Source organism: Cryptomeria japonica, chromosome 11, assembly GCF_030272615.1.
Source record: "Cryptomeria japonica chromosome 11, Sugi_1.0, whole genome shotgun sequence".
NCBI classification, from domain to species: domain Eukaryota; kingdom Viridiplantae; phylum Streptophyta; class Pinopsida; order Cupressales; family Cupressaceae; genus Cryptomeria; species Cryptomeria japonica.
Genome location: NC_081415.1, coordinates 141669706 through 141741794, shown reverse-complemented (window position 1 = coordinate 141741794; position 72089 = coordinate 141669706). Strand labels below are relative to the sequence as shown.

Below are 72089 nucleotides of genomic sequence, written 5' to 3'. Positions count from 1 at the left end.
GAAGGTGCATACACAGCTAACTACCAATGAATATAAATCCTCAATATGCTCCACACATTCTCCAATGTAAATATTCCCTCTACCATTAGCTTTGATGAAAGGAGTTTGTCTAAGAGCACAATTTCTTTGCTAATATAGTGATACGAGACTTGTTTTCCCTTATCTCAGGCATATATGTGATATAGTGTAATCCTAAATGCAATAAGATATCTCTCTCTCCCATCCGCAATTGGTGATGCAATGAGAGGCACGAAGGATGACTCTCATGGTTCTGTAAAGTTGGAAGCACAACCTATAGAATAATGGGGTCAACATTGTTTTAACATAACCTTCTTCTTCATGACCCCTTTCGCCAATTATTTATGTTTCAATCCTCATTTGGAATCCATTATTGTAAACCCTAAATTAGTACCCTAATCAAATACCTGAATGTTCAATCCTATTCTATTCAACCTAATTCCTTTGTCAAACCTTAGGTCAACCTAGGTCATCTTAGTCAAAACCTAACCCTAAACACATATCCATCTACATATTGACTTAGCCAAATGTGCAACTTGCTTAGCCAACTACATAATTTTAGCTTCCAACTACACAATTTTTGCTAACAACTACACAATTGTAGCTCCCAATTATGTAGTTCTATCCCCAAACTATGTAACTCTTTGCCAACTGCACATAAAACACACCCAAATACAAAGCTCTTAACCAAGATCCCCTCTCAATGCATCAAAAATAAAGAAATTAAACGTAGAAAATCATGTTCAAATATGAAATTGACTAGTGAAATTTAGGGTACATATCGCTGGCCCTACAACATCTGGTCATTGGTAGCTTCGCACACGTTCCCTATGATGATTCTCCCTTGAAATTTGCACCATTCCTACCAACTTTTCCTTGCTCCTGAGTTCCAATTCTTTCAAAAGAGAGAGAGGAAATATGATCTTTTCACCCTCCCACCCCCTTTTATACCCCTCTAGCCTACCTATATGGACATGCATACACTCCCATTTGAATTGGTCACTGTCTTTTTCACCTTCTTGAGCTTGTAAATTTTTCATGTTACCTCCAATTTGGCTTTCATTCACGATTTCATAATCCTACCATTATTGTTGATAAATTAACCCTTTTTCTATATTTTTTGGTTAATTTCTTGAAGGGGAACCCTTATACATTGTCATAATCAAGGCATGTTTAATGTAATTTTTCTTGAATTTTCTTTAAAACAACATTCTAAATCACATTGTCTCAAAGAGGGAAAAAATGTAAATACTAAAAATTGGTAAATGCATGTGTTCTTCATTTTTAACCTAATAGTGCATATAGTCTTTATTATTCACATGATGATGTCCCACTTCCCCTTTCCCATTTTTCATCTTATTGATATCATTTTCTCCCAATTTTGAGTATAGGATATCATTTAGATCTAAAATTCATCCCGTCAATGTCAGTTCATTCCCATTTTGATCTTGCGATGTTGATTTATTCCTAAAGCTATGTTGATTAGATAAATTTGCTTCCCTTTTTATCCTTCGACTTTCCTTTTCCCATTTTCTATCTAGATGGTATCATTTTCTCCCAAATCCATTTTTATATCATTTTGACCTCTTCTCTTTCCCCATGGCATCACATCGGTCCCATTTTGTTCTTTGACCCACTTTGACTTGGTTTACTTGCTTTTACTCGGTTTGCTCTAATTTTCCCATTTTGAATTAATTCTTCTTATTTTCAATTTGTACCTTCCTAGTTATTCCCAATTTCACCTAATTTGACCTATTTTGACTTAATTTGACCAAATTAAAGTCTATGGATGTCAATTTGACTAATTTTCCCTTTTAAGTTTAATTAATTGTTTAATTAATTAAATCCTTTTTTATTAATTATTTTCTAATCATTTAATCTTTCATCATCAATTATCTCTTAAACATATTAATTAAATAATTTATGTTATTTAATTAATTTCAAATCCACACTTTAATTAAATGATTTTAATCATTTAATTAAATGTTCAATGTCTATCTCCCATAATTGAATAGTCTATTGAAATTATTTGGTTAGATAATTGTGTCATCATAATTAAATGAATATCTTTACTTATTTAATTATTAGTCCTAATTTCTCATCTCCTAGTTTTTAAAATGAAAACAAATATTTTATTCTTTTTATGTGATTTTCCTAAATCCTCTTAGATTTTTAAAATCAAATCTTTTTTGAAATATCTCATTTATTTTTATTTTATATTCGAAAACAAGGTATGCATCTTCAAAAATTTACTTTTTTCCATTTCGTCTTCTTTATCTTCATCATCTTCATTCTTCACTGAATGGCAGCTATGTTGTGAGCTCAATGAGGTCCATCCATGCAACCAAACATATTTTCATCCATCACATCTGTCGAGTCTTGAGTTTTATATAAATTGGGACCTCTTTCATCAATCAAACAATATAATTTTATGCATCTCCAATTTGTTGAAATATCTTAGCAACAATCTCATTTTCCTATTTCATTGTATCAAAAATAATCTAGTAATTAGCAATTAGTATTTTTGTCTTGCATAATCATGTTCCTAGTAAATCTCGAATATCACATCCTTGCTTTCATTTCATATTTGCACCTAAACAATGAGAGTGACATATCAAAATGAGAGATGAAAGGAAGAAGAGTGAAGTTTTACTGAAGAATCATGGAAGCATGGGTTTGCATTTAATTAATGTTTTATTTATGTAGTTTATTTGGTTAAGTAGGAATGATTAACATATTTGATTAATTTCATGATTAGCTAAGTTTTATATATTTCATTCTTTGGTTTGATTTATGAATTCCTAAATTTTCCCACTCTACACATTCTTCTAAGTCGGTATTCTCCTTTCTAATTTTAAGCTAACTATTCAATTTGTATTCAAATAATTTAATCAATCAACGCTTTTCCTCTCTAGAATTAATTAAATAATTTGTTATTTAATTAATTGTGATCTATTTACCTTAATTAAATGATTTCTATTATTTAATTAAGTTCAATTTCTATTTTCGCATAATTAAATAATTTCTTTAAATTATTTAATTATTTAGCTATGTCTTTCAAAATAAATGAATTTCATAAATTTATTTAATTAAATTTTCCCCCCTTTCAAATAATTCAAATTTCCGCAAATGCTAATTTAAATAAATTTCTCATTAATTTGAATTTCATTTCAAATTTTTGAAAATCAAAATGCAAAGAAAGTTATAATTCATGCTAATTTCCTACAACATATGCCAAAAATCTAACTACCACTGATGTTTAGTGAGCTTCCAATCAATCTTTTCTGACTAACCAATTAACTCTTAATCACCTTATTTTGATTGATCAATCAATCCAATCATCTGATCAATCAAATTACTCTATTGTTCAATCAATTCTATAACTATCCAATCAAATTTTTTGACAGAATAATCAATCATGTCTAACTCCTAATAAGACTAGTTATCTCTCTAATCAAGCTAGTTGATCTATCAATTGGATTTAGCAAGCATGAATGATTCTCTCTCACCAACTTGCCACATTTAATATTTACCATTATTAAATAAAATTTCAATCAATCTCATATTTCCAAACAATCCTTCCAAAATCTATAAATTCAATATGAGTTTCCCTTTTTCAACAACCTTTATCTTTAAATTTTTGTGCTAACATTTTGTAGGTTTTCACATTGGACTCTGAGAGCCAACATGACACAAGGAATATAAGAACAATGGAAGAGATTTGCATTGACTCAACAAGGGGTTTGTAATGAATATTGTTATTTCTTTGCTGATTATGAATACTTTCATTGATATTGCAATAAGAATATTGTTAATTGAATTAGGTTTGGTGGTTTCTTGATTATCTAATTAACGATTCCAAATTTCCATGTACACTAACCACTCCAACCCTTATCTCCTACCTTCTCTTTGTCTACTCTTCTTTTCAAGATAATCTCATTAGCATTTGTTCTTTTTTTTTTTTAATTATTCCACATACTACCCCTTTGTTATGTGGGAAAAGGGAGTTCTTTTTTGCCAATGTCAATTATCATTACCTTGGTATTTTTTCCTTCCTCTTCATAAATGGAAAATTCCTTAATACAAGTACAATATTGGTTGTTGGATCCATCTCCACTTTTCAAGGAAGGAAACTAAAAATAGTTTATGAAGCATGAGATCCTATGCACCTTTTATAGGTACTCATAAAATATTTTAAATTTCCTTTCTAGCCTTGGGTCCCACCACTAGTCAAGGTGTGAAATAAATGATTTTGTTTTTTTCCCTTTTAGCTTTGGGTCCACCGTTTCCTCTTTTTACCCAAGAAGAAGCATTAGAATTATTTTAATGGGAAATATTATTTAAAATATCACATACTATATTTATTTTTATTGTTATAATTTAATATATTTTTTAAAAAATATTACATGTTACTAGCTCTTTTCTAATTAATTAATTTTTAGTAATATTTTTAATGGCCTTTTAATTTTTATGATAAATAATAAAAAACTAAAACACTTTTAATTTATAACTTACCAAAAATGTGGCTTAAAAAATGATACTATGTGCTTGTGTGTGAAGATTCTCACCCAAATTTTCCTTAGAGGCCTAGATTCCTCTTCCCCGTGATCATCTATCTTAAGTGAGAATGTGTAGATATCCTATCACACTCCAATATAAGGAATACAATTATCCAATTTCAAATAAAAGGAAGAGGATGGCTAACCAAAATATCAAAATTTCTATATAAATCTCAATCACATAACTTATGTGCAATTGTAGACGTATAAATTTGACAACCTAATTAAATAAATATTCAATGTTTATTTAATCCACTAAAACAATTATTCTATTAATTAAATCATATTTAACTAATTTCACCCCCTTTCCTATATTAAATTAAATATATTATTAAATTTATTTGATTTAATTTAGTTAACCACATTCTAGCCTTTAATTAAAGAAATCACATTTATTTAATTAAATCACATTCTTCTCATTTAATTAAATTTATATTTAATTAAAAAGTCCCATTGTATTAAAATAAATCAATATTTATTTAAATATCCTTCTAATGCAAGTTGTAACCCATCTTTTTGAATTAAATCATTTTTTTTCAATTAAATTAAAAAATTGTCCCACTTGCATGCCCAAACCTCTTCTAGAATATTCTAATCCATTCCAAGTAAGCCTAATCCCCTTCTAAATATTTGCACAAATCCTTAAGAAAAGGGTCACTTCTTAGAAACCCTTAAATAACCATTAAAGGCTTTATGTCTTCAAATGATTAATCTCTAAAGTCTTCCAAACCATTAAATGCTCTTACATAATCATTTATGGTTAACTCAAACTCAACCCTAGGTTAGAGACTTTATGTCTACCTTAACAATTCTTTAACTCATGGGTCTCTTCAAGCATTCATTGCTTTGACCATGGTTATCGATTAACACTTTCACAAGATTTTATCCTTTGGAAAAAATGATTATCCAATAAATCAACCCTGACCTTACCCCCTAGGGTAACCACCATGTATTCTCAGGCATTTAATGCCTCATCTCTCTCCTCTCAAGTCATCTCATGTTAAAAATTGTCACAATTTCATTGGTGAAAATTGTAAACATTGATTGAGTATCATTTAATCTAAACTCTTGTTAAGACTATTTAATCTTAACCATCCAATTCTCGTTTCTTCTATAAATAGGCCTCATTTCCTTTATTATTCATATCCAAGTTTTTATGCATCCAGATTATACTCTATATTATCAATCATTGCCTCTCTTTGTTAGTCATCATCTTAATCATTTAAGAAGCATATTAGTATAGTATTTTATCATGTTTACCATATATCATGTTAGCATATCATGTTTACATACTTTTGATTCCTAGTTTGCATGCACAAACTGGTCAACATTGTTTTGTAGCCTTATATGTAATATGTGAAATTTTAAGACCAATTCAACCTTTCATTTTTTTATTAAAGGGTGAAGCGGGTTTTGAAGGGACCCAAAAACCTATTTATAAGAAGTTGCCATCAAAAATCCATTAGCAAATCATTAAGAACTGACAACTGATTTACACAAAAATAGAGAAAGAAACAACAAAACAAGAAACATCAACTATTTCAAATTCTTTAAAGCTTCAACTTCCTCCACTTCAAGCTCAAAAAGGTTCATGGATAGCTTCTTCATGTCTCTCACATCTTGCACAACTTGATCCGCCATCTTCTTACTACTCGCCCTAATCTTAGTGAAATGGCCTCTTTCGTCATCTTAAGTAACTTGATTACCTTTCTAAACATCATCAATTTTGATAAAAAAATATTTAGCATTCCGAGCCCTCTAAAATTTCTTTGTCCTAACTCTAACACTCTATGCACTATACTTGATAACCTTGTAGCTAAAGTTAACCAAGGTTATTAAATTATCATTAATCCTTTTGTAGTTTGAGTACAACCTAATAATCCTCTCCTCAGAATTCTCCTTCATACTATGTCCTTAACAAATTTTTGTTTGGATGCCACCATATTGTTTCCTCCCTTTTCTAGATAGTTCTAATTCCAATGTTTCAAGTTTTCTAGATTGTTCTTGAACCTATGCATAGCAACATTGATCTCATTATTGTCATGAACAAAATAATTTTGCATTCTATAATTATCAATGACTATATTCCCATTCACAACAAGATCTATGGGATGCTCTATCTATGTTTAACATGGGGGATTTATGATATATGTCTCAAGGAAAAGGGGGTCTCCCATATCTACCAATGTCAAGGTGAGACTCCTCATAAGTCCTCTTAAAATTGTAATCACCCCCCTTAAGAGAATAATTCGAATCAAGAGCTCTGTTATTCTCATCGTTCTTTTTCCTCTTCTTATTTCTTGTCCTCTCTTTGCCCTAAGACAAATAATCCTGTGACAATAAAATAGGGGAGGCATCTTTGCCTTTAGGGAATCTTTAATGACCTTTTTTTCCCTTATCCTCTTCCCAATCCCCATCAGAATTGTTAGACTCAATTATTATTCCACCCACTACCCCCATAGAAAGTGGAATTATTTCCCTCCAAATGAGAAAAGTCCCCAGCTTTCATAGTTATACCTTTCCCTTAATATTTTTTAATTAAGAGAATAACATCATGATTACACATTTAATAAAATAGTCAACATGTACCAAGATAATTTTTTTTTGAATATTTATGTAGATAAAAGAATCATAAATAAGAATAATAACTAATATATATGCACACTAATCACTAATGGTACCATCCTATGTAAGATAGTGACATCATATGCATCCAATCCCTAAAACAAATGTATGACACATATAAACAAACCTTAAATCTTCTACTATCATTATACATAAGAAGGTTATAAATAGAAGGTAGTAGGTACACAAATTTTCTTCCTACATTATTAAGAGCTTTCAGACCCTTTATTATCACATTAGATAAGTATTCAAAAAGAAAAAATGATAACTAAATAACTATTTAATGGTTGATCTACACACAAAGTATTTATTGAATTAACAACATGATTTACTTTATACCCACATGATTTGTAGAATCACATTAAATACTATTAGGAACTGGGAAGGACAAGTGAGAGTGGGGTGGATGAATAATTTGTCAATAAATTATAAACCAAAACAAATTGTTCCAACTTAAAACTCAGTGTCAGTAAAACATAGTAATAGTTATAGCAATACTGATACAACATAATGCATGAAATAGAAAGCAACACACATCAACAACACATGACACAAAGATTTTGACATGAAAACCCTGTAAGGGGAAAAACAACAGTGGGAAACCTTACCCACAATCAGATGATACTACTGCAGATAGTAAGTGAATACAATAATGGGGTTTGCACATGCAGAAAGGCCAACCTCCTATAGCTCACTACTCATTCACAAAATTGGAGTCACACTGACTACAATTGGATGGTTAAATCCAATAACAATGTACTGCTTTAGTATAGCATCTACAATGATGGATTGAGTACCACTTTAAGCTCTGACCATGAGTGCCAAACACCTTCATAACCTTTCCTTCAACCTTCAAATAATATCTACATGATTCGCACAAGGATATTCTTATTTTCACTCTTCACAATGATCTTCAATATTCACACACACTCATACATCATCCAAATAAGATCTTACAATTATTTATATAAAACCTGAGACCTCATGATTAGGTCAGCTCCCTTAAGATGTTACATTTACAAAATAAGTCTTGATCAAATATAATATGTTAGGATCAATACATTTACACATTATCCAATCAATAAACCATTTCCAAAACATACCGTGCTGATCTGGAAAATGATATCTTGTATTGGTCCATAACCTAGACCTGTCTATCAGTAAAGGCAAATATGTGAACTCGATTAGACCAATAAGAAAAATACCAAATGTAAACATCCAATCTATGTCTTCAACATAACCAAATGTAAACATCCAATCCATGTCTTCGACATAACCAAATGATCTCAAGATGATAACAAGTCATCATCAACTTCCCGAGCTACCGGTGAAACATGTAAGCTGTCGGTGAAACATATATTGGTGACTGTGCATAAGCCAATATCCATACCAGGACCATAATGTACCAGTTCAACAACAAACCAATATAACCAGGATGTCAAATCAGCAATCTAGACCTCCAGAAAGATAAGTGTTGACATCAATGACAAAACCAATGCAACAAATGATGAAGTCATCCATAATACCAATAATCTCCCCCTTTGGCATTGATGGCAACATTAGATGGAAAAACATCTAAGTGCCAAAAACATAATGCCAAATACCAACAATCTCCCAAAATCGATCAATTTAAAGTTTTATACCAAAAATAGAAACAATATAACCAAAACCAAAATATATCTCTCCAAGTATAATGTTTTTCCATAGACATCTCTCCTCCTTTGACATCAAATGCCAAAGAAGTCAATAATCAAAATCAGAACATAACATACAACTAACTACTCCCCCTAAGCAGTAGCTCTCCTTCATCAAAACCGGAAAAAGATTTTTCTATTAGTCCCTATCGGTTTGATGCTAATCTTCATCATTCAAGTCTTCATCAGTGGGGTGATTGCCCCAAGCTTCTCTTTGAGATATTCAAATGTTTCCTTAAGAAAAGGCTTTGTAAAAATATTTGTAATTTTCTCTTTAGCATTCACATAAACCAATCTCACTTCATTTGCTTCAACATTTTCTTTCAAAAAATTATACTTAATAGAAACATGCTTTGTTTTAGAGTGAAATACCAGATTATTTGATATATCTATTGCTGTTGAATTATCACAGTAAATAATTACCAGTTATTTGCATTTTACCTTGATATCCTTCGACATTTTCTTGATCCATAATACCTCGGTGCAATTCTAGTTGTTGCTGCAACATATTCTACTTCTGATGTAGATAATGATGTGCAGGTCTGCTTCTTGTTGATCTATGAAATTAATCTTCTACGAAGAAAGAATACGCCTCTAGTGGTACACTTTTTGTCATCCACATATCCTTCCCAATTTGCATCTATATATTCACAAAACTCAAAATTGTCATCCTTAGGATACCATAAACCAAGATTTGATGTGCCTTGTAGGTACCGAAAAATCCTTTTTACTGTAGTTTCATGATTTTCTTTAGGATTGCTTTAGAATCTTGAAACAATACACATTGCATTCATTATATCAGGTCTGGTTTGTGTCAAATACATGAACCCTCTAATCATAGATTTGTACCTTGTCAGATTTATAGGAGTTGAATCATCCTCTAATGTCAATTTATCAGTTGTAGTCATAGGAGTGCTTACCGGTTTGGAATTTTCCTTTCCAAATTTCATCAAGAGTTCCTTCCAGTATTTTGTTTGACACATGAATATACCTTTATCTTTTTAAGAAATCTGCAAACCTAGAAATTTTTTTATCTCTCCAATCATGGACATTTCAAATTCTTCCTACATCTTGTTAGCAAAGTCTTTACATAACCCTTCTTCTCCTCCAAAAATTATATCATCGACAAATACTTCAATAACCAAAATGTCATTATTGGTAATTTTGTAATACAAATTATGATCAACATTACCTATTGTGTATCCAAGCTTTAGAAGATATTTATCCAATCTAGCATACTAAGCTCTGGGAGCTTGCTTCAATCCATATAAAGTTTTCCTTAACCTACAAACTATATCCTTACCATCTATTAATGAAAATCCATCCAGTTATTCAATGTATACTTCTTCTTCAAGATATCCATTCAAAAATGCACATTTTACATCCATCTGATAAACTTTATAGTTTTTGTGAGCTGCAAATGCAAGAAATAGTCTTACTGCTTCAATTCTGGCTACCGATGCAAAGGTTTCATTATAATCAATTCCTTCTTTTTGAGAATAACCTTTACAAAGTAACCTTTCTTTGTTTATGATTACTTCACCATCTTTATTAAGTTTATTTCTAAATACCCATTTAGTTCCAAATATATTTTTTTTAGGTTAGGGAACTAATGTCCAAGTATTATTCTTTTCAATATGTTCTAATTCATCTTCCATTGCTTTTATCCAATGTTTATCTTGACATGCTTCAACAACTAATGCTGGTTCAACTTGAGAAATTAAACATACCTCTTCACTTTCCAATCTTCCTCTTGTCATAACACCTTGATTTTTATTTCTAATAATTTGATTTTCTGAATGATTCAATCTTACATACCTGGGTTTATTCTAATTTCCACTTACAGGTTGTTGTTATTCAATCATAGTTGAGTTTATTGATGATGCCAGTGTGACAGGTTCTTCATTCTGTTTTGGTGCAATCTGTGTCAGTTCATTTATAATCATTTCTACTGCCGGTTCAGAACCTGCAGATCTTGATTCTCTTCTAAAATGTTCATCTATCTTTACATTAGTACTTTCAATGATTTTTTGCTATCTTTTATTATAACATCTATATGCCTTACTTCTAGTTGAATAACCAAGAAATATTCCTTCATTACTTCTATGATCAAGTCTATCAATAGAATCATCTCTCCTAATATAGCATTTGCTTCCAAATATTCTAAAATATTTAAGATTAGGAATATGACCGAACCATAGTTCATAAGGGGTCTTACTGATTTAACCTTTGATGTGAACTCTCTTGAAAGTATAAAATGTTGTATTCACTACTCTCTAGTCCATATAAGGTAGATTTGCTTCCATCATCATGGTTCTTGCTACATCTAGTATATTTTTGTTCTTCCTTTCCACAACTCCATTCTGCTGGGGTATCCTGGGTGCTGATAGTTGTCTTTTGATTCCATTATCTTCACAGTATGCATTGAATTCCCTAGATGTAAATTCTCCTCCTTGATCAGATCTCAAACATTTTATTTTCTTGCCAGTTTCATTCTCTAACATTGCCTTGTATAGCTTGAATCTCCCAAAAGCTTCTGATTTCTCCCTAAGAAAAGTAACCCAACACATTCTAGAATAATCATCAATTATTAGCATAAAGTATCTATCACCTTGAAGACTCCTTGTTTTTGTTGGACCACATAAATCAGTGTGAATTAAATCAAGAATATTATTAGATTTCTCCAAAATGCTATTAAATGTTGTTCTAACTTGCTTTCCCATTTGGGATTCCTTATATAGTGGATTATGAGGTTTCACAATCTTAGGAAAAGGCCTTACTACCTTGGTTGAATTGATCTTTACAGTGCAATCAAAATTCACATGACCAAGTCTTTTATGTCATAATGAACTTTCATCAATCTGAGCAATCAAACATGTCTTATCATTGATATTCAAATGAAAGATATTACCTTTAGTCTGATTACTAGTTGCAATCTTCAATCCAATTATGTTCTTGATTTTGTATTTTCCATTCTTGAATTGTAGTTGAAATCCTTTTTCTACTAATTGACCAACACTCAAAATATTATGCTTTAAACCTTCAACATAATAAACATTGTCAGTATTGTGCTTACCATCCAAAGATATAGTGCCTCTTCCTTTGATTAAACAATCTTGGCCATCTCCATATCTTACTAGACCTCCATGACATTCCCAAAATGATAATAATTTTCTTTTATCACCAGTCATATGATGTGAGCAACCACTACCAATGATTCATTCATCCTTTTCTTCAATTTTCGCTGCTAATGCCTTCTCTACTAGTTTGACAATAGGTGTTGGTTGATCTTCTTTTATTGCAACAAATGCCCATCCACTATTTGCTGGATCTTCATCAGAGTCATCTGTAATACCTTCATTTGCATAGTAACATGATTTATCTCTATTTTTCTTAAATCTGTATCTCTGATATTTAGGGTTAGGTTTATATGTTATTTTTGCCTCCTCTTTTAGTCTTGAATGTGTATCAGGACGCTTAGATGCCATATGACCAACTTTATTGCAATTAAAACATTTGAAAGGTGCTTTACCTTCATACTTACTTCTTGCTAGACCTTTAGACATCTTCCTTGCAAATAGTGCTTCAAGTTCTTCATTTTCTCTTCTCATATCTTGAAGTTCTTTTTCATAAAGTGCTTTCTAGTCAAATTTGTCAGATGATGATGATGATGATTCTTTGAAGGCTATATCAGTCTTGACTATAGCAATAGGACCAAATTCTTCAAGTTCAAATGCTGAAAGTTTTCCAACCAAATTATCTCTAGATACTGATGTATTAGGCATTGATCTCAACTCATTAATAGTTGTCACTTTCATTTTGTAAGCTAGTGGAAAAGCACTTAAAACTTTGGAAATAATTTCATCTTCACTTAAAGATTCTCCACAATATTGTATTCCTAAACTAATTTCATTAACTCTTTCCATAAATGCAAAAAATCTTTCATCCTCTTCCATTTTTAAATTTTTATACCTGATCCAGTAACATTCCAATTTTGTGTCCAAGGGGTTGAGCTTAATTGGTTAAAACACTGGGTTCTCACTGTGGAGACCCAAGTTGAATTCCTAATAAGAACATCTAAAATGATTTCTAAGTTGTGACTCTTGGCCTTCCATGAAAATGGGGAAGGTCTAGGGTCAATCTAATCAAACGTAATAATAATAATGATTCAAAATACTACAGCTTCGGCCTATTACCTACCAAAAAAAACAAAAAACCATTCCAATTTTGTAATTTTGACAGTGGAATCTCCTTCATTCAATGTTTACAGTTTATCCCAAATAGATTTTGTGGTAGATATGTCTGATAATCCCATGATTTGCTAATCTGATAATGTGCATAGAAGTGCTTCTCTTGCTTTACAATCATTCTCCAAGTCTTTAGCCAAGATCGGTGGATTAGGGTTTTTTGTAACATCCCATATATCTCTTCCAATGTAGTTCAGATGTGTTTCCATTCTAATCTTCCATATACCATAGTTAGTTCCATCAAGTTTGGGACTATCCTTCCTGAAGATATTTGATGCCATACGAACTTCTCAAGTTGTTAGGCTTCTGCAAAAAGAAAACTAGGCTTTGATACCAATTGTTAGGAATCAGGAAGGAAAACTAAGAGTGGGGCATGAACCAGTTGTCAATAAATTATAACCCAAAATAAATAATTCTGACTTAAACTAAGTGCTGGTAAAATAGATTAACAACTATAGCAATACCGGTACAACTTAATGCATGAAACACAAAGAAAAACACATCCACAACACATGACACAAAGACTTTGACATGGAAACCCTGTAAGGGGAAAAACCAAGGTGTGAAACCTTACCCACAATTAGTTGATACTACTGCAGATGGTAAGTGAATACAATAATGGAGTCTCCACATGCAGAAAGGCCAACTGCCTAGAGCTCACTGCTCAATCACAAAATAGGATTCACACTGACTACAATTGGATTGTTAAATCCAATAACAATGTACTGCTTCAATATAGAATATACAATGCTAGATTCAATACCGGTTTAAACTCTGACCATGAGTGTCGAACACCTTCATAAGCTTTCATTCAATTTAGATAATAACTGCATGATTCGCACAAGGATCATCTTATTTTCACTCTTCACAATGATCTTCAATATTTGCACACACTCATACATACACTCATACATCTTCTAGATAAGATCTTACAATTATTTATATAAAACCTAAGACTGAATGACTAGGTCGGCTCCCTAAAGATATTACATTTATAAAATAAGTCTTGATGCAATACAATATGTTAGCCTCATTACATTTACACATTATCCAATCAATAAACCATTTCCAAAATGTGTCGTGCTGATCTGGAACATGATATCTTGTACCCATCGATAACCTAGACCTATCTACCGATAAAGGCAAATATGTGAACCCGATCAAACCAATAAGGAAAACACCAAATGTAAACATCCAATCCATATCTTCGACATAACCGAATGATCTCAAGATGATAACAAGTCATCATCAACTTCCTGAGCTACCTGTGAAACATATACCGATGACTGTGCATAAGCTAATATCCATACCAGGACCACAATGTGCCGGTTCAACAACAAACCAATATAACCAGGGTGCCAAATCAACAATGTAGACCTCTAAAAAGATAAGAGTTGACATCAATGACAAAACCAATGCAACACATGTCGAAGTCATCCTTAATACTAACAAATATCATAGTTATTGATACTCATATGATGGTCCATGTTACAATATCATTTTCATTAACATTAAGATTTTTGGTTGTGACTTGAGTTTAATAGTTTACAATGATGGTTGAATAGAAGTTCATTTATTGAATTGGCATTGATTGTTTGATAATATATATTCAAAGATATTGTGATTTTTATAGTTTAATAGTTTGATGTTTACAATTTGATAGTTTGATGTATATATGATAAGGAAATGACTAAAAATGACATAGATGCAATTACCATATATTAGCTACATCATTTACATCAAAGAGAACAAATACGAATTTACAATATAAGTAAAAATGATATATATGCACTTACTATACAACGACCACAATATTTACATCCTATGGAATAAAGAGGAAATTATAGTATAAATAAAAATGACATATATGCACTTACAATATAGTTGCTACAATATTTACATGCTATTATATAGTTATACATTTATAGTATAACTAAAATCCACACATATGTATTTTGAATATAGAGGCTATCACATTTACATCTTGTGTATTAGTAACATATTTATAGTACACCTAAAAATGACATATATGCACTTCTAGTACAATGAATACAATATTTACATCATATATAATAGATATAAATGTATACTAGAACTAAAAATGATCTGATTAGGATCCATGACAATTACAGACAAATGCTTAACAATATTACACAAGTTAATTCAAAGCTTTAATTTGAGCGAATTAACATAATAATGTTTAAATGAACAAAGCATAATAAAGGTAATGAATTGAAAGAAAGAGAGTAGAAAGATAGAAGACAAAACATAATTGTAACGGAGTTCGTCCGTGGGTCGGACTATGTCTCCGGGTCCTGCTCCAATAGGGGGACCGATCCGATTAGCTCCAAAATCAATTACAAGTGTTACAAGATATTCCCTTCAAGCACAATGGCAACATTATTCTCCAATGTGCAAGAATAATCAACAAGCCTTCAAGTTCATAATCTCCTTCTCATCACCTAGATGTCTACAAAGGCTTTTTACCTCCTTTTTATACACAAATTTAGCCAAAATTAGGCTAAAACAAATAACTACAAAAATAATCTTCTCCCCTAACAATAAACTATGAATAAATCCCTTTACCATTTTAGGGGTTCAATCAATCTTCATATTTTAGGGGTTTGTTTTTGCCAAGACCCCTATTTACATAAGGATTGGCTGATGAAGATTGTTTAAATAAAGTGATTTCCGCAATTAACTCCAAGGCCCTCAATGGTGCATCAGTCGTAGCCTATTTTGGGCCATGTGGGGTCACAGGCTCAACCCCCACGCGGGCCACACCCTAGTTTTATCTCCATCCGCATTGCATAAAACAAACTTTACCGCTTAAAATAGTAAATAAGACATGTGGCATAGTAGTGGAAGAGCCGACTTGTAAGGAGGAGGTTATGGGATCAAAACCCATGGATAGCAATTTTGACAAACAGTTTGAAATGCTCTAATTTCAACATGCCACGTGTCAACCACTGATTGGTTGAGCTAATTTTTGGAGCATTGAAGATACTTAAATTTTAAGTGAAAAATATCCCTTGGATCAGGCCTCCCCACTAGAGAGCTTTTGGACCTCTGAAAGCTTGATTACTTAGGATGCTTGTTACAGTAACCTCTAAGTAGATGAAAAACTATCTTGTTGACTACCTCTGTCTGTCCGTCAGTCTGTGGATGGAAGGTTGTATTCTTCTTCAGCTTGGTGTCCATGAGTCCCCACAAAGATGTCCAAAATTCCCCTAAGAATCGAGAATCTCGATCTGATACAATAGAAGTAGGTAACCCAAAATGAACCCATACAAATTGGAAGTACATATGAGTTGTTAGTTCAGTAGTGACCTATTTCTTACATGGCATTAAAATACACATTTTGCTAAATCGATCAACAACAACATACAAATAATCATGTCCCTTCCTAGACATAGGTAAACCTCCCACAAAGTCCTTAGACACACTTTCCCATGGACGGGATGGTACAGGTAATGGTGTATACAAACCCAATTTCCTATTACTTGGTTTACTGGTTGCACACATTACACATCCCTTAATATACTTTGTAACAATTTCCTGCATACGAGGCCAATAACAATACTTCTGCAATTGAACCAATGTTTTATTTACACCGAAATGCCCTGCAATCAAAGAGGTATGTGCTTCTCGAATCACCTATGCCTGTTCATATTTAGGAACACATAATTTACCTAAGTGGTACAACAATTTATCTTGCACACAGTAATCTTTTTCTTCTACATGTTTACCCCTGATTAAATCTGCATAGATATCCTTAAAGTTCTCATCATCAGCATATTGTTCCTGAAAACTTTCATGAACCATGGAACTATTTTTAAGGATTATCAAAGCACTCTTAACAGGAGGCCTAGAGAGCATATCTACTACTTTGTTATGGGAACCTTTCTTATACTTAATCACCAAATGAAACTGTTGAAGAAAACCCATCCACCTAAAATGCCTACTTTGTTGTAGTTTAGACTGTGAGTGCAAATACTGAAGTGGCTGATGATCAGTGTGGATTACAGTTTCTTTGCCCATTAAGTAGTGTTTCCATTTCTTAACACTCTGAACTAAAGCATAAAGTTCCTTATCATAAGTGGGATAGTTACTTACTGCGCCTGAAAAAGTTTCAGAGTGGTAGCAGACCGGTTTACCTCCTTGCATGAGTACAACTCCCATGGCAAACCCACTTGCATCTGTCTCGATCTCAAATGGTTGATGTAAATCTGGTAAAGCCAGAATTGGTGCAGTGCTCAACTTTTCCTTCAAAGTGTCAAAAGCCTTCTGTTGCAGACCTCCCCACTGAAAATTTGCCTTTGTACTGGTCAATGCATGCAATGATGAAGCAATAAAAGAGAAGTTTGCAATGAACTTCCTCCAGTACTGAACTGCACCTAAAAAACTCCTGACTTCTGTGACTGTACTTGGCTTAGGCCATTTAACAATACATTCGACCTTCATAGGGTCTACTTTCAATTGACCATTCCCTACGACATAGCCTAGGTACACTAAGGATGTCTTAGCGAACTCACATTTAGACATCTTTACATAAAGTTTTTCTTTCCTTAATACATCAAGGATTTTTTTAACATGAGTTACATGATCTTCCCAAGACTTGCTGAATACAAGAATATCATCTAGGTAGACTATGACAAAATCATCAATAAAAGGACGAAAGACATCATTCATGACTCTCATGAATGTAGCTAGTGCATTACAAAGCCCGAAGGGCATAACCAACCACTCGTAAAGTCCTTGTTTAGTCTTAAAAGCAGTTTTCCAAATATCATTTTCTGCAATTTGTATCTGATGATATCCACTACGCAAGTCTAACTTAGTGAAATAAATTGCATGTTTCAACTGATCAAGTAAATCATCAATTCTAGGAAGAGGGTACCTGTTCTTTACCGTTATCTTGTTCAAAGCTCTATAGTTGATGCACATTCTCCAAGTCCAATCTTTCTTTGGAACCAACACAATAGGAGAACAACAAGGAGATGTACTAGGATGAATAACTCCTTTCTCAACCAACTCTTGAACCTGCTTTTTGATCTCTTCATTTTGCAAGACTGATAACCGATACATGCCAATGTTTGGAAGTGGCACATCCTGCTGCAACTGGATCTCATGTTGTATCTCTCTCTTAGGAGGCAATCCTTTTGGTTCTTGAAATAGGTCATCATAAGCGGAAACAACTTTGACTATTTCAGCCTTATGTTTAGGATCACATCCCTTAAATGCCTCAGATGTTTCATCTTCTTTGGCTTTTACAAGAATTAACACAAAGTTCTTACTAGAATTGACCAGCATTAACTAGTGCAAGATTAGTCTTTATCTTATGTGCCCGTACGATATATTCAATCTTATCTTTAAAAAGATGATACTTGTTCTCCCCCCTATAGAATATAGCCTGTCGGTCATACAGATAAGGACTCCCAAGTACAAGACCACAAATATCTAAAGGGACTACATGAGCTTCTACCTCATCTACAAAGTTTGCAATGATAGCAAATCTTATCTTACATTGTTTAGTTACTTGCAATTGTGAATCATTGCAAACCCATCCCAGAGGGTATGGTTTTGGATGAGGTATTGTAGTCAAGTTAAGCTTTTTAACAATTTTTTCAGATATCAAGTTAACTTGAGAACCCGTATCAAATAATGTATCAACTTTAGTATGTTTAATAACAACCTGAATATGAAATAATTCATTCCTTTGCTTATCATTCTTAGGAGTAGAATCTTTACTTGTACTTGCACTTATATTAGAAGAACTTGTAGCTGATGAGAGAGATCTACCTTTTTCTTTACCTTGGATTCTAGTAGCAACGATCTTTGTCTCATCTCCAGAGTCAGATCCAAGATCCTGTTGAACTATAGCAGCAGTCTTTTGTTTGTCTTTGTTTCCACCATATCTCTTTGGCCTCTTTTTAGGGCGCAGCTTCCAACACCTAGAATCATCATGCCCTTCTTTCTTGCAATGTGAGCATGTGGGTTTTTCACCCTCTTTCTTCACTGTAGCTGTCTTTTTCCCCTTCCCTTTGTTTTGGAATTTGTTCTCAGACTTAGATGGCTTCTTATCAAACTTATCAATAAAAGAACCCTTACCTCTTGACTCTAGGTGTGTGGCTTGAACATAGACTTCATCTAAGTTACTAGGATTCAAGACCAAAATTGAATGTCTCAAATAAGAGTGAAGACCACCTATGTACTTAAGCAGCGTGTCCTGGGTATACAATGGAACATTTAATGCAATAGCCTTCTTTCTGAATTCATGGGTGTAATCCTGGACAGACTGACCTTTCCCTTGCCTAAAAAGTTGCTAGCTCATCATTAGCTATTGCATATGGCCTAGGGGATAGAATTGCTTCTTGAGAGCATTAACAAAGTCTGACCAAGTTAAATTGATTTTACCATGTTGTGAAGACCCATCCCAAATTCTACTCTCCCACAAAGTTAGGGCTGTACCTCATAACTGAAGAGTAGCTAATTGGATCCTATCAGCATCATCTAAGAGGTTTTGGACTCTACAATAGACTTCAACCTATTGAATCCAATCATCTAATTTTTCAGCATTTAATTCTCCACAATACTTTGGTAGATCAAATTTTACATCCAATTTAATCTTAGGCTTATGTGAACTCTTGAAAAGAGAAGAAGACTCAGAATGAGTAGAAGAGGGAGAAGACAGGGAAGAGGGAGAAGAAGGAGATGGAGGTGTTTTTGGAGGCTCACGGTCACCTCCTGGTCTTTTTCCTTTATCCTCACGAGCTGCACGTCTTCGCATCTTGTCCTCTCTCTCTTGTACTAAAACTTGTATAATGGTTTCCAAATTCTGAAGAGTCTTTTGAATACTTTTGTCTTCGGAACATTCTTCACCACCTTTTCCTTCCATCTGTGATGGTGGATTAGTTCTTCGTTTTCCAATCTCAGGATTATATTCTTCAAGCTTGCCTTTGCCTCGTTGAATCTTGGATCTTGTTAGCATTCAATTCTGCAATACTAGTCAAACAAAGCTCTGATACCAAACTTGATCTGATTAGGATCTATGACAATTATAGACAAATGCTTAACAATATTACACAAGTTAGTTCAAAGCTTTAATTTGAGCGAATTAACATAATGATGCTTAAATGAACAAAGCATAATAAAGGTAATGAATTGAAAGAAAGAGAGTAGAAAGATAGAAGACAAAACACAATTGATAACGGAGTTTGTATGCAGGTCGGACTACGTCTCCGGGTCCTGCTCCAATAGGGGGACCGATCTGATTAGCTCCAAAATCAATTACAAGTGTTACAAGATATTCCCTTCAAGCACAATGGCAACATTATTCTCCAATGTGTAGGAATAATCAACAAGCCTTCAAGTTCATAATCTCCTTCTCATCACCTGGATGTCTACAAAGACTTTTTACCTCCTTTTTATACACAAATTTAGCCAAAATTAGGCTAAAACAAATAACTACAAAAATAATCTTCTCCCCTAACAATAAACTATGAATAAATCCCTTTACCATTTTAGGGGTTTGTTTTTGCCAAGACCCCTATTTACATAAGGATTGGCTGATGAAGATTGTTTAAATAACATGATTTCCGCAATTAACTCCAAGGCCCTCAATGGTGCATCGGTCGTAGCCTATTTTGGGCCATGTGGGGTCACAGGCTCAAACCCCATGCGGGCCACACCCTAGTTTTGTCCCCATCCGCATTACATAAAAACAATTTACCGCTTAAAACAGTAAATAGGACATGTGGCATAGCGGTGGAAGTGCCGACTTGTAAGGAGGAGGTGACGGGATCAAAACCCATGGATGTCAATTTTGACAAACAGTTTGAAATGCTCTAATTTCAACATGCCACGTGTCAACCATTGATTGGTTGAGCTGATTTTTGGAGCATTGAAGATACTTAAATTTTAAGTGAAAAATATCCCTTGGATCTAAAAATGATATATATGCACCTATAATATAGTCGGTATAACAATTACTTTTATAGAATGCATAGGAATTTACAGTATATTTAAAAGTCATTACATCACCATCATGAGACATATTTGTTTGTAGAATGGTACATTTGGGCATGTATCTTACTAATAATGGAGGCTAGATTTGAAAATATGTTATTTATTATGGGCGGTTGTTGCATATGTAACCAAGACAGTTAATTTTTTATTTTTTAATATAAAGGTTGAATATTATCTTAAAGATTTCAAATCCCATTAATAGGGTATCTACAATGTGTGTTAGATACTAGTTTGTTTTAAAATATGTAAAAGATTTATTTCTGCCACCTTTCTTGAACAAATAAATATTAAATATAAAACACATATTGTCGTAAGAATGACTAAAGAATTTGTGTGTACTTTTTAGGAATAGTTTGAATTTTTATTTACTTATTTAGAGTCCATTATGAGGCTCACTTTTGTTAGGTCTTAAAGTGAACAAAAAGTGGATTTCTAGATTTCAAAGTTTTCAAATATCATATCAAATGTTCTATTTCAGCTAATCATTTGTAAATTACTTTTTTTCTATAATTCAACCACCTTTTTTTTATTTCATATTGTATATTATGTTTTAAGCTAGTAAGATTTAAAAAAATATTAAATCATAATAACACAAATAAATAATATTTAACAACATTAACAATATTAAATTATTATGAATGACAATTCATATATCAAATATGACAATTATAAAACTCTTTTAAAACATAATTACCCAAACTTTCTCACAACTAAAAAAAATAATAAATAAATATTTTAACACCATCAAATCACAAAGTGATTTTCTTACAACACAATGAACATAACATTTTAATTTTTAACATAACTAAATCACTAAAATGACTATATTACAACCAACTTAAATAACATAATAACAACTAAACATTTCAATTTTAACATTATCAAATTACTAAGATAACTTTATTACAAAATATAAAACTTCTTCTGCAACACGACATTCTATGAATTCAAAACTTCAAAGTGAGTTCGCCTAATACTTTCCAGTATTCGTGCAACCTCTCTAGCCGTGGGTCTTTCATTGGGGGACTCTTTTGAACATTCCAATGCAGTACGTAAGAAGGGAATGAGCCACTGATTTATTTTAAATTCTCCTCCATCCTTCATCATTCTCATGTTAATAATCTCCCCCAATTTGTCATCAAAATGTAAACTTACCCATTTGTGGAGGTTCAATCCTTCTACAAACATATGGTTGGTTGGACTCTTTCCTGTTACCATTTCCAACAGCATAATACCATAACTGTAAATATCACCCTTCGTGGATACCTTGCCACCAACGCCATACTCTGCATTACAAAAGCAAAAGAATAAATTTATTGTACACTAGAAGTAATTTGGAGATGACAAAATATATTGAAAGGAGAAGATAATTGCACAACTCTAACCTGTACCTGGTGCAATGTAGCCCACGGATCCTTTCAGAGTTAGAGAGGAAGCAAATCCTGAGTTAATGGTGTCCGACCCACAAATTATCCGGGCAATGCCAAAATCTGCTATATGTGCTGTCATGTTTTCGTCCATAAGAATGTTGCTTGGTTTTATATCACAATGTATAACTTGTTGAAAAGAGTCATGATGTAGATATTCTAATCCATGGATAACATCGATTGCTATGTTCAATATTTCAATAAAGCTCACTGTGTTACCATTGGAATGCAAAAATGTCTCCAGATTTCCTCTGGACATGAACTCTAGAACCAATATTTTGCGTCCAAATTCTAAACAGAAGGATATAATTTTTACCAGATTTCTGTGCCTGACTTCCGCCAACACTTTGCATTCCCTGGAGAAGCTCTTGCCAGCTTCCTCATTTTGCAAATTTAGAAGCTTGAAAGCAGCCTCTCTACCATCACCCATAATACCTTTGTACACTGAGCCAGAGCTACCAGTCCCTAAATAGTTTTTTTGGTTAAATCCATCTGTGGCATTAATGATTTCATGATAGGATATCCCACTATCATCCATGAGTTTGAGAGGCACGATGTCACTTGGAACATCAGACTTGATCTTGCGCCTCCTGTAAATTAGTCCCAAAATCAATAAACAAAAGAATAGGAAGGTAATGGTTCCAGCCATTGGTCCTAATATTCTAATTCTGTTCTCGTGGTATTTAGACTGAATATTGCCAACCGCGCATGCAGGTAATTGCATCCATTCTCCACACAAAAACATATTTCCCATAAATGATGCAGCTGTGAAATTTTTAAACACGCCTTCATTTGGGACCTCTCCACTCAAGTTATTGAAAGACAAATTCAAATACTGAAGCACATTCAACGACTTTAGAGACACAGGGATTAAACCTGAAAGGCTGTTGGAAGAGAGATCCATACTTACCAGACCTTTTAATCCACTCAGAGAATTTGGTATTGGGCCTTGCAATTCATTTGAAGAAAGCTGCAGATATTCAAGTTGTTCGCAGCTTCCCAGAGTGGCTGGAATTTGACCTTGCAACCTGTTAGCTGAAACATCGATAGCTTGAACATGAATCATCTTTCCAATTTCCAGAGGCAGGGATCCGTGGAAGGAATTTCTGGACAGATTGAAATAAAACTGTAAATTAGGAAGACTGGCGACTTCATGGGGGATACGTCCTCTGAACTGATTGTTGGAGAGATCAAGCAATTGCAATTTGTAACATTTTCCCAAACTTGAAGGTACTTTACCCGATAGTTGGTTGTGGTTAAGCACAAGATGTGTTAACTCCAGAAGGCGACCAATTGTATTAGGGATCTCACCAGAAAACATATTATGACTCAATGATAGCTCCCCAAGACTTTTTATTTCACCTATCTCACTGGGTATATTTCCTTCTAGCTTGTTGTTGTCGAGCAAAAGTCTTTGCAACTTACCAAGGCTTCTCAGAGAGGATGGGATGCGGCCTGTAAGGAGATTATAAGACAAATAAAGGTCTCCCAAATTGGTTAAGTTAGCAATAAGGGAAGGTATACTTCCTGTTATCTTATTACCATTTAGCACCAACAGGGAGAGATTCGTAGCGAGCTCCTCTGGCAAGTATCCAGTCAATTGATTGTCATCAATCCATAGTTTGTTGAGTCTGGTGCAATTCTGCAGGGCAGTAAGAATGGGGATGGTGATAGTGCTACCGCTGACGAGTTGATTAGATGAAAGGCTGAGGAATTGAAGATCTGAAAGCCTGCTCAACTCCAATGGTACTGCTCCACTGAGATGATTTAAGTCCAAATCGAGGTCTAGCAGTTGTGTACAATTGGCAATTGTGGCTGGGATGGTACCTCTCAACTGGTTGTCCCAAAGATATAGAACTGTAAGGCGAGAAAGCTTGCCCAATTTTGGTGGGATAGTACCCGTTAAGCTGTTGCTATAAAGTGCTATTTCTTCTAAGCCTGAACTATTTGAGATTGATGAGGGAATAGGGCCAGATAAGCGGTTCTCAAACAGAACAAAGGAGATCAAGCTAGATAGCATTCCCAATTCAGGTGGAATGTGACCTTCAACGTAAGTATCTCCCATTTGTAGTGTTTCTAGATAAGATAGATTTCCTAAGGAAGGAGGGATGTTACCAGAAAAATTGTTGGAGCCGATCTTAAGGACTCGGAGATTTGTAAGCAAACTCAATTCTGCAGGAATCGCTCCAGTAAATTGGTTGTCACCCAATAACAATTTTTGTAACTCCTTGCAGGAAGTTAAATTCTTTGGAATGGATCCATTTAATAGGTTGAGTGAAAGATAGAGAACCTTTAGGACTTGAAGTCGCCCTGTTTCCGGCGGAATTGGTCCTACAAAACTGTTGTTGAAGAGAACAAGTTTTGTGAGGAATGAAAGATTACCAATTGAAGGGGCAATAGAACCTTCTAGCTTCATATTTGCGAGCTCAAGCAATTGTACCCTATTTCCTGTTGAATCACATGTAACTCCTGTCCAATTGCAGAAGTGAGTAGTAGTGACCCAATTGGCAATGGAATTTAGAGGATCCAAAGTGATGGACTTTTTGAAGTCTATAAGACTTTGCTCATCACTAGTTGTGCAGGTACATGGGAACAGAAAAATAAACAGAATAAAGCACATTCCTAACAGGGGACGCATCTTGTTGAACTTGGTGCTATTCACGAAGTATGTAAAGGCAAAGCTCAAGAAGGTCTGAATATCTTCTCTACTCTTATAATATCCATTTTTTTGAACAAAACTTCAACACCCTTTCCTCGTTCAGTTTGGGTCGAGCAAACTTTATTATTTCAATATACTTGGGCTTTCCATGCTTGTCGACATGATGTTTCCAAAGTCCATAATCGGGTTTTAGAGTGTTTCTATAATCATACTTAAAACTGTTTCTAACTCAAACTAAGTGTATGAAAATTTTTAATTAGTAATAGGTATCGATACTTGAAAATTACTATCGAGTCAAGAAAAAAACTTGAAGAAAATGAATCTGTTCAGCTCCGTATTATATTGATTTTAGTCAATCGGAAAGCTATGACGGTCGTTCTCGTTTTTTTGTTAAGTAATTAAGGAAATGGCCCAGTCCCCCATATTAAACAAAGTTTCATATAAACAGCAAGACAAAAGAGCAGATATATGTCTTTGTCTGACCTCTTCTGAACAAGAAAAACATAGGAAAAATAAATTAAAAGAATTTAAAAACAACTTAAAAAATAGAATCAAAACAAAACACCAATATCAATAATTAGAGAATCTGAGAAAGGAATCACAATTGTATCATTCCAATTAGTCCTTCGTCTTCTTAGAAACCTGTACATCTTCATCCTCGTCCTACAATTTTTATTTTTTTATGATTAGATTGAAACGTAATGACCCATATGACTACCCTTCTCATTATCTCATTCGCGATCTTAATAAGATTGTTCGTGGGCTTTTCCACTTTGACAAGTCTGTTTTGATATAATTTCACTATGTCAAACATTTTGGTCCATTTATCTTTGCAACTTGTGCATCCCATAGACATTATTTTGTCTCCTCATTTTTATGCACACTAGCATGTAAATCATCAATATTTGCATAATAGGTGTCTAACAGTCCTCCTTTGTATTTTCTATTGTGTATTCCCATCTATTATCCATATCCTCTTGGTCATCATTTGTAATATGCTAATGAGTGATTTCTGAAAGTAATGTTATATATGAAATGATTTTTTTTTTAAATCTCATTTTATTCGTAAAAAATATTAAAATAAATTATCTAGTAAATACTGAAATTGTATTGAATTCAGTTAGATTATATGTAAATAAAAATATATTAATTTATAAAAAAATAGGCATCTAAATTATTAATATTATAGTCATTACAGTATCTAAAATAGACTGAAATAAACTAATACAACAACCAATACACACATCTAGGCTATCAAACAATCTCACTAGAAAACCAATCCTGAAACATGACCAATACACTAAAAGCAACTTGAACTTCCATTACTTCTTCAAAAAATATTAAAGTAATCATTACATGATAATTGATTGTTATCATAACCAAAACAATCATCGCAACTTCTACATGAAATCAAGTGACTTATACATACTGATTTCAATAATACATTCCTAGAATTCATGCAAAGAACACAAATGGAAAAATACAACTAAATATATGTTCTTAGGTGTTGAAAATAGTAACAACCTTTACCTACAATAGCAAACATGTCACACCCTATTTTGATTAGACTTAATAACTTACATTAAATATTTAAATTCTTAATGTGTTGATTTAAACAAATTAAAATTGGGGCCAAATTTGTTTGATAGTGGTGTTGGAAGATGAGTGGTGACAAGAATTGAATGGAGCCAACGCCATTTGAGGGATTCAAGAAGAACATTGAGGCTTAGAAGGTTATCAAAAGGGGTAGGATGGGGAATTATATTAAGTGGTTTCATAGCTATGATCTTGTGGTGTCCAAGAAATTTGTCTAAGCCTAGAACAATTGATTCGTCAAGGTTTTCGGTAAGGAATTAACAATTTCAAAGGACTTAATCTCTCATATCATTGGGCTTTTAATGGACAGGGTTAAAGTGTTCAATGATACGAAAGGTGTAGAGGTTATCATCACCCAATTTTCGAAAGGCAAGAAGGATAGACTAGTTAAGTAGACATTTGGGGCTATGATAGATTATCCATCAAACCAGTCTGGGCTGATGTTGTGGAGGTTGGCATGCATTATATCACTCTCAATGGTAATTTTACCTCCATCTACAAGTTCTATTTTACTATTCTGAATCATTTCACGCACAAGTTACTATTTTCCTTTCTATTTTTTCTATTGGATTCCCTTGAGAAGGAGATTATTGATCATAAGAAGAATTCCAAATTTCCCAATTTTCATAAGGGGTTCATTTTATTAATCATGGAGTATGTGAAAGACTCCACCCATAATATCACCAAGACTGTGTCAAAAAAACTAAACAAGTGTTTTTTAGGTCCCTATGCATACCCATTACTCTCATATGCCGACTAAGATGGAGGACATAGAGCTGAAGATACTAAAGATGAGGATTATGTTGATGAAGAAATGGAGACTAAGGAGGGTTCTTCAATGTGTATGGTGTCTTGCCTGCTCCTAAGCTTGGTAAGGGTAAGTAGAAGATCTCCCCTAATAAAAGGGTGTGGCCTCATTCTTCCTAGATCGAGGGTTCATACACAAGTGAGGACAAGGATACCAATAGTATCTCCTCTACTATAGATGAGGTGAATAAGGTTAAAATTGGGGAGATCCACCAATGATATATTTCTAAAGGTAAATCCAAAATGGATGAGTAGACAGTTGAGTCTTCCCATTTTGATGAATTGAAAAAAGGGCAAGGGTCCATTGGTGGTTTGAATGATAATAAATAAACCCCAATTCATGTGCCTAAGTTGTAGGGGACTGTGCAATTTTGGTATCCCTAAGGAGCTTTATTTTCTTTATTTTCTAATAGGGAGAAGGCTAGTGATGTTCTTCATTTAGTTTGGGATGGTACTATTCAGAAATTTAGACTTGCTAAGTGGTTCTTTGATGACATCAATTAGATTAATGTTAGGCTTAGAGTCTTGAATATGAATATTATGAACAATGCTAATGAGAATTTGGGGAATTTTTTGAATGGTTGAATGGTTCAAAATACTGAGAGGGGAGGTTAATCAGTATTCCACCAACAATTAAAAACTTTTCACTGATTTTAACCTTAGCAATTAATCTCATCAACATGAATCAACAAATGCAGAATAAATGGAAAACATAATCATGTGGAAAACCCAAATGGGAAAAACCATGTAGAGGGTTAACTCTCAAGATCGTATAACTAGTTATATGGTGTTTACAAAAGGGGTGGATCGCTATCGGTTGACTCACTGCCTGATAACAACATGGCTTACTACTGGAATGCTCAATTTAATAGAAATAAGTGAACTGAGAAACATTACATCTCCAAATGCATGAAGTCCATTCCGAGATAAGCTTAGGTAGAAAAACAATAACTTATAGCATATCCGGCAAGGGATTACTACAACATTGTAACTACACTCTTAGCTTCCACACTTACACACCTTTGGTCTTACAAACATCACACTTATGCTACTCACATACTTTTTCTATCTTCTCCTATACACATACCACACACAATTCATACACACATCCACACACACACATGCACGCGCGCACACACCCACACACACACACACACACACACACACACACACACACACACACACACACACACACACACATACACATGCACACACACGCGTGTGCGCACACACACACACACACATATCGGTAAGCACATACACCAAGATAACATGTTGGGAAAGAAAAAAAGGTTTATAAAAATAATGCATTGCTCAAATCAATACACTACTCAAATATGCCTTAACCAAAACCCAATAACCAAGTCAGTCTTCATAGATATTCTACATGCTTTCACTTTAATTACTAGAACAGAGGCTTCAATTACCAAAATAAAGGTTTGTCTGACTCATAGACACAAGTTCCAAGCATAATGACTTCCATCTTCAAGATACAAATGCCATAGATTTTGGAGCATATGATTCATACATTATGTTGCAATATAAACATATGAATAGAAATTCAACTATCACAATTAATACTAACACATGATACCAAAGGAAAAAATAAACCATGACTAGAAAAATAGTAGATTCTGGAGCAAAGAATCTTTTGAAAAAAACTCTAGTAATCCATGCATACTTCACTTCTCAATATTACATACCTATCTTCCACTATTGCTCATCATCAGATACATACCTTTCTTCCACTGTTGCTCAATATGCTACATCCGATCCTAACCGAATCACAAGGTTTGACATCAATGATAGCATTCAACACAATTCTAAGAGAACTCTCTTCCCTCGAATGATTTGAAAAAGATTTAGTCATCAATGAATGCAATGGCCAATGATATTTCTCATCTTCAAACTAAGTTTTCTAAAAAATTCAAAGTTTTAATCTAATTAAGGCATATTACCAGGGTTATTTCTCACATAGGTACTAGTTACACGTCACTTAAGCTTACTTAGGGAACCACATAGAAGTTGTTGAAGCATTTCCATTTTAGGTGGCATTATCATGTTCTAATTTTCATTTTATATGTTGTGTCCACTTTTTGTGCCTTTACCATACTATCGTACCCAAAATTTGTGGTTGCACTTTTTGACCTTTGTTGGGCGATCCACCTATATTGGTTTTATTAGGTGATCACTTTTCCACTTTAGGTGGGATCATAGGTTGTCACATTCAGTCTCATGTGAATTGTCATAATCTTATGCACTCCTATGTTTTCACCTTGGCTATATATAACCAAGGGATATCCTATGTAATAATCATTCTTTGAAAATCTAGTTGATCCATTTGTATTGTATCATTGATGATAATATAGTTTATTCTTGTCACATTATCTCTCTCTTGTTATTGTGCTTTCCATTAGACCTCTAGATCTTGGGTGGCTACCTTCATAGAAAATTCTTACATGGTGTGAGTGCTTTTTAGAGTGCCATTGGTTTTCCATTTAAGAGAATTTTGTTGTAATTTGGGGTTTTGTATTTCATGAATTTATCTCACAATTCTAAATTAGAGCTTGTTAGATCATATTTGAGGATAATATTGGATTCAAGATATTTGAGAAAGTGAGAATAGCCCTTTGTTTCATCCAATTCTTACATCAAAGGCCAAATCTACAACTATTTGAAGGTGGAGGGTGGTTGTTAGACTCAAGTGTGATTTACAATTTTAAAGCACTTTAAGCCAAATCTGATATCGCTATTTCACTCAAAAAACACAAAAACAAAAGGATCACCTATCACATCATCCAAATAGTCGTAGGGCACCCAAAGTTGGAGAAAAATGCTCTCCCTGGTTGCCATTATTGCCTTACAAACATTGTAGGTACAATTTAAAACATAAAAATAAAAAGTGAAATTTTCTGCATTCTTTATTAAAATCGTATTTTGTATTTAATTTATTAAAATCACTTATATATAAAACCAAAAAGCCACAATTTTATGTTTGGATTTTTGTATTAGGTTTTATTTTTTTTAAAAAGAAAAAAAGAAAAAAAAGTTGCAAGTTTTTGTGGAACCAATGCATATTGTAGTGTACCTAAAAGGTACTTGCATACATGTGGGTACGCAGGCCCTATTTGGCACTACAATCCACAAGGACCACAAAACTTGTGTGTCAAGCCTATGGACCTATTGTGGTAGGTTATGTAGTCCTACCACATAGGTGCTATTTTTTTAAAATGTTCTTTAAATTTAAAAAATTGAAAAAAAAAGGTTTTTAAATAATTATTTTATTAATTTTTAGTATTAAATTAAAATTTCTTCATAAGTTATTAATAAGGCTTTTCATCAAAATAAAAATAAAATTCTTTATCATTTAACAAATTTTTTTAATAAAAATAATGTGTGTTTTTTCTTTGTTTTTTAAATAAAGTTTTTTTTACAAAAACTAAAAAACGGTCAATTTTTCTTTATTAATTTTATTAAGGTTTTTTCATTGAATGGTTTTTTAATAAATGTTTTAATTGAACTTTTAATTGAGGTTTTTTTAAAAAATTAATTTTTTCATTATCAAGCAAAATTGGGAACAAATCTTTTTTTTCCTACCAATCACACCTGTTGCATTGATCTATTATCCAATTGGCAACTAGGGGTTATCCTTTTTTTCTTTGTCATCATTCCAATTGGAGGTATCTTTTGTGATCATTTGTAGCATATCCTTGGTAGCATCATAATTCAATTTCCATATTTGCATCATCATGTCATGTTGTAATCTCTTGTATGAGCTATGTTTTTCTTGCACTAATATAAAGTGCCACCCTTCTATTTACTTTGTCAGTTAATGATGTATTTGAATTAATCCTCTTGTACTCCACATATTAGGAATTATATTGTGAGACTTGATACATGTCTCTAGTTGAGAATGTATGTAGTTTGAGTATCTAGTTGATTCTCATACTAGTTGTCTTCATTTATGATCTTCATCATGCTATAGTGAGTGATTCATCGATCATCCTCCATTAACAATAGTGCCTAGTTTTGTCACACTTTGACATTGTTGGTGCAACAGTGGTTGTATTTCTTCTTAATGGGAAGGAATATTGTTCAACCTCACTAATCCATATTTGTATGAGATTCTACATTGAGGGGGGCTTCATGTTCTATCTTCTTCTCTATTGGGGAAACGTTTTCCTCACATGAGGTTTTTTTCTTCTCATACATCAGTGAGGGAATTGTGTGTTTTCATCTATGTTTTAGAGAGGACTTTTGTCCCACTAGGTTTTCTCCTTTTCTCTATTTGTGAGAGATTTTATTCCATTTGTACATGGGTACCTAACATGGGCTACTAGTCTCGACCCATCTTACATTATTGGATTTTGTTTACATTCTCCCTAAATTGCACTTAAGGGGGGATGTTTGTGTAACTAAAGCATATTACCTTGTTTATTTCTTACCTAGGTCCTAATTACACATCACTCAAGCTTACTTAGGAAACCACATAGGAGTTTCTTGAACATTTCCACTTTATGTGGCATTATCATGTTATAATTTCTACTTTATGGTGTTTCTCTACCTTTAGTGCCTTTATCACACTATCATATCCACCTTTCATGGTTACACTTTTCCACCATTGGTGGGTGATCCACCTTTAGTGGCATTATCATGTTATCACTTTTCCACTTAAGTTTATATAATAGGTTGTCACTTTTTGTCTCATGTCATTATATTATGACACTTGTCATAATCATATGCACTCTTATGTTCTCACCTTGGCTATATAACCAAGGGGTCTCCTATGTAATAATCATTAATGGAAAATCTAGTTGATCCAATTGTATTTCATCACTGATGAATACAATTTATTCTTGTCACATTATCTCTATCTTGTTATTATTCTTTTCATTATGCCTCTAGAGCTTGGGTGGGTACCTTCATAACCAATTCTTACACTCCCCATGTATACCTTCTATAATGCATACACTTGTAGTTATATGATTCTCATCCTATTTAATTTATATCTTTGTTATAGTGATTAGTATCCTAAAATCCTAATTTATAACACATTTATTTTGACTAATCAATAGTATACATCATAAATTATATAACATTCTCATTTTAAGACCTACTTAAGGTATTAGCTATTCCAATGTATATTTCTATAATAACCTTATGCGGAATTTTATCAAATGTATGCAAACCACACTCTCAAGGTTTGTCACTCTTGTAATGAAAGAGAAAGGATGGTGGCCCTACCTTCCATCCTTGAGTTCACCATGGAGGTGGGCCTCCCTCCTTTTTCAAGCCCAAGAGAATGCATGGGAACTTAGGTCACCCAAACCATCCTGGGGTAGCATACTTGATGGGACTTTAAAATGAAAGGAAATATAAGCTCCTTCACCCATGAGCATAAAATTCATCTCAGATTGGCATACTTGGGTCTTGTGTACTTGGAAGGTTAGCCATCTTTCCTATTCACAATCCATTTCTCTAAATTAAAAATGGGTTATTAAACAAATCCATTATTACATATAATTGAAAGAAACATTTAGATTACTCACAAAATTCAATAATAGCTTTGTATATTACTATAGCATGAACACATATATGCATTCCTATAATTTAACTTTACTCATTAAAATTACCTTTAATATATTATTTTCTATTTGATATTTACTTATGCTCTTAGTCAGATTTGATTATTTATTTTCCTATCTCTTTCTTGGTCATTCAATTTCTCTTGTTTGATAGATTGTTGTTCAATGATTGATATTTGATTGGTTGTATGCTTTAACGTATCGACAAGTGATGATTCAAAGGATGGTAGTTTGATATATTGATTAATGATGATTGGATAAATACAAATTTGGTAGAAGGATTTGTTGATTGATTATTTAATTATGTTTGGTATTTGACAATTGTTTTCGTGGATTCACAAGTGATGATTGATAAGTGAACCTTGAATAATTGGAATGATTTCTCCCATTATTTTTAATTGGTGAAAGTGTCACCACCATTCATATGAATTGATTCATCACCCTCCATTTCTACCTTTTGAGAATAATAAATTATTTTTCGAATGGATCTCCCTTAGATTTCTTCCGAAATTGAAACCTTCTCCCCTTTATATCTTCCAATGTGAGGGAGAATAATCTGTGTTCATTATGTGTATCCTTTTCAAAGGTCACAACCTTTGACAATTACCACCCTTTGAAAGGGTACAACTATTCATGGTTTATGCCATTTGAGAGAGTCACAAACTTTAACAATTACCACCCTTTGAAAGAGTACAACCTTGATCATTTATAGCCTTTAGAAGAGTCACCACCTTTAACAATTACCATTCTTTTGAAAGAGTTACAACCCATCATCATTTCTACCTTTTGAAAGAGTCACTTTCTTATTTTCTCCATGTTCATTTCTTGTTCTATTAATCCTTATTTGATTCCAATGCTCCATCCATTCTTATTTCCTCCATCCCCCCTTTTAAATAAAATCTTCTCCCTTTTATATCTCATTAATGAGAGTGACATAAGTCTTCATTTCACATGTTTTGATGCTTAACTAAACCTAATTAAATTTGAATTATAAAAAAATAACTTTTTTATATTTTAATTTTATGATTATCATTAATTATTAAATCCTATTTCAATAGTGGGACATTACATACAAGAATTATTTTGAGAGAAAAATAACTCTTTAAGCTACACGGTGTTTCACAAATTCTAGATCTAACAATAAATTAGATTTAGGTGTTTCTTTTTTCCTAGTACCATCTCCTACAAGGCTACAAGTTATTATCATTAGATATAAATGATAAAAATACACATTCTTGCATTTATATGACCTTCTGAATCATCTTTAAGTGTTGTAAAAAAATTATCCTTGTGTTTGAATGTTGAAAATGTTGATTGGTGACACTAAACACGGGGAATGTTTACCTTGTCTTCCTTATCTATACCTTTGTTGACTCTTCAAACTACTTCCTTGGATGCTCTCATACAAATCATCAAATTGCTCAATTACATGATTTCAAGCTATGATTAACTTATTAGTATGCTTTTAGTGTTGGCATTGAGTTGTGAGATTGTTGGCTTCTGATTGCCAATGATGCCAGCATCCATTAGATAGAGATGCAAGATGATGTGTGTCTCACATGAAGATCAAGTTGGCAAAGTTGAGCAAGCTGGATAAGCATGGACCATAGCACACTATGTTTATCGCCATAGTAAAGGCAAAGAAGAAAGAGTTTTCATAGGTCAACATATTATGTTGAAAAAGGTTGTTGTGCAACCGCAACAAGAGAAATGGATATTGCTATTTCACAAGAACAGAATAAGTGGTCCCCATCCAACATGTGATACCATGATAAGAGTTAGTGTGGACCCCACCACTACCAAGTCACTTATGATACTTCAAGGAGAAGAAAATTATCACACATTAACAAGCCAACATAAGTCTTCATAAAGCCAGTCTACTAAATAGTGAAAAGGGATAAAAGAAAAGGGGGTTGTCAAAATTTCACAAACATGGACCCCATGATAGCTAGGTCACTTGTGATATAGTGAAAATAAGAGATGCTATTGTAGTTTTGCAAGTTAGCATAAAATTATTTCCAAGTCTTCTATAAAATTGTGATAAGACCGTGAGAGCAAACACAAATGTTATGCACAAAATTGTAGTTGTGAAGATAGATCACTAGGGGGAGGTTGTAATATTATGGTAAAAGGTTGACGTGATGTGGAGTGTTGAACCACCATTGTGGCAATATTGACCAAGTCTTTTTGGTCAAATCAAGAAAATCAACAATCGAGATTCAAAGATATTGAAGAATTCTTTTTGGCGCATTTCTGGGAACTTGCGCAAATCAATGTGGATTGCAAATTGTTGAATGCAATTTGACTATTATAGAATGGAGTAGATTCATGATGCTGAGATGATAAGAACAAAGTGAAAGCTCACTAAATGCATGATCCTAATACAACATAGAAAGTTGTATGGATCATGTTGTGTAAAATCGATGCTAACCATGTTTGTTTGATTTGAGATGAATTATGATCTAGCTAACCTTATGGAGGTGGATGCAGAATACATAAAGAGAATGTGAATTAGCAAAGGTAAGTAGGTTGGTAAATGTTGGACCAAGAACAAAGAGAGTTGCAAAGTTAAAAGTGAGCGAACCAAATTTTTGAAGAAGAAAAGAAAAACAATAGTAGGTTCATATTTATTTATTGAATTACATCAAGGTTGTAGTCTTGCATGTTAGTGTAGGGGATTTTTATCTCTTACAGGTTGGTACCTTCAAATCTAGTGAATTGTAAAGGGATTGGTGTCCCTAATTCTGAAATAAACTATAGGGGTTGGTTCTCCTTTGGATTGGTGTCTCCTGAAGGTTGGTGCCTTCAAATTAATTATAATTACTTGATACATTTGTGAGGTTAGATTTGGATAGTAGCTCCAAGCTATATTTTCTCACTATGTTTTTTCCCATATTGGGTTTTCCATGTATATCCTGGTGTTGTGTACTATTTTATTGATATTCTTTTTCTTCTGCATGATAAGGTTAATTTTTTCTAAGATCTGATAAGTGGTTTTAGAATAGCTAAAGAATACACTGATTCAACCCCCCTTCTCAATGTATTTGTGTGTTCAACATTTAGTTCATGTGGTTTGAAGAGTTTGGGATAATTTATACTCCTTGATGGGAATGAAATAAGTTTTATTGATAGAAATAATCCATGTAACCCTCATCAAGACCACATTCATTAATATTTAACATGTTTTCATTGTTTGGACTATCATCTCTAAAGTCTTGAAAAAGTGTATCTATAATGTTTATGTGTAATTTTTTATCCATAGTGCTAATTGTGATTGTATTATTACACCTATCTCAATAATCAGCTCTTGCTTAAATGAGACTATCACTTATCAAAAATTCATCTATATGATTGTCCTTAATGCTTCATTGTCCTCACAGGGTTTAACATTGATTGTCCCTATGCTTGTCAATTGGCAATGCCATCCATGAATTGACATATGTGTTTGAAGCATTTGAACTCTTTGGTAAATGACCCTTTTGACCTTTTTAGATACCCCACAATGTAGTCTATTCTCACGATCATATTTCATAGGTTCAATGTTCTAATTCTTTGATATGATATCTTGATAGAAGTATCTTGGAATAAATCCCATGATAATTCTTTGTCAATACCATTCACTATTCCCATTTTTCTTCATGAATTTCATCTCATTGCACCTTGAGGCATCTCTACCACTTAAAAAACAAAGATTTGGATTATCATCACAAGGATTTTCTACTTTTTTTTATACACTATCTTATGTCTCTAGCCTAGTAATAATATCTTTATCCTTTTATCCTTTGTTAGAACTATCAAACACTGTGTTGTATATATCCTTAACACTATCCACTATTAATACTCATAAAATGGTTGTCCATTTTTATTAATGTCATGTCAAGCCTATTGGCAACAACAATGAAAGAAAACTGAGAGGGGGGGGGGGGGGGGGTAAATCAGTTTTCACCGGATCTACAAACTTAAGCATAAATTCAAATCTGATAAATAGCAACAACAAAAAAGATAGGCAAATTGATAACACAACACACAACACCAAGATTTTGATGTGTAAAACCTGGTTGAGATAAAAACCATGGTGGGAACCTACCCACAATAAGATGATACTATGTAATAGTATGTATAAATATTATAATGGGGAATGCACCAGCATTTAGGCACACTGCCGAGAGCTCACTTGCTCAAAATATAATAACCTATAAGGCTACAACCCTCAAGGAAGTCTCACTAACTTACAACAAGGTTCAGACTATAATCCAAAATGAATGAACTACAATAATAGCATTTGTTAATTTAAGTACAATTGTCTTCTCTACAAAACCAATCTCAGATCAATACACCATACCAAAAGATGAATCCTTGTTCTCACATACACAACTCTCAGATAATGTAAAAACAACCTCGACACCTAAATTACATGACTATATCATCTATTTATACAATTCATCAACCTTGACAACAAGGTCGGCTAAACCCTCAACTCACAATTACAAAATTATATCACATAATAGAAAGACCAACCACTTGACCAATATAATGATATACATGACATAGAAATGGACCTAATTCAAATCTCCAAACATGCAACACCATCGAAAATCTCACCAAGATCAACTGCAACACACTACACCACCAAGAATATCGCATAACATGTAGAACATCACCAGATTAACAAAATCACCAACAAATTGCACAATGATCAATTAGGGTCATCAAAACCAATAGGAAACAATTAGGAAAAACCAACAAATCTTCATCTGTCAACATTTGAAACTCAAGAACACTCAAACAACAACAACCATCACAAAGAAAGATAGCCTGTAGAGAACCAAATCATGAACCATCTGCAATGAATATACACAAGACCTTTCCAAACAATCTCCCAAATTCTCAGCTCAAGATCTGATCACATTAGAATATATAGGAGGAAATATTGAACTCTACAAAGCACTAATAAAAAAAACAAACTACAAACCAAATCATATGATATGATAAATTAAGTTTCCTAGATCACTAAAACCAATACAGAAAGATATAATGACACTAGAAATAATTCATACACCAAATCATAATCCTAATACACAAATCTGCAATCACCAAAGCAATAAATCACAGCAATATGTTGACATCAATGACAACAACATATCCTTGCAGTAGCAATGTTCAACAATCTCCCCCTTTGGCATTGATGGTAACATATGAATGTGAAAAACATTCAATGCAAAGAAAGAAAACAACTCCAATAAACTCCTTCTAAGATCTAGCAGATAAAATAATTTTTCACATGCTTCTCTCTCCCTTTGACGGCAATGCCAAAGATATTCAAAACAGAAAACCAAACTCCCCCTCTATGATAATAAAATAATGATTCTCTCCCCCTAAACATAGTGACTACTCCAGTAGAGCACCAACATAAACTCATCAATATAGACAAAAAGAATAAGACTGTGAAGTCCACCGGATCGATGCAACTCAATGCCTCTAGTTCTCATAAGGAGGGGTGGATACCCCCAACTCATCTCTCAAATAGACAAATGTATTTGCAAGAAAAGGCTTAGTGAAAATATCATCAATTTATTCCTTTGTACACACATACTCCAACTTCACTTCCTCTTTAGTAACCTTTTCTTTCAACAAATGATATTTGATTGATACATGTTTAGTCTTTGAATGTTGCACCAGATTCTTTGAAAAATTAATAGCACTGGAGTTATCACAATATATGACAGTAGGATCATCATAGATAACTCTAATATCCTTCAATATTTGCTTCATCCAAACTACTTGAGTGTAGATACTAGAAGTAACAATGTACTCAGCTTCAGTAGTAGATAAGGACACTGAATTCTATTTCTTACTATCCCATGAAACCAATTTCTTCCCCAAAAAAGATGCACCACCGAAGGTACTCTTTTGGTCAACAACATCACCAGCCTAATCAACATTAGTGGAAGCACACAATATGAAATCAACATTCTTTGGGCAGCAAAAACAATAATCCATAGTTCCCTTTAAGTATTTGAATATCCTTTTTACATCATTGACATGACTCTCTTTCGGATCAACTTGATATCTAGCAACCATGCACACAACAAGAATAATGTCAGGCCTAGTCTGAGTAAGATATAGTAGTCCACCAACCAAAAATCTGCACAAAATCTGATTCAATTTTAGGGATTCATCATTTAGACAATTTGTAGCCAGTAACCATAGGAGTTCCAACTATTTTGGAGTCATCTAACCCAAACTTCTTCAACAATTCCTTCACATATTTAATTTGACATATAAAAATACATTTTCCAATTTGTGAAATCTGCAAACCTAAGAAAAATTCCAATTCACCTATCATAGACATCTCAAATTCTTTCTACATATCACTGACAAACTTCATACTCAATTCATCATCTCCTCCTAAGATAATATCATCAACAAAGACTTCAACAATCAAGATATAATTCTCAATCTTAAAATATAGATTGCTATCAATAGTGGATCCTAATTTGAGCAAGTACTTATCCAATCTAACATACTAGGCTCTAGGGGCTTATTTCAATCCATAAAGAGATTTATTTAGTTTACATACCATGTCTCCATAATTTGATAATGAAAATCCGTCAGGTTGTTGAATGCAGATTTGTTCCTCCAGATCACCATTCAGAAAAGCTAACTTGACATCCATCTGATACACTTTGAAATATTTATAGGCAACATATGCAAGCAATACTCTAATATCTTTAAGTCTGGCTACCAGAGAAAAAGTCTCCTCATAATAAATCCCTTCTTTCTGTGAATATACTTTGCATACCAATATTGCTTTATTTATGACAACTTCATTCAATTTATTCCTGAATACCAATTTATTACCAATAACATTCCTATCTTTAGGTCTAGGCACACGTTCCCAAGTGTTATTCTTTTCAATTTGATTCAATTCTTCTTCAATAGCCCTTATGTAGTTTACATCTTTGCAAGCTCCAACAACCTCTTTAGGTTCAATTTTAGAAATCAAACATACCTCTTCAATAGTTAGACTTCTTCTAGTCATCATACCTTTATTTTTATCTCCAATAATTTGATTTTCTGAATGATTTAATCTTACATACCTCAGAGTCTTCTGATTATTCTGATTTTCAAGTTCCTGCACCTCTCCACCAGTAGTAGCAAGATTTGGATAAGCTATCTCTATCAGATCATTCTACTTCATTTCTTCAATCTGAATAGGATCTAGAACAATGTGTTGACCATCATCATATCCACAAGCTTTGATCTCTTTTCTAAGGTTCTCATCAATCTTCACATTTGCACTTTCCACTATCTTTCTTAGTCTCTTATTGTAGCACTAGTAGGCTTTTCTCTTTGTTGAATATCCCAAGAAAATTCCTTCATCAATTCTTACATCAAACTTTCCTATGTCATCATCTCTCTTGATATAACATTTGCTTCCAAAGATTATGAATATCTCATAATAGGAACATGACCAAACCATAGCTCACAAGGAGTCTTACTGGTATCACCTTTAATATGAACTTGGTTGAATGTGTAAACAATAGTGCAAACAACTTCTCTCCAATAGATCTTTATAACATTCCCATCAATCAACATAGTCCTTGCACCTCTCCACCAGTAGTAGCAAGATTTGGATAAGCTATCTCTATCGGATCATTCTGCTTCAATTCTTCAATCTGAATAGGATCTAGAACAATGTGTTGACCATCATCATATCCACAAGCTTTGATCTCTTTTCTAAGGTTCTCATCAACCTTCACATTTGCACTTTCCACTATCTTTCTTAGTCTCTTATTGTAGCACCAGTAGGATTTTCTCTTTGTTGAATATCCCAAGAAAATTCCTTCATCAATTCTTACATCAAACTTTCCTATGTCATCATCTCTCTTGATATAACATTTGCTTCCAAAGATTATGAATATCTCATAATAGGAACATGACCAAACCATAGCTCACAAGGAGTCTTATTGGTATCACCTTTAATATGAACTTGGTTGAATGTGTAAACAATAGTGCGAACAACTTCTCTCCAATAGATCTTTAGATCATTCCCATGAATCAACATAGTCCTTGCAACATCCAAGAGAATTCTCTTTTTCCTTTCAACAACTCCATTCTGCTATGGGGTTCTAGGAGCATATAATTGTCTTCTAATCCCATGTTTCCCATAGAATGTATCAAATACATTTAAACAAAATTCTCTTCCTTTGTCAGATCTTAGACATTTCACCTTCAGTCCTATCTTTGTCTCAACCTTTGCTTTGAATATCTTGAATTTGTCTAGTGCTTCCAATTTTTCCTTCAAAAAGACAACCCATATCATTCAAGAATAAACATCAATTATCAACATAAAATATTTGTCTCCCTGCACACTTCTAACATTTGTAGGTCCACATAGGTCAGTATGCACAAGACCTAGCAATCCATCAGATGTATACTACTTTCTCTTGAAAGAAATTCTTGTTTGCTTACCCATTTGACATTCTTTACATACCAGATTAGCAGGGTTAACAATTTTATGTAAATCTCTAATAGCTTGAATAGAACTCGTGTTAATCATTGAATCAAAGTTAACATGACACATTCTCCTATGCCTGAACCAAATTTCATCAATCTGAGCAATTAAACACATTTTCTCACCAACATTCAAATGAAAGATATTACCTTCAGTCTTAGTTCCAGATGCAATCTCTATACTAGAGGAATTTAAGACCTTGCATTTACCATTCTTGAATTTTTAATAATATCCTTTGTCCACCATCTATCCAACACTTAAAATATTATGCTTCTGTAAAGTGGAAAATTGGATCCTAGTGACTCCCCATCGAGGAGAGAGAAAGGAATCCACTAGGATTATTTTCACTTGGGATAACTTTACATTCAAAAGAGGGTCTTGAATCCACTAGATTCAAATCCAAGGGAAAGAAGGATGTGAATTCCAAGTGGATTGCAAGGGTTGAAGTGTGATTTACCCTCTTTTGTAAATGAGAAAGTTGACTTGTTGACTATGTAGAAAGGAGAGAGGAAATGAGTGAAATGAGAAGCGACTGGTTTGGGATTGCGCTATAACTTTGGATCTAAGCTAATTAGACTGATACAAATCTGCCCTACAAATTTGGAGAAAATTCATCAGGACCATGGCGGGAATGTACATGTTCATCCACAAAATCTATGAAATGAAAAGGGTTCTTTCATCACTGCAAATAAAGCCCAAACTTGCAATTGCAGCTGCACACCTGCAACCTACACACATAAAAGAGATGAAAAGTGGTTGTGGATAGGGGTTTTTCTTAGTCAAACCATGGTTGAGTAATCAACCTTGAAAGAAAGAACTTACAAATTATTAAATGTAAACAATGGAAATGTATACCTTGTAGATCTGCAACTTGTTGATGATGATTTCTTTGCTTCTTGAATATAATCACAAGTGTTGCATGGAATGGCATGTAACATGACAAAACCCTAACACACATACATTATTGCAAATGGATGTTGAAATATTGCTCCAATGGATGAATGAAGAAGACTTGAATGCTTGAATGATTGATGATGTATATCTTCACCTATGTTTTTTTATGATCCACTGCGCTTGAATTTCACCTCCCATTCCTCCCTATGTAAATAAAAAAACCAACTCCTTTTTATACATGCCTCTTGAAGATTAATTCATCTCATAAAAGGCCGATATTGGGGAGATTTAGGATCTTGAAGTGCAAATAGGGTCGAGGGGACCTTTCTTGGGGCCAGCCTAAGAGGGTGGGATAGGGGTACCACACCTCTATCCAAGGGGGATAATGGTGCCATGCCCCTTGTCCTAGGAGGGACAGGGGTGCCACGCCACTGTCCTGCCCTATCTTGGGGCTCGAATAGGGTCTTGAGGATATCTCAAGCCTCAAACATGAAGGGGGAAAGGGGTAAAAATGTAGAAAGGGGTCTCGACTAGGGAGGAGGATGTCGTCGCCAAGGTGATGACCTCAAATGTGGTTAAAATTGCAGGAGGTGCAATTTTATGACACTACATTTAGCCCCCACTTTAGCGGGAGTATGGCTTATGCTGCTACTACTGGTAAAGTATAAGAAAGAGAGAGATGAAAATGAGAGATGCAGAGAAATACCACAAAGAGTATAAGACGTCACTAATCTTGAGGAACAAAGCCCCCAATCTTAGGATATTAACTCACTCAAACATACGCAAGAGCACACACAAGACAAAAAGGCACAAGACTCACAAAACAAAAACAAAGCGCAAAAGACACACAACAGAAACAAGACACGAGATGACAAATCAACTAGCCAAAGAGACCTCGATACTCAGATGTCTCAACAACTAATCATGACACAAAGACAAATGCCATCACATAAATACAAGTGATCACATAAAAGAGAAAATTTGACATCATCGATCAACCATGAATAGAAAAACTATGGGTTCATGAGAGGAAGAAGAGAGAGGACATGAGTACACACTTTGGTGATCCATGGGAAGAAAGGTAAAGAAGAAATAAACCATGGATGTCTCACCCCTAAAACTAGGTGATCCATGGAGAGAAGGACATGGAAATCTAGCCCCCAGAGTTTGTCTGGGTGATCCATGTACTGGAGGAGAGTGGGAACACTGTTAGTTCAACCCAACCTCAAGCGCGTGTGTGTGCAAGTGAGGTTCAAAGTGCCTCATAGGAGTCTATTCCTGAGTATGCTACAACCTGTATAAGATGTATAGTACAAGTGTTAAGAAAGGCATTATATCTCTCTCTAAGAGTCTATTCTCTAGTTCTAAGAATAATCAGCCTACAAAAAGTAGCGTCATCTCTCTCTAAGAGTTTGTGCTCTGGTTCCAAGAATGACCCACTGTATAAGAGAAAAGTGATGACATCTTCCTCTAAGAGGATTCCCTCTAGTTCCAAGAATGTCTCATTGTACAAGAAAAGTGACTACATCTTTCTCTAAGAGGCTTCCCTTTGGTTCCAAGAATGTCCCACTATAAAAGAAAAGTGATGACATCTTTCTCTACGAGGCTTCCCTCTAGTTCCAAGAATATCCCATTGTACAAGAAAAGTGATGACACCTTGCTCTAAGAGGCCACCCTTTGGTTCCAAGAATGTCCCATTGTACAATGCATAAGAGAAGTATAGTACAAAGGAGCAGTGTGGGTGCCCCCCCCTTAAGATGTCAACATAGGTTTATGTTGATATCTTAAGGAAAGTAGAACAAGGATACCTACCTTCATCACAAAGAAGATATCCATTATGTAAGAATGTCATAAATTCAAGAAAGAGAGGGAATACTTTTCAAGCAAGGATAAGATAGTTGAAAAGAGATATCTTGCTATAAGTGTAAAGGTGATCCTTGGAGGAGAAGAGATATTTCTTCAAAAGACATGTACCCCCAAGAGGATTTGTCTTAGACAAATATAACATCTTTTAGAACAAAGAAAACAAGATAACAAGAATGTGATCCTTCCTCCTATTCAGAGGTAAAAGGGATTCTCGATGAGGGATGACTCACTTTTAGCCCCAAGAGAGATGGGTAAATTTATCATAGATGTACATTACCAAGCAGAAAAGAGATTGTAATCAAGGACTTACACCTCTTGTATAAGAGAGAATCCTTGAGAAAACAACCAACAATTTTGCACAAGGAATTACATCAAGTAATAAAGCTCACACCATCCACACAATAGGGAAAAGTGGATCCTTAGAGAGAGGGAGAGAGATCATTGCACCCAAGTGTAGGACAATGAGAATAATTACACAACTTCTAGAGAGATATTACTCATAAAATGTGTACCATTTCAAGCAAGGAATACATCCTAACCAAGGAACATACATGCACTCGCATGAAGGGTAACTCCATTCAAGAATGGACATCAAGTTATGAATAGCACAATAGAAGAGGTAATTTTCAAAGAGAGAGAAAGAAGAAGTTTCACAAAAGTTCTCTAAATAGAGATTATTCATAATAGACATACTGTTTCAAGCAAGGAGAAGGTCCCACTCACGGAATAGACATGAACTCGCATGAAGGAATACTCCATGCCAGAAAGTACATCAAGTTATGATTAACACAGTATAAGAGGTACTTGTCAAAGAGATAGAAAGAAGAGGAAGGTTCACAAAGGTTATCTAAATAGAGATTATTCATAATAGGTGCACCATTTCAAGCAAGGAGAAGGTCTCACTCACGGAACAGACATGTGCTCGCATGAATGAATACTCCATGCCAGAGAGGACATCAAGTTTATGAATAATGTAATCCATAAAGAAAATAGTGAAACCTTAGAAAGAGGAAAAGAAACATTCTTACCCCCCAAGCATATAGGAAAAAAAAAAAAGACTATTATGTTGCTCACTAAGTATGATTGCACGTAAAATTGTACCACCACGAATGACAAGGAGCCCACAATAGGTAGGTTAACTATGTCACATAGTGAGGGGCAACATAATAGGAACTTGAATGTTATTTTAAATGATCATGATGAATATGTCATTCATTGTCAGATGTTATTTTTAACATGTTTGAATCAATGTAATGTTGTATTTCTATTTTCAAAGCTTGACACTCATTAGTAGAATGGCCATGGGTTTGAGGATGTTTACAAAAAGAAGAATTTTGAGAATGTGGTTTATGTTTTCTTCTTCGTTTAGGGTGAAGAGGAGATATGAAGTTGGAATTTAGAAGATTGGTTAACACATGTTCTTTTTGTAATTTAAATTTATAATGAGAAGGTAAGGATTTACAAGACAATGGAGAAGAAGATGTTGACAAAGGAAAGTGTGTTTTCTTATGACTTTGTCAATCACATTCAAGCATTTATCCATTGCATCCATTTGTATGTTCAAAAGAAGATTCACTCTTCAGGTGAATGTTATTGAAGTTTAAAGAGGCCCAATCAATTTTAAGATTTGTGCTAGGAGAAAAATTTAGAATGTGAAATTCAAGCATCTTAGACTTTGTAGAAAAGGTAGGAGTGAAATCTAAGGAACCCCAATCATCCTCTAAGAGTCCTAATTTAAGACCTTCTTTGGTAGGAGATGGGGTATTTGAGTGAATTGAAGCTAGGATTGTAGGAACTAAGAAAGCATATGATCCCTCACTTATGTTCTCATCAACTACGTCATTAGTATATGTGTAAGGCACAACATGATAATCAAGAAGAATTTTTGGTTTTGTAGTAACATGAATGGAATTGATTTTATTTTTGTTAGTCTCTTGATTTTTGGGAAAGAGAGAATTAGGATGAGAAATAATATCATCCTCTTTCTCTAATGTGTCTTTATGTTCAAGACACCTATTAGGAAAAGGACTATCATATGTAATTAATGCTTCATCTTTAGAGGAAAGATCATAAAAAGAAGGTATGGTATCACTAGGATAAATAGCCATAATATCATCCTCTTCCACCAAATAATCCTTATGAGGGAGATAATTTTTAGGAGAAGAAGGAACACAATTCTCCAAAGATTCATCTTTAGGAGGGAGATCTTTGAAAGAGGTGTCCATATTCCCTTGTTTCACCAATGTGCCCTCATTAATGAGATCAATTTTAAGAGATGGTAAATCATAGCTATGAATGAAAGGGAGAACTAAATTATCATCATATGCATGAAAGGGAACATCATCAACATCTTTAATGTAACTCACCATTAGCCATAATACCATCCTCTTGCACCAAATAATCTTTATGAGGGAGATAATTTTTAGGAGAAGAAGAAACACAATTCTCCAAAGATTCATCTTTAGGAGGGAGATCTTTGAAAAAAGTGTCCATATTCCCTTGTTGCCAATGTGCCCTCATTAATGAGATCAATTTTGGGAGAAGATAAATCATAGCTATGAATGAAAGGGAGAACTAAATTATCATCATATGCATGAAAGGGAACATCATGAACATCTTTAATATAACTCGAAATTGAATTAGAAAAATAAGATAAGAACTCCATATTTATTGATGATCAAACAAGAATAATGTTCACCCCATGCATGCATAAAAAAAATAATAAACATGGGAAAATGGAATTTGAATTTCAAATTTGAAATTTGAATTTGAATTTGTGAAACTTGAATTTGTGTTCGACCTTAGAGGGTGTTAAAATTGATAGTATGCCAATTTTTTGGATTTAAGCAGAAAAACATAATCAATTCCATCTCCTAAAATTTTGGGAAAAAAGCCAAGGACCATGGTGAAAGTCCACATGGTCCAGCCAACTTTTTTAAAAAAATTTCAGGGATGATAGAAATTATGATTTTAATGCGGAATCCAAAAAACATCTGATTTGGAGATGTCTAGATCAATCAAACTTGCAATCAAAGGTCAAAAATAGAAAGATCTTAAAAATTAGGGTTTTATGATTTAACCACTAAATTTTTCAGAATAAAGAGACATATTTGAATTGAAATTTTGAAATAGAAATCAGATCTGAAACAAGTAATTAAAATTTTACACTTCACAAGCTTAATTTTCTCAAAATGAAAAATTAGGGTTTTTATGCAATTAACCTCTAAAATTTGCAAATAGATCAAACTTGGAAATGAAAATTTGAAATCGAAATTGCAATTAATTAGATCTAATAAAGAGTAATCAAAATTAATGTGTAAGACATCGACTTCACCAAAACGTAAAGTGAAAAATTGGATCTTAGTGACTCCCCACCTAGGAGAGAGAAAGGAAGCCACTAGGATGATTTTCACTTGGGATAACTTTACATTCAAAAGAGGGGCTTGAATCCACTAGATCCAAATCCAAGGGAAACAATGATGTGAATTTTGAGTGGATTGTAAGGGTTGAAGTGTGATTTACTCTCTTTTGTAAATGAGAAAGTTGACTTGTTGACTATGCGGAAAAGACAGAGGAAATGAGTGAAATGAGGAGGTACTGGTTTGAGATCACACTATAACTTCAGATCTGAGCTAACTAGACTGATATGGATATTCCCTATAGATTTGGAAAAAAAACATCGGGATCATGGTGGGAATGTACATGGTCCTCCACAAAATCGACGAAATGAAAAGGGTTCTTCCGTCTCTACAAATGAAGCCCAAACCGGCAATTATAGCCACGCACCTGCAACAACAATGAAGGAAAAATAAGAGGGGGGTGAATTAGTTTTCACTAGATCTACAAACTTGAGCACAAATACAAATCTGATAAACTGCAACAACAACAAAGATAGGCAAATTGATAACACAACACCAAGATTTGATGTGGAAAACCTAGTTAAGGGAAAAACCATGGTGGGCACCTACCCATAATAATATGATACTCTATAGTAGTATGTATAAATATTGCAATGAGGAATGCACCAGAATTTAGGCACATTGTCTAGAGCTCACTTTCTCAAAATATAATAATGTGGAAGGCTACAACCCTTAGGGAAGTCTCATTGAATTACAACAAGATTCAGATTACAATCTGAAAAGAATGAATTGCAATAATAATATTTGTTAATGCTAGATGACAATTTTGGTTAAGCACAATTATCTTCTCTGGAACACTGATCTCTCATCAATACACCATACTGAAAGATGAATCTTTTTTTGCACATACACAACTTTTGGATAATGCATACACAACTTTGACACCTAAATTACATGACTATATCACCTATTCATATAATTCATCAACCTTGACAACAACGTGGACTAAACCCTCAACTCATAATTACAAAATTATATCACACATTAGAAACATCGACCACCGAACCAATATAATGATATCCATGATATAGCATGGACCTAATTCAAATCTCCAAATATGTAACACCACCAGAAATCTTGCCAAGATCAGCCGCAACATGATACACCACTAGGAATATCACATAACATGAATAACATCACTGGATCAATAAAATTACCAATAACTTGCACAAAGATTAATGTGTATCATCAAAAACCAATTGGACATTTGGTGGAATTGATTATGTGTTGCATTGATGCCAACACTAGCTATTTTGATGCTTTAACAACACTCTTCTGGTTTTGGTAGGTTGAGTGGTTTTTGGTTAACTTGGATCTGACATGATCTGGTAGGCTTTGGTATAGTCTAGTGATGGAATTAGTTTGTTCATGATACTTATACTCATATTTGGTGAGTTGGTTTTGGTCTGGTGATCAAATGCTATCCTTCTTACTTAAAAGATTGGTTTTTGGTTCTAGCGAGGGTTTCACCGACAGAGATTTCATTGGAGATGTTTGATGAATTACATAAGTGGTGTTGTTGTAGCTCTTGGTTGAATTTTAGGATGCTGTTGTTGATCATGTTTGAGACTTGGCAGTTGGAGATCATTACTGAAGCATGTGGACCTATACTGGGTCCTAATTGATCTAGGTTATGGACCAGCTTTAATGTAACGTGTGGATAGGACCTATTGATGTATTTCTAGGATGTCTTATGCATTAGATATTATTTGTTTAGTCTAAGGCTAACATAGTTTTGTAGTTATGTAATCGGTTTATTATCTGGTAGCTGACCTAATTGTTTATGGTCGAGGGTTTGTACATATATATGTAAGATCTCATTGTAGATCATCATGGTTATTGTTAGAGGTCATGGTCGAGGAATGTTATGTGTGAATAATGTAATATCATTCAAGCAGAGGAGTTGGTCGATCATTGGAGATTGAATTGGGTTTATGTAAGAGGATTTAGTCCTCTAGTGTTGAGCTTAATCAGAACTGTACTCAGGCATAGGAGATGCTATCTTTTGCAATTCAACACTTCTTTGGATTGTAGTATAGATATCTATGTAGTTAGTGAGGATCCTTTTGTGATGAGCAGTGCACTCTAGACTGTTGGCCTTCCTATAAGTGAAAGCCCCTCAATTGTAATTCACATACTTACTATAGAAGTATTATCTGATTGTGGGTAGGCTTCCCACTATGGTTTTTCCCTTTACCACGTTTTCCACATACAAATCTTCATGTTATGTGGATGATATTTATTCTATGATTATTGTTTATGCTTAATTTGTTTATATGATATTCTGGTATTAATGTTTTGGGTTTTGGTATTAAATTTTAAATTGCTAATGGTTCTGCTAATCAGTGACAACTGATTCACCCCCCCTCTCAGTTGTCTTTCGGTTATTTGAACTATCTAACAATTGGTATCATAGATTTGATCCTGTCTATAGAAAGCTTAATGGCTTGAGGAAGATCCTATGGCAACTAATAGTTCAAGTTCATCTAGTTCTTCTAGAGCTATCTTTTGAAGGGATGTTTTGAGGCTTGATGGAACAAATTACACAGTATGGAAGATTCAGATGGAAACTCATTTGAGATGTCTTGGCAAGGATATTTGGGAGATCGCACATAATGGTGTCACACACTATAATATGGGATCTAGAAATCCTCCTCTAGCAAACTTGGACAAGGAGCTTGAGAATGATTATAGAGCAAGAGAAGCCCTCTTGTGTGCACTTTTTGATCAGCAAATAATAGGATTAACTGGCAAATCATCTGGAAATGCTATATGGGATAAGTTGGTCACTCTTAACGAAGGTGACCCTACAGTGAAGATTGCTAAACTTGATGGTTACTGGGTGAGATATGAAAACTTGAAGATGGAAGAAGATGAAAGGATTACTACATTTATGGAAAGGGTAAATGATATTGTTATGGGAATTCAATGTTGTAGTGGAACTCTGAGCGAAGATGAAATTGTTTCTAAAGTCCTAAGAGCCCTACCATCATCTTACAAAATGAAGGCTACTACTATTAATGAGCTAAGAATAATGGCTAATACATCTGTCAGCAAAGATACTTTGCGTGGGAAACTATCTTCTTTTGAGCTTGAAGAATTTGGACGTTCTGGAGCTATGAAGATTGAGCCTTCTTTTCATGCATCTACATCTACAACCAGTAAGAAAGACTGGAAAGCATTGTATGCAAAGGAATTGGAAGATATGAAAAGAGAAGATGATGAATTTAAGCAACTTGAAGCACTATTTGCTAGAAGAGTACCTAAAGGACCGGTAGGAAGTAAGTTTGAAGGAAAAACACCTTTTAAATGCTTTGCATGTAATAAGATTGGTCATTTTGCATCTAGATGTCTTGAAAGGAATTCAAGATTTGAAGAAAGAGTTAGAAGATCATTTAAGCCTAACCTTGGATATCAGAACAAGTATAAATACAAGAAAAACAAAGACAAAACATGGTACATAGCAGATGAGAAAAGAATTACTGATTTTGATGATGAAGTAGCAAAAGACTCTGTTGTTGGATCCAGCATGGGAAGTAATGGGTATTCTTGGCTATGAAGGAAGATGATTCGGCACTAGAAGAGAATGTACCTGAAGAGAAAGCACTTGCTACTAAAATTAAGGACAAGGATGAATGGGTAATTGACAATCATTGTTTACATCATATGATTGGAGATAAAGGGAACTTTATATCTTTGAAAGAATTTGATAATGGTCTAGTTAGATTTGGAGGTGATAAGGCATGTATGATGAAAGGAAAAGGAAATATATCATTAGATGGTAAGAACAATACTAACAATGTTTATTATGTTGAAGGTTTGAGGCATAATATTTTGAGTGTAGGACAATTGGTAGATAAGGGATTTGAGTTACAGTTCAAGGATGGAAAATGCAAAATCATTAACAAATTTGGCTTGTAGATTGCAACCTGTACATAGACAAAAGGTAATATATTTTATTTTAATTCCGATGACAAGAGATGTTTGATTACATAGATTGATGAGAGTTTCCTATGGCATAAAAGGCCGTGTCATGTGAATTTTGATTGCATTGTGAAGATCAGTTCAACTAAGGTAGTTAGGGATATACCTAAGATTATGAAGCCCTATAATCTGGTATGCAAAGAATGTCAAATGGGTAAATAGGTTAGAACTTCTTTTAGAAGTATAGAAGATAAATCAAACGAAGTTATTGATCTTATTCATACTGATTTCTATGGCCCTGCTAGAGTTAAAAGTTTTCAAGGTGATAGATATTTCATGCTGATCATTGATGATTATTCTAGAATGATGTGGGTTACTTTTTTAGAGAAAAATATGAAGCATTTGAAAAGTTTAAAATCTTTAAGGCTAAAGTGGAAACTGAGACAGGATTGAAGATTAAATGTTTGAGATCAAATCATGGTGGAGAATTACAATAGGTGAGTTTAACAACTTTTGTGACAAGCATGGTATAAGAAGAAAATTTTCTTCTCCTTGGACACCTCAACAGATTGGAGTTGTGGAAAGGAAGAACAAAACTATCTTGGATGTTGCTAGAACAATGATGATGGAAGCTAGTCTACCTGATATCTACTGGAGAGAAGTAGTGAGTACATTGTTTTATACATTCAACAAAGTACATATCAAAGGAGAAACTTGTAAGACACCTTATGAATTATGGTTTGGCAATAAACCTACAGTTAAGTATTTCAAAATTTTTGGTAGTAAATGTTATATTAGGAGAGATGATATTATTGGGAAATTTGATGCTAGATGTGATGAAGGCATATTTCTTGGTTATTCTAATGAAAGAAAAGCATATAGATGTTATAACAAGAGATTGCAGAGAATTATGGAGAGTGGTAATGTCAAATTAGATGAGCTAAACAAAAGTCAAATCAGAGTTTATGAGAAGAAACTGATAGTGGAAATGATTATCTCTGAACCGGTAGCACCTTTACCAGAACAAAGAGTTGAACCAGTTACTTCGGTAACATCAAAGAATACTACAGTAACTGATGAACATGGAAGAGGAATAGAAAGTCAAAACACTCCAAGGTATGTTTAATTTCACAAGAAGAAAACTGGCAACTGATGAGGTATGTTTAATTTCACAAGTTTAACCGATATCAGTAATTGAGGCATTTAAAGATGAATATTGGTTGAAATCTATGGAAGAAGTATTAGATCAAACTAAGAAAAATAACACATGGACCTTGGTTCCATGGCCTAAAAATAAAAATGTTATTGGAACTCAATGGGTTTTTAGGAATAAATTGAATGAGGATGGTCAAGTTATAAGGAATAAGGCTAGATTGGTTTGTAAAGGATATTCTAAGAAGGAAAGAATTGATTATGGAGATACTTTTGCACCTATAACTAGGATTGAAGTTGTAAGATTATTTCTTGCCTATGTTGCTTATAAAAACAACAAAGTTTATCAGATGGATGTTAAATGTACATTTTTGAATGGGGATCTTGATGAAGAAGTTCATATTGAGCAAACTGATGGTTTTTCACTATCAGATGATACATATATGGTTTGCAAGTTAAGAAAAGTTTTATATGGATTGAAACAAGCACCCAGAGCTTGGTATGCAAGGTTTGATAAATATCTTTTGAAGCTTGGTTTTACTAAGGGCAGTGCTGATAGTTGTGTATGGTGAAAATGGATAACAATAAACAACAATATTGAAAGGCTAGAAATGAATTCAACCACTAAACCCTAGCCTAACAATCAACAAAGATCCACCATAACATATGAAGATAACCTAAGACAATGCAAATAACTCAAAATCACAAAGATTATACCATCACATGTCCAATAGGGTTTTGATCTCCATTCTTCCTATCTCCATTGATCTTGCTTGATATATTTGCTCTCAAATTTTTATATGCACAAGAGCTCAACAAAGAATGGAATGTGGTTGCAAGTAGGATCTTAGTGTAGCCAAGTACTCCAAAATCAGTCATTAGGGTTTGACAATGAAGAAAGCATCTCCTTAAATAGAAGACACAATATGAAATGGAGGGATAAGATTGAGAGGTGTAAAAAGAGAGGTCGGCTAGGATTAGAGGGTAGGTATAAGAAATACCAAAATAATGAAAGGGGTAGGTAATGTATGAATTAAGAGATGAATGACATGTGTCATGTGTAGAAAAAGATAATGAATTAATTAAATAAATAAAGATTTATTTAATTAATAGAAGAAATAGGACAATTAAATAAATAAAATATTTATTTAATTTAGGAAAGGGATAATTTAAATAAATAAATGTATTTATTTAAATGAGAAATAAAGCTAGAATAGGATAAATGAATTAATTAAATAAATAAAAATTTATTTAATTAATAGAAGAATTAGGCTTAGATAATTAAATAAATAAAATATTTATTTAATTAGACATGACAATTTTGGGTGTCTACATTTTGCCCCTCTTTGAGATAATGCGGCTTGTCACGTTGTTTCAAAGAAGATAAGATGAACTGATACAGAGTTGCCCCAGTATGGGAATAATATGCCCCCTCGAGAGATTGGATGAAAAATGTCTGAAAAGATTGCAGACAATCTCTCGATAAGAAAGACGGGATAGAATGGGTTGACCGAATAAAGTGACAAAGTCACAGGAAGAAGAATACTGACTTGGGAAATGAGGGCGAGGGCTAGGGTAGGCTATAAGATAGACCACGGGCAAAAGACATCCTCATTGTCATCCACACCCTTACAAGATCACAGTGCAGAGTGAGAAAAGAGCAGCAGCAGTCAGCAGCGATGGCCTTCGTTCATAGATTTGACCGCGTTCGCCGATTCCAGCGACCAGCAGATGCAGGAGAGCCGGTAAGTACCCGAAAACCTCCTCGTACTTTCACGCATTTCAAGTTTTGTCATTAATGCATGCTAGGTAGCAATAAATGCGCTAGGAATAGGGTAGTTAAAAAAATGCAAAAACACGCAACCGCGTCTGTGTCAGTGCCAGGCGCGTCTGTGTCCAATAGGCGCGTCTGTGTCAGTTCCAGGCGCGTCTATGCCTGGGACCGCGTTTATGCTGAATGCGGACACGTTTGAGAATTGTAGGGGCGTTTATGTCATGTAAGGATGTCTGTGTTCCCTGGTCGCGTTTGTGAATGGTATAGGCACGTATGTGTTCAAGAAGCGCGTCTATGTTGCAGAAGCGCGTTTGTGTAGTAGATAAGCGCGTTTATGAGTTTAAAGCGCGTTTGTGTTGCAAAATGCATAGGTTGAGTCCTTTTAGGTCAAATCGGTAGTTCTGTGATGAACATACGCTGTCGATTGGATAAGCTGCTGAGAGGATACACTCAAGCAGGTCCTCTAGGAAGACTAGGATAGATCAAGGCACTTTGTGATGAACAGGGAGCACCAAGATAGGCAGCACTTTGTGATGAACAGGGAGTGCGAATGTGAGTAACACTTTGTGATGAACAGGGAATGTCACACACGTAGTACTTTGTGATGAACAGGGAGTACTACTAGGATAGATAGCAACACTTTGTGATGAACAGTGAGTGTCACTAGGATAGGTAAGCGTATGCATTTAGATAGCAAGTAGCATTTTGTGATAAACAGTGAATGCCACGATAACTGACATGATTGATTGGTTGACTGCAGGAGTATTTGCCTATGTTGGAGTCACGAGAGAGATTCCCATCGACTCAGAGGTTGCGACCAGAGTTGTCGATTCAGGATAGGATTGCGATTGAGGAGATGGGTCTCACACATGTGCTATATGTGCCCGAGTTTTGGGCAAACATGGGTTTGCTGACTGCACTGGCGGAGAGATGGCACTCCGAGACTGGCACGTTCCATTTGCCTATGGGGGAGATGATAGTGACGCTGGAGGATGTCTACAGGATTTTGCATATTCCGATCGATCGAGAGTTGATTCCATACAATCGAGAGGGAGACAGAGAGGTACTGAGACGGGTATTTCAGGATCCCAGGTTGGAGATGAGAGCAGGTCACGTGGCATGGGATACCATGACCACAACAAGGCTAGCGTTGCCGGCTGTTATTGGAGGAGCCATCAGTGGTTTCTTGTGTCCAGACAGGGCTACACGGGGATTGGCAGTGGGCTGGGGAGGAGCATTGGAGACACTGATGATAGAGCACACCAGATATGCATGGGGGCCATGTGTCCTGGCACATTTATACTATGAGCTGCATCAGTTTGTTTACCACGGATCAGTGGGCTTGGGCTACAGAGTGACTCTCCTACAGGTGTGGGCATATGAGCACCTGCCTATCACACGACCTATCCACTTCAGAGGCAGAGGGCATGGATGGAGTTTTGTGCATTTATACGATATGATTACATCACAGCCTTGGATTGGTCGATTGGAGCATTGGAGACGCATCATAGATGACATTGATATGGTTATCTAGAGGTTGTACCTGGGGTGCAAGGAGTGGGATGACGACGCAGTGGAGCTACCCTATGCATTCAGGAGCAGGTATCTTATTGGGTGGACGTCGTATATTTTGGAGAGGCAGCTGGTTGACAGGGTATGCAGACAGTTCGGCCGGATCTAGAGGATGCCGCGGGGCTCAGGCATGTATGCCCGTACAGTCAGAGATCAGGTACAGTTCGGGCCACTTCTATCATATGATCAGGCCGTGACACAGATGGCCGAGATGATGCCATTACTGTGGGACATGTGGCCGGAGGTAGAGGATGCAGGGATAGACGCAGAGTATTCTGCATATTGGGCAGAGCATCCATTTCTGAGGTTGACAGATCCGGGAGAGCTGCTGGAGGGAGAGGTGGGAGGGGATGATGATGATGATGGTGGAGGAGATGGAGGCAGGGGCCGACGGAGGTGGAGAGGATTAGTGGGGGAGAGGTGGGTGGCACCTCAGAGGGAGGGAGGACAGGAGAGAGCAGCCCAGGTGGTGAGGGGTCGGGGTGGATTGCCCCTACAGGTACCAGCAGCATAGGGTCCTAGAGCATAGGGACCTAGACAGGTGCAGGGACAGGAGCAGGTGTAGAGACAGGTACCTATTCAGGCACCTAGACAGGTACAAGGAGAGGCACAGGTGCAGGCACCTACAGAGGAGGAGCCACAGGCAGAGGCTGAGGGTGGAGATCCTGAGGAGAATGAGTTGCTAGAGCTGAGAGAGATCTGCCAGGGCCAGGCAGACGAGATTGCAGATTTGGAGCGGGAGAGGGATCGCCTCAGGATCAGGCTCAGGGACACAAAGCGAGAGAGAGACCAGGCCATCCAGCGATATACTGAGGCTGAGATAGCTCTGAGGGCAAGGAGGCGGGCAGAAGAGGATGCAGGGGCAGGCTACACATATGTGCTGCGAGCCGGAGAGGAGATCGCCTACTGGAGGGATCTGTACTATGGTGTCGTGCCAGCGGATCAGCGGGTGAGGAGCTTCCATAGATCGTCATGCATAGCGACGGCTACGGGAGGGAGTCGTAGGAGGCAGGCATCCAGCGGTGGTGTCATGGGTCCTCCACCACCACCAGACAGGCAGGGGGATCCTGGAGCGGGACCATCTAGAGCTCAGACTCCGTCGAGGCCAGGGGGCTCCGAGGGAGGGAGTTCATCATAGCCATAGAGGGCTCCCCTTTGTATCAGTATATGTATCATTTTTGTATTGTAGACACCTGCGAGTGATTTTGTAGCCATATGATTCTTTTGACATCATTGTATCATGACACATTTGATTATATATGAGAGATGATTCATCATTTTTGCGGCAGCTATATGCATGTGTACCTTATGTGATGAGATGTTCTTATGTGATACATGTTTTATGATATGGATGCTTATATGATGCAATGCAATATATTTTTGTTCTTTTATGTTGTATATGCGATGCATGATGCAAATGTGAATGTATGTAATGCAAATGAATATGATAATGCAAATGATTATTTACATAATGAAAATGTGAGATGTGCTAACATGTGTTGTATGCAGGATGTGATGCAATTTTGATATCTATATGTATGTATGAAATGCTTATATGTGGTGATGTAGGTATAACTATATGAAATGCAAATGTTTTTGGTGTGTCATTATACTCAGTCATGTGATAGCGGGCTACGCGGACTCGAGAAGGACAATGGAAGTCAATCAAGAAAGGGGGATGGAAGACAGAAGATATGAACGTGAAAGAGCTTCTTGTGCGTTATCATCATTGAGCTTTATTATGGCAGAATAGGTTATGACAATCGAGGCATTTGTTCGGCCCAGAAAGTCATTGTACCTATTTGCATGGAGATAAGACAGTCACAAACAAGGAATGCCCCAGTTCATACTAGACTCACAGTGTCCTCATATCCTTGGACAAGTCATAGCATTACTAAAAGACAATCCACAGACAACAAATGCAAATAGGTGATGATACCCCATCCTTGCCTTTCTAGTCAAAGACATCCTGGAGATAGAATCTCTAGTCAAAGACATCCTGGAAAAGCTAAAAGACATGTCACCAAAAAGATAAAATCAAAAGAAAACCAAGACTCGACACCAACATCCACTGTAGTCCTCAAGTTTAGTGTCTCTTGTCACTTGTTTAAGTCTTATTCGATTGTGGTCACAATGTTCACTTTCACAAAAATGATAGATAGCACTGAACCATATGTTGTCTGAGTCTGTTGAAAGATTTGATTTTGTTGAAGCTCATTGTTGTTGCTGTGTCTCATTTGAAACTGACTGAATCCATGAAACTGATACTTTATTGTGGAGAAGATGGAACTTTATTGTGGACTGGCGATGCAGATGTTGCTTTATTGCGGATTGTGCGCGGATAGACTTGAAGGAAGCTGGAAGAAACTGTACTCCTCGAAACATGTGATGTTCTTAGTTCCACACCCATTACTAGACGTAGGATTTGCCTTAGCCACAGATAGGATCTGATTTATTATGGATGGAAAGGGAGTGAAAAGGGAGGGTTATGGATGGCTAACCAATCTTAGGTAGATCAATAACAAGCCATGATGGGAATGGGTAAGTTTATTGTGAGTGAATAGGTTGTGAGTGTGTACAAAGTGAAAGATGAAAGAGAATCCTGAAGGAGAGAGGAGCAATGTCTCTACGCATGGCGCTGGGAACCCAGTTTTCACCATGGTACTTGCCCAAGGCGCCACCGAAGTGGTTTTCACCGTTGGACGAAATTATTTCTCTTTACTTTTTTGATTTTTCAATTTTTTTTGTGTCACAAGGCGCCTATTTGCCAGGTTTTCACCATGTAATGATTTTTTTGTTTTATAATTTTTTTTTATTTTTTTATTTTTGTGTTAGGATGTTCTGAAGAGCTTATGTGTAGAACCTATGAAGGTGCATGCTATTGATAAGATCCTCCAAGGGTTCACCTTCTGTAGTTGAGAGTTGATATGCCCTAGATCCATATACCGCTGTGATAATGTAAGGACCAAGCCAGTTTGGTTCGAACTTGCCCTTCTTATCTCTGTCTTGCTGATTCTTGGGGTTCTCTCTGAGGACTAAGTCCCCTACCTCAAATGTGCGAGGCTTAACTTTGTGATTGTAGCTACGACTCATTCTTTGTTGGTAAGCCTTGAGATGATTAAAAGCAGTGTGTCTTCGTTCCTCCAGCAGTTCTAGTTCTTGTAAGCGAGAGACCCTGTAGTTTTCATCGTTGATTATGTTTCTCAAGGAGACCCGTAAAGAAGGTAGCTCGACCTCAATAGGTAAGATGGCTTCAGAGCCGTAGACAAGTGAGTAGGGTGTAGCTCCTATAGGTGTGCGGACACTTGTACGATAGGCCCAAAGTGCAGGATTGAGTTGGATGTGCCAGTTACGGCCAGCGTCGTCGACTGTCTTTTTAAGGATTTTGAGAATTGTTTAATTAGACGCCTCAGCTTGGCCATTACCTTGGGGGTAATATGGTGTGGAGAAACAATGGGAGAAACCATGAACTAGGTGTTAGACCAAGATGTGAGAAACTAGATGAAGAATGAAAAAGTATGGAAGACCAAGAGTTGTATGGAGTGTAAATGAATCTTGAGGTGTACTTGCAATGTCCAAAGTGTAAGACCAAGTATGTAAGTAGTAGAGTAGGTGTGACTTCCAAAGAGAGGATAGTTTCTCTTGATGGGGTAAGCTGACCTTGACTCTAAGTAAGACCAAATGAGACCCAAAGGTAAGAAACCTTGATGAGGGACCACTTAGCAAAGTGTTGTTGTATGTAGTGTGTTGAAAAAGTATAGTGAGGACAAGCAAGTGACCTTTTTGACTCAAGTTTAGACAATTGTGAATGTAAAATGAGGTATGAAGCAATGATGGACTGTGTGAGACCTTAGAACACGCTGAATGCTAGATGAAACCTGAAGAGACAACCTAAGAAGCTCAAGTATGCTGAAACTGATTTTCTTTATTTTCTTGACTGTAAAGTTTTCAAATCCTAACACAGACGCTTCTGTATACTTCACAGACGTGATTCCAAGACACAGACGCCTCTCTGTTTGACACAGACGCTGATAAAAACAAAGATGCTATTCTGTACTTCACAGACGCGCTTATCTGACGCAGACGCGGTTTGAACAGACACAGACGCGTTTCTGTAACCTTAGTGCAATTTTTCCTATCTGTGAAGTTGTTTTGTTATGACCAAATCTGATTTTTCGACTGTTTTTCGTGACAAGAGGACACAATGTTGATGACTCAATGTTTGCAAACTGTTTAGACTCCAAAAGTGCGTTGTTTGATGTAAAAAGTTTTTGCATACACTTGAAGACACAAAAGACACAATGTTTTGCTGTTTTGTCTTGAATGTTTGAGTGTTTAGCATAAGACAAGCACAAATCTTAGGGCTGGCCAAGACAATAGTTGTTGATCCCACATAGGGTTTTACCCCTGAGGCTACGCTATTCAGAGCGGATACTTAGATGCTTGACCTCACTGGCTCCACCCTCGGCACTCACTTCTCGGGTCAGCCAAGCATCAGTCCCCATGAAAAATCCCCATGGCGAACTTTGTATCTCTACTAAGAATCGTATGTGTGTGGGCCGCTACCAGAGGTCCGACCTCCTGCCTCAACAACTAGAAGGATTTGGGCATCTAAAACAAAGAGGTGCTAGTAAGGGCATCCACTCGTGTGGCCATACATGCGGCACTTTCAGCTCTGTAAATACAAAAGGCTCCCAGCCGGTAGGGGTTACGCCCTACAAATGATCAAATAAATTTGATCAAATGGGTTTATGGGGAGACATAGTGTCGGTATGAACTAATCAGCACACATTATTCATAGTTTTCACCATGAATACATTTGATTATAGTGGTTTGGATGAGGTGGGTTTTCCTCGCTACCACTTGGGTCGTTCTCTTCTCACTAGTAGTCCTAATGACCACACGGGAAGACAGGCCCTCTAAAGATTAAACAAAAAGAGCCTATTGCTCAAGACACAAAAGACAATGGTTCAATTTTAGTGCACCAATTGAAGTGTTTTCTAAGCTATGAAAAACAAGGCACACAACAAAACTACAAAACCCTAGCTAAGGCCTTGCAACAAAATTGTTAGTAGTTTGGGTTGTTTCAAATGATAACCCCTTCCTGCAAGCACACAAGTTAGGTAAATTTTAGAAAACCCAAAAAGACTTTGTGAAAAGGGGCCTTCAACAAAAACGTTTTTGCCTCCAAAGCAAGCTGCACAAACCAGGTTAGCTAGATCTACAAGGGTTAGCCGAAAATAAACCAGATCTGAAACCCTAAGTACAAAATCCGAAAACCCGAATCTCAGAAAAATTGAAATTGCAAAACAGAAAGCACAGACGCTGCTATACCAGACACAGACGCGCTCAGAGATCACAGACGCGGTTTTGTTATGCACAGACGCGCTCAGAGATCACAGACGCGGTTCTGTTATGCACAGACGCGCTCAGAGATCACAGACGCTGTTAAATGACGTAGACGTGATCTGATGCAGCGCAGACGCGGTTCGGAATCACAGACGCACCTTTCGGAAACCTGCAAAATAAAAATTGACAGAAACACAGACGGGATTCCCGATATCGCAAACACTTCTGAAACACAAAAACACGATCCGAACACTCGCAGATGCGGAAAAACCTAAAATATCGTCGAAATTGTCCGATCTGCAACTTCAAAAATGCAAAATCTGCAACAAAATTGTTAAATGCAAAGGGACAAGAGTCCCACCGGGCGTGCTAAAATGTGTATGGTGAAAATGGATAACAATAAACAACAATATTGAAAGGCTAAATGAATTCAACCACTAAACCCTAGCCTAACAATCAACAAAGATCCACCATAAAATATGAAGATAACCTAAGACAATGCAAATAACTCAAAATCACAAAGATTATACCATCACATGTCCAATAGGGTTTTGATCTCCATTCTTCCTATCTCCATTGATCTTGCTTGATATATTTGCTCTCAGATTTTTATATGCACAAGAGCTCAACAAAGAACGGAATGTGGTTGCAAGTAGGATCTTAGTGTAGCCAAGTACTCCAAAATCAGTCATTAGGGTTTGACAATGAAGAAAGCATCTCCTTAAATAGAAGACACAATATGAAATGGAGGGATAAGATTGAGAGGTGTAAAAAGAGAGGTCGGCTAGGATTAGAGGGTAGGTATAAGAAATACCAAAATAATGAAAGGGGTAGGTAATGTATGAATTAAGAGATGAATGACATGTGTCATGTGTAGAAAAAGATAATGAATTAATTAAATAAATAAAGATTTATTTAATTAATAGAAGAAATAGGACAATTAAATAAATAAAATATTTATTTAATTTAGGAAAGGGATAATTTAAATAAATAAATGTATTTATTTAAATGAGAAATAAAGCTAGAATAGGATAAATGAATTAATTAAATAAATAAAAATTTATTTAATTAATAGAAGAATTAGGCTTAGATAATTAAATAAATAAAATATTTATTTAACTAGACATGACAATTTTGGGTGTCTACAACAGTAATTTATATTATAAAACCACTAATGATGATATTCTAATTATTGAAGTATTTGTTGATGACATTATTTTTGGAGGTGAAGATAAGTTATGCATAGAAGTTTCTAAGAATATGGAGAAAGAATTTGAGATGTCTATGATTGGTGAGATGAATTTTTTCTTAGGTTTGCAGATTACTTAGATGGACAAAGGTATCTTCATCTTTCAAACTAAATATGCTAAGGAATTGTTGAAGAAATTTGGTATGGGAGATTCTAAACCAGTAAGTACTCCTATGGTCACAAGTGAGAAATTGACAAGAAAAGATGTTTCTGCATCGGTAAATCCTACAAGATACAAATCTATGCTTCGAGGTCTTCTTTATTTGACTCAGACTAGGCTTGACATTATGAATGTTGTTTGTATTGTTTCAATATTTTAGAGTGATCCTAGAGAAAATCATGAGATGGCAGTGAAAAGGATTTTTAGATACTTGCAAGGTGCATGAGAATATGGCTTATGGTACCCAAAGGATGATTACTTTACTTTATGTGCATATACAGATGTTGATTGGGCTAGAGATGTTGATGACTAGAAAAGTACTTCCAATGGAGCTTTCTTTCTTGGAAAGAAGTTGGTTTCATGGATCAGCAAGAAACAATCATGTACTTCTTTATCTACTGCTGAAATTTAGTATGTTGCTGCTTGTACTAACTGTACACAAGTTTTATGGATGAAGCAAATGTTGAAGGATATAAAGGTGGATTGTGATGCACTGTTAGTTATTCACTATGATAACTCTGTTGCTATTGATATATCAAAAAATTCAATATTTCATTCTAAAACAAAGCACATATCTATCAAGTATAACATTTTGAAGGAGAAAGTGGAAGCGAATGAAGTTAGACTGGTTTATATGAACACTAAAGAGAATATTGTAAATATTTTCACTAAACCTTTGTCCAAGGAATCATTTGAATACCTGAGAGACAGATTGGGAGTTTTTTCCCCTCCGATAAAGACTTGATTAATGTGGTTTGGCATCAGTCTGACATGTATTCTCAGAGATACTATTAATTTTGGCACTGATGTGGGATGCCACTGCTCATGGGGAGTAGTTAGTTTTGTGATTCAGTTGTTTATGTTTTTTCTTTGATATTTCTATCAGATTTCTGACATTGATGTCAAAGGGGGATAGATATTGATGTTGGAAAGGAAAATAAATTTAGAGCTTTACAGAGATAGTATTCATAGGGTGAGAGATATTGATATTCAGAGCTATATGCGGGAGATTGTTGGTTGTCTTCCATAGTGGGAGACTTGTTTGGCATTTCTTGGTACTTAGATGTTTTTTCACATCTAGTGTTTCCATCAATGCCAAAGGGGGAGATTGTTGGCCATTTGGTGGAATTGATTATGTGTTTCATTGATGTTTTGTCATTGATGCCAACACTAGTTGTTTGGATGCTTTACCGGCACCCTTCTAGTTCCGGTAGGTTGAGTGGTTTTTGGTTAACCTGGATCTAGCATGTTTAGGGTAAGCTCTACTATAGTCTAGTGATTGAATTGGCTTGTTCATGATACTTATACTCATATTTGGTTAGTTGGTTTTGGTTTGGTGATTGGATGCTATCTTGCTTACTTAGAAGATTGGTTTTTGGTTTCGACGAGGATTTCACCAGCAGAGCTTTTGGTGGAGATCTTTGATGAATTGCATAAGTGGTATTGGTGCAACTTCTGGTGGAGTTTCAGGATGCTATTGTTCATCATGTTTGAGATTTGGTGGTTGGAGATCATTATTGAAGCGTCTAGACCTATACTAGGTCTTGGTTGATCTACGTTATGGACCGACTTTAATGTAACGTGTGGATAGGAACTATTGATGTATTTCCAGGATGTCTTATGTGTTATATATTATTTGTTTGGTCTAAGGCCGACATGGTTTTGTAATTATGTAATCAGTTTATTCTCTGGTAGCCGATCTGATTGTCTATGGTCAAGGGTTTGTACATATAGATGTAAGATCTCATTGTAGATCATCGTGGTTATTGTTAGAGGTCATTCTCAAGGAATGTAATGTGTGAATAATGTAATATCATTTAGACAGAGGAGTTGGTTGATCATTGGAGATCGAATTGGGTTTATGTAAGAGGATTTAGTCCTCTGGTATTGAGCTTAACCAAAACTATACTCAAGCGTAGGAGATGCTATCTTTTGTAGTTCAACACATCTCTGGATTGTATTCTAGATTTCTATGTAGTCAGTGAGGGTCCTTTTGTGATGAGCAGTGAGCTCTAGGTTATTGGCCTTCCTACAAGTGCAAGCCCCTCAATTGTAATTCACATACTTAGTTCAGAAGTATTATCTGACTATGGGTAGGCTTCCCACTATGGTTTTTCCCTTTATCGATTTTTCCATGTGTAAATACTGGTGTCATGTGGATCATATTTATTCTGTGATTATTGTTTATGCTTAATTGGTTTATCTTCTATTCTAGTATTAATTTTTTGGGTTCCGGTATTGAAATTTAAATTTCTAATGCCTCCGGTAATCTGTGACAATTGATTCAGCCTTCCCTCTTAGTTGTCTTCTGGTTATTTGAACTATCTAACAAAACCAATATGACACAATTAGGAAACACCAACAAGTATTTTAGAATCATTAGTAATAGTTGTACCAACACCACTTATCAAATCTTCATCTATCAATGTCTAAAACTCAGGAACACTCAAACAACAAAAACTATCACAAAGAAGGATAACCCGCGTAGCACCAAATCATGAACCATCTGCAAAGAAGGTACACAAGACCATCCCAAACAATCTCCCAAAGTCTTAGCTCTAGATCTGATCACATCAAAATATATTGGAGGAAGTACTGAACTCTGCAAAGCACTAATAAAAAAACTAAACTCCAAACTAGATCATATGATATGATCAACTAAGCTTCTTGGATCATTGAAACCAATACAAAAAGATATAATGATACTAAAAATACTTAATACACAAAATTATAATCTCATTACACCAATCTGCAATCATCAGAGAAATAAATCATAGGAATATGTTGACATCAATGACAACAACATATCCTAGCAGCATCAATATACAACAAGGCCTTGGGTCATGATTTGTTCATGACCTCTTGCTAACTCTCTTCCACAATTTCATCTATACTATCATTGTATTATTTTCCATCTACCCCTTGTTCTTATTTCCTTTACTTTCCACTTGTTCTATGTCCTTCCTTTGACATATCTATCTAGTGAAGCGTTCTTTGTGGGTTCTTTTAACTAACAAACTATAATGGAGAACTAGGGAGATAATATAGAAGAATTATCAACTTCTAAACTTGTCATTCTTTACTCCACTGTCATCTTCTCAAGAAATACCTATTAGAACTCTATCATCTATGATCACTTCCACTCTTTTATGTCATCTCTTTGTGTCAACCTATCCTAAGGTATGTCATATCTAATGAAAACCTTACACTATTATCTCTACAATTGAGTTTCTTTCTCTTCTTACATAATTGTTACTCAATTATTACTATAGATACCCAAATTTGATCAAATTAATTCTTATATGTCTTCTTCATCTATGATCTAGCTAATAATTAATAATATTAATTATTTAATTAGATCCCACTTCTTCTATAGTCCTAGATAACTTAATTTATTTAACCAATCTACTATTCCTCATTGCATTTAATTAAATAAATGATCATGTTTATTTAATCAAATATGCTTGGTATTTTTTCCACATTTTTTAATTTGATTTAATTGAAAATCCCTCTTTTTCTCTCGCTTGGGATTAAAATCTAATTTTTAATTTCCCTAATAATTCTCTCTCTAGGTGTCACATCCTCCTACAGTTCTCACTTGCACTCTAATCCATGATTATTCTTTTAAGAATTTCCTCCAAAAATGTGCACATTCGTTGATAGCTCTGATACTTAATATAAGTACAAATCCAATAACCAACAAGATGAGAGGGGGGGGGTGAATCATACAAACTTAATCATCAATAAAAACATCAGATTCAACCTTGGTAACCTTATCAAAAAAAATAGTAATGCATGAAGACCCATAAATAGATAAGATCACAAACATATAACACCAGATTTAATGTGGAAACCCAAATAGGGAAAAACCACTGTGGCATTTTGGACCCACTAAGAAATATACTCTTCTAGAGTATGCTCGGTTAAAAGAAAATCCTTTTAAAGATTACAAACACATTGCTAGATGTGACCCGGTTAAGGGATTTCCCTCAGATCTGTTAGGATCTTCATGTTGTTAGAAGTGACCTTGTTAAAGGATTTCAAACACTCAATAAGAATGTCACCTTGCTAGAGGATTTTACAAATAAGACTGTTAAGTCCACTCGGTTAAGAGATTTTCTGCTTCTTTCACAAAATAACAGCAATAAAATCTATCTGCAACTTCACATCTAAAAATGCTAAAGTAGATTCTTATTTGCTCAATACAATCTAGACATAGAACTAATCTTGTCTATCTGTTGGGCTTCTATACTTTGTTATTCTAACAAATCTTCAAGCTTCTGTGCTCGGTAATCACTATGTAGCATCCCTGTGCATACACTTGCCCACATACATTGTTTATCAATAGTTTCCTATTTATAAACAATCTTCCAGCCGCTTAATTTCCTTGATCACATTTCCCATGATCAATCATAGCCATCAGATCTTCAATCTTGTCTAGGTTCAATGTATCCTTCGATTTGAAAATATTTTCCCCTGCCTAGGAACTTGCATTTTCACCTTAGAACTTGTGTTAGGGTATTGTGGTTCAATCTGAGCTGTAGATCTTCCTGTCGATCTTTATTTACCATAGATTGTTTAACAAACTTCATGTGCCGCTCACCAATCATTTAATCAACTCCAGCTCATCAACTTCCTTCATTAAATAACGCATGTAAACATTTAATGCATTCTGTTACTACTCAATTGTAACTCAGTAAATACTAAACTTCACTCAGTAGACATTCTGTCTTCATTAACTGATAGTGATAACCTTAGGGTTTACCAACTAGGTTCCTTAGGGTTTACCAACTAGGTTCTTTGCTTGGTAACATAGTATAGTATTTAACCTTGCAAACAATAGCATATATAGGATATCAAAACAATCTAAACATAATGATCTCATCATTGTCTAACTTGGTAATAGTTGCCCATTGAATAACTTATTTCTCCCCTTATTCATCATATTCTTTCTGTGTCTTTTACCGACATCTTTATACTCATCAAATCATTCTGCATAAGATATGGCAACATCATACTAAGTCAGAAAAACATTTTCTTGACATAAATGACAAAATAGTAATACTAAGACAGTGAACATCCTTAATCAGTTATATCCATAGTCATCAACAACCCTCGCAATATCCTTATTGAAATGCCAACCTTCTTCTTGTCTGTTACAATGCCAACATTTGTAATCTTAAATATTGGCCTCCAAAGTTAGTAACTCATGTCCACTTCAACCTTCAATTCTAACTACTTTAGGGAAGGACCCACATAGGTCTCTTTCCCATTTTTGTCCTCCAAGGAATTAAAAATTCTTTTATTCCTTTCTCCAAAGTACGCTTGAGTGTGGAGACAAGAAATGCCTTTATAAAAAATCTTCCTTACACTCCATTCATCACTTCTCACAATTTCCTATGTCCTCTCACCTCTTCTAGGTTTGACACTTGTAAAACTCTCAAGAGAGGTGATAATCATCACCATTCTCCACCCTTGATCTCCAACTTTCAATCTTAGACCTCCATCACACCTTCTCCTACACTTAGCTAAAAGTAATCTCATTCTCTCATTATGCAACTTTTTAAGAAAGCAAGAGGAAAATTGCTAATCTCATACGATTGCAGAAAATTCATGCCATTTTGAAGAATCCATGCTATCAACACCATCTTCATGCTATCACCATTCATTTATCCAACCTTCATAGCTTGAGAATTCAGAGGACCTTGTCAAGATAGTTAGCACACATCAAATTCATCCACAAAAGGACAAATGGTTGCATCAAGAAGGCTATTTTAGTATTTAACTTTGAGTTCACATTCCTTTATCTTTCTTTCCTCCTATCATGATGTTGTCTTATTTTGTGACTTTTCATTTTTAAAACATTTGATTAAATTTGTTCTGTTGAGATCACATTTTATCACACACAATTACATCTATGTCAATTCACCTCTTATAATGTCTTCTCTTCATCTATAACTAGTCTCTTGACTTAAATTTCTTCCTTGTGACCTTACTTACATATTTCCTTGTGAGGATCAAATATAATAAAAAAACCATGTATGCACCTTAAAATGCACTATAGTCTTAGCATCCTTCTCATGGTCTTGACAATCCTAATGAAATGCTAACAAAAGTCTCAGAAAACTATGAACACATTGTGTTCTTATAATTTATTTGTTGAGTTTTATCTTTTGATGGCATCTTATTGCTCTTTACCATTCTAAACCCATCCTATTTATTTGTTACTATCCTCTTATGACTTCGTAGGACCTTCAATTTAATATATTTTTCTTTTCCAGGACTATCACTATGTCCATGTTCTTCATCATTCTATGTATTAGTCCCTTTGACTTTAAAACCATTATTTGATCTCTTCATAATGTACTACTACTATATATTCTCTTCTTCCTTCTTATGCTTGGTGTGATTATAGATATACTCCTTTAACTCAGTGCAAACCCTCTTAACCAAAATCTCTTTCTTTTTCATCATTCAGCTAAGCTCATATATTTCATGCTGACTATAATGTATGTTTGGGTATGTGAACTATCAATCATTGCTAGTATTTTATATTTAAATGTTTTTTTTTAATTCATCGTAGTAGGTGAATTATATTTTAAATAGATTAAAACCATTATTTATGTACATAAAACCATCATGCATGTATGATTATGTCAAAAAAGGGTCATTTGGAATTGTCATGTCTTGCCTATTCCAATGATTTATAACTATCATCTCATGTTTGAATATCATCACATCATTTTAATGCATGGTTGTGTACATTGCTCATATACTTTATTTATTAATTAATTGTATCATTTTTCAGTGGTTCATTGTCTCCTCTCTATCATTCTATTATTTATAGCCTAAGCATTGTCCATTCAATGATTTTAGATGGCTAGGTCTTTGAGTTCTTCTATTGTCACTATTGTTATGCTAGTCGAGAAATAAGTTATTTCCATAATGAAATAGCACATTGTCTAACTATGACTTACATCTACCATTTTATCTTTCACAGACTCATTATTGATCAATCTCAAGTGTACTTTTCATAAAACATTGTCCATTTTAACCCTAATACTAAAGCCTTGAAATTAATTTTTTATTTCTAGTACACTTATTCCCTTAGGATTTTGTATGGCTACAAATATTTATAAGATCTCACTCTTATCATTTTGTGGCGATCCCATGTCATGAATCTTATAAAGGTTAAACAAAAATCCATTCCTCTTATCATCCTAATTTTTTTTTTTTATATGTAACACTATCACATGATCTCAAACATTTATAATGATACATCCTTCACTATTATCAATACCGCTATAGGTTATAATGTTTCATGGAAGGTTTTAGAGTAATTATTTAGTTGTTTTTATCATGATGAGATTCCATCTACTATTTTCCTATTCTCTTATTATCATGAAAACCTTGCAAAACATACTCCCTCACTCTATGTAGAGATATTCAATGTAGTTTTTGTCTTTATAGTCCTATTAGATAATTCAAATAACTATAAGACAACTAATAGGGGGGTGAATAAGTTGTCACATATTACTGGAACCATTAGAAGATAACACTTTAATATCGGAACCCAAAACATTAATACCAGAATGTAGTTAAACCAATTAAGCATAAACAATAATCATAGAATAAATACCATCTACATGACACCAAGATTTATACGTGGAAACCCGGTAAAGGGAAAAACCACGATGGGAAGTCTACCCATAGTCAGATAATACTTCTATAGTAAGTATGTGTATTACAATTGAGGGGCCTGCACTTCTAGGAAGTCCAACAACCTACAATGCAATACTCATGACAAAAGGAGTCTCACTGACTACATAGAAATCCATACTAAAATCCAGAGAAGTGTTGAACTACAAAAGATAACATCTCCTATTTGTAAGTATGGTTCTGGTTAAGCTCAATACAAGGGGACTAAATCCTCTTACATAAACCCAATTTGATCTCTAATGATCGACCAAATTCTCTGCCTGAATGATATTACATTATTCACACATTACATCTCTTTTCCATAACCATGATTATCTACAATAAGATCTTACATCTATATATACAAACCCTTGACCATAAACAATTAGCTCGGCCACCAAAAAATAAACCATTTACATAATTACAAAACATGTCAGCCTTAGACCAAACAAATAATATCCAACACATAAGACATCCCAGAAACACATCGAGAGTTCCAATCCACATGTTACATTAAGGCCAGTCCATAACCCAGATCAACTGGGACCCAATATAGGTCAACACACTAAAGCAATGATCTGCAACCACTAAGTTTCAAACATGATCACCAACAACATCCTAAAACTCCACTAGAAGGTGCACCAACACCACTTATGGATGTCATCAAAGATATTCATCAAAATCTCTACCAGTGAAACCCTCGCCAGAACTAGAAGCCAAGCTTCTAAGCAAACAGGATAGCATCCGATCACTAGACCAAAACCAACTTAGTGAATATGAACATGAGTATCATGAATAAGACAATTCCATAACCAAAGCATAATGGAGCCTATCGGATCATGTCAAATCCAAACCAACCTAAAACCACTCAATCTACCCGGACCAGAAGGGTGTCAGTAAAGCTTCCAAACAACTAGTGTTGTTTGCCAATTGTAATATCATTTTAGTATTCTCTTATCCCTTTTAAAACACTTTATCTAGGACCTTAGTTATCATGGAACCCCTATCATATTTTGACCTTTTCATGTGACACCTTTCTTCATATGCATTCATTTCACACTTGTGATCTCTTGACAAAGATCCACGTTTATACATTTTTGATAGAGGAAGTGATTTTAAGAGCTCTAGGAGGTTTGGTTCGCTTTAACCATGATATAATAATGACAAAAAATTATTTTCTTTCTCCCTTGTCTTTAAAAGTGATGTTTAAAATGTGTGTGGAGCATTCATATAAAATTAGGAAATACAACTTTAACACTTGACATTTGA

At 34.8% G+C, this 72089-nt stretch overlaps 1 protein-coding gene across 1 annotated transcript; it reads right to left on the bottom strand.

Moving 5' to 3' along the window:
• Window positions 1–22110: 22110 nt before the first annotated feature.
• Window positions 22111–29530, bottom strand: LOC131047161 (LRR receptor-like serine/threonine-protein kinase EFR). Its single transcript, XM_059214452.1, has 4 exons — window positions 29399–29530; window positions 25025–25067; window positions 22557–24347; window positions 22111–22457 (listed from the first exon to the last, which is right to left on the bottom strand). Exons 1-4 carry the CDS (start codon window positions 29528–29530, stop codon window positions 22111–22113), a joined length of 2313 nt encoding a protein of 770 aa, XP_059070435.1.
• Between the last annotated feature and the right edge of the window lie 42559 nt (window positions 29531–72089).

Coding starts and splice junctions, on each gene's coding strand:
- LOC131047161 (XM_059214452.1), bottom strand. CDS start 29,530: ATGACTAAATCTTTTTCAAATCATTCGAGGGAAGAGAGTTCTCTTAGA. Junction 25,068..29,398: donor TGAGCAACAGTGGAAGAAAG/GTATGTATCTGA, acceptor GCAATTGGACAG/GAGTTACATGTGATTCAACA. Junction 24,348..25,024: donor AATAGGGTACAATTGCTTGA/GCTCGCAAATAT, acceptor TCAGTGGAGCAG/TACCATTGGAGTTGAGCAGG.